The sequence below is a fragment of the Tachypleus tridentatus genome, chromosome 13 (genome assembly GCF_004210375.1).
Source record: "Tachypleus tridentatus isolate NWPU-2018 chromosome 13, ASM421037v1, whole genome shotgun sequence".
Classification (NCBI taxonomy): Eukaryota; Metazoa; Arthropoda; class Merostomata; order Xiphosura; family Limulidae; genus Tachypleus; species Tachypleus tridentatus.
This window is the reverse complement of record NC_134837.1, coordinates 240,917,622-240,989,710: the sequence shown is the minus strand read 5'-3', so window position 1 is coordinate 240,989,710 and position 72,089 is coordinate 240,917,622. Positions and strand designations below refer to the sequence as shown.

General features: G+C 32.6%; 1 protein-coding gene across 2 annotated transcripts; it reads left to right on the top strand.

The window, feature by feature from the left end:
- The first annotated feature begins 27,255 nt into the window (after positions 1–27,255).
- Positions 27,256–67,740, top strand: LOC143238948 (neural cell adhesion molecule 2-like). 2 transcript variants are annotated; one of them, XM_076479614.1, is made up of 12 exons: positions 27,256–27,366; positions 28,825–29,029; positions 30,533–30,829; positions 38,241–38,531; positions 39,485–39,772; positions 41,497–41,793; positions 52,066–52,206; positions 54,335–54,362; positions 59,682–59,770; positions 60,112–60,251; positions 65,100–65,300; positions 67,155–67,740. In XM_076479614.1, exons 2-11 carry the CDS (start codon positions 28,951–28,953, stop codon positions 65,286–65,288), a joined length of 1,839 nt encoding a protein of 612 aa, XP_076335729.1. In that variant the 5' UTR covers positions 27,256–27,366; positions 28,825–28,950; the 3' UTR covers positions 65,289–65,300; positions 67,155–67,740. The 2 variants fall into 2 exon arrangements, with proteins under 2 accessions (XP_076335729.1, XP_076335730.1); XM_076479615.1 differs by lacking the exon at positions 27,256–27,366 and having other exon boundaries at positions 28,896–29,029; positions 30,537–30,829.
- Positions 67,741–72,089: the final 4,349 nt, after the last annotated feature.

The window sequence follows — 72,089 nt, the reverse complement described above, 5'->3', positions numbered from 1 at the left end:
GTTAGGGCGCATGATTCGCAATCTGAGAGATGAAGGTTCGAATCTCCGTCCTATCAAAAATTCCCGCAGTTATAGTAGTGACCCTATAATGTAACGGCCAATACTCTATTCGTTGATAAGAGAATAATCCAAGAGTTGGCGTTGATTAGTGATGGGTAGCTGCCTTACCTCAAATCTGTCACTGCTAAATTAAGAATGGCTAGAACTGATAGTCGTTGTGTAGCTTTGTACAAAATTCAAAGCTAAATATCAATTCAAAAACTTACTAAGAATGCATTTCAGAAAGAGAAATAATCAGCAAACATATAACCCGATATTATTGTTTCATCATGTTCCTAACATATCTTCTAATGTATCTGAAAGATGTAGTCGTTCGTTAAATTCTCATATTATATAAATCCATAAATATGTATCAGATCTTCAATCGACTCGTTCCCATTCATAGTCCCAAGATCAGAAGTTTTAAAAACAAACCTCTATTTATAATAAAAGCTTGTATTATTCATTGATACTAGTCTCATGAATTTGTATGTTTCTATATTTTACAAAAGTTGTGACGTAGCATTGCTCTTAAAACAAACGTAAGTTGTTATTATAAAGCTTCAACTGTACTCTTTATGGTACGTATATAATCGTATAGTATCTCTTTGTCACTCCCAAGTACGTATGATAACATTCTTGTAGACAAGATATGGCTTAGAAGGTTTTTCCAATAAATAATAAATTCCGATAAATTTCAATAGATTTTCAGGCCTTTCCTAATTTTGTTAATCGAGTATCAATATTGACAAGGAGAGGGAAGTGAAATATCTGATAGTCACGTGTCTTAGTTTGAGTTTTATTTCAAATATGTTTATCTTTGTAGAATTTGTGACCATAGCGAATCAGTAGTAAAGATTACGGACTTCCAGTGCTAAAAAGGCACGGTAAGGCCGGGTGGTTAAGGTGCTTGTAATCTGAGGGTCGCAAGTTCATATCTCTGTCACGCTAAACCTACTCGCCCTTTCAATCTCACTATCCGTTGATAAAAAAAGAGTAGTCCAAGGTTTGGAGGTTGGTGGTGATGACTAAGTTCCTTCCCTCTAGTCTTACACCGCTAAATTAGGGACGACTGATTTAGCAGTTAGCCATCGTGCAGCGTTACACGAAATTCGAAACAAACGAACAATGCTAAAATCAGAAGTTTAGTTTCCCTTAGCGGACAGAGCGCATGAACGATGTTGTGTATTTTTTAGCTGAAACAAACAAGCAGTAAACACAGGAGTGCATAAATAAACTGAGTTTGTAACGATTAAATGTTTGAAATTTTATGAAAGACACATTAGTTTCATCGTTATTTATTTCCATTTGTAAATACAAAATACTATTCATAAACAGAAATTGGCTTGAAATGTGTGATACGGACAACGTTTCGACTCAATATTTACACTTTCTAAGCTAATGAAAGAAAATCCTCAATAAACGTCGTCACAGTCATAATCTATCAGACGGCTGCTGTCTATAAACCCATTCTTCATCCACCTTATCAAAATACTTAATCCAATTTTCCTCATAAATCTTAAATAGAAAAGAGTTAATAAGCAACATATTTACATGAATAAACTTGATTTAGTTTAATCGAGGATATAAGAGACTTGAACTCTTCATTGAGATAACATAAAGAGTATACGGTGCGATCTTATCTTGCACATAATCATTCACTATGCATAACAAAGTTTTGCAAATTTTCCATAAACCATCTGAAGTCTGTCGAAAACTTGATCCGCTCGTTGAAGAAAGAGTTTAATATTCATAGACTTCTCTCAGTAATATGGTAATATACTTATTTGGATGAATAATTTTCTGCAACTTGTGTCCATCAAACACAGTTTTATAAATCCCCCCCCCCCCCCCCCAAAAATTGCTTTATTACTTGTTGTTACCAATATTTAATATATGTATAAAATGATTGATGTTTATCAGAAAATTGGTGTCATTTTTGATAAAAAGAAATGTCTTAGAATTTTAATGTTTCCCAGTCCTTTGGTTAAAGCAAAATGGGTTAGACAGCTGTATCGTTCTTATTAACGTTACACTGGTGAAACTATTAATGATCGTACAAGATGGCGCTTTACAATATTTGCGTAATAATCCAACTTTTTTTTTTCACATAACTTTATGTCATAATCTGTACTGAAATAATTGATTTTAGTATCGTTATAGCTTCCTTTGACTCTCTTTCCATAACTTTGTGTCATTATAACTCATACTGAAATAACTGATTTCAGTGTCATTACGGCTTCCTTTAAATCTCTTTCCATAATTTTGTGTCATTATAACTTATACTGAAATAACTGAGTACTACTATGACTTCCTTTACCTCTCTTTATGTATTATAATCTCCATTTAATTGCTTGCATATTATTATAATTTAATTTTACCTAGCTCAAGCTTATTTTAAGTCAAATTGAAATACATGATTATTATTATTGGTTTCTTTTGTCACTCGGTGGCTCGACACTAAACTTGACTTATATTGCTAGAATTATGAATTCGATCCCTGTAGCAGACACTGCACAGATGGCCTATTGAGTAAACTTGCGCTTAAAACAAACAAACAAAAATACTGTTTAATCTATCTTTATGTCATGTTAACCATCATTGAAATACTTGTGTTGACTCTAATTTAATCTAACCTAACTTAATGCTATTTTGATTTTATGTGAAATATTCGCATGGTCGTAAAACCTTTTTTATGTCATTTTAACCTTTCATGGAATAGTTGATTGTATCTACATTTTGCCAATGTAAAATGATTTAGTATATTTGGGTGCTATGCTACTTCTTTTATCTCACTTTAGTATGATACTAATATCTTTTGGAAATCGTGTATGGTACACTCTTTCTATAGTTTCATGGTATAGCACATTCAATTTGAGATATTTAAATAATAGTTTATCAAGTGTGTCGTAAAAAAAACTACTTTTTCAAACACTTTGTCGTTCAACAAAGAGAAGTTTTGGAAGTGTGTTTGTGGTTGTTTTGTAACGTCCCCCCGCTAGTACAGCGGTATGTCTCCAGATTTACAACGCTAAAATCAGGGGTTCGATTCACCTCGGTGGGCTGAGTAGATAGCCCGATGTGGCTTTGCTATAAGAAAAACACATGTTTTGTAGTGAGCTTTATTGAAGTTACGTAGATAACAATGACTATTCTACAAATGTTGTATTAGATATGGCAGTCATTAACTTAGATACCTATGAAGTGCTTTAAAGAGTTCTTTAATTAGAAATCTGTTGCATTATGATTTTTATCATACCAAGTAGATTTTTTAATAGACATTTGCAAGAATAGAATATTAATATGATACGCGATTCATCAGTTTAATTCCTAGCTCTTAAGTACCTCTAATCTAGATAACACCAAAGTAACGCAAGTAAAAGAAGCCAATGTTTTAAAAGAATTGCATTCTTTATTGAATTATTTTAAGGATAGAAGAGAATAATGACAATCTTTTATTAATAATGTCCCGTTAGTTGCATTTGCTGGCTTCGAAATATATCGCAGAATAATCTAGTAAACGAACTGTTTTGAAAGAATTTTCAAATTGAATAAGAAATCATAACTTCAATTATTGGAAATTCATTAAATATGTATGTTTTATCAGTAAATATTAAACAGTCTTCAAAAAATTTACCAAATGTTATGAGAAGCACAATGGATACTCGAAATTTATTTTGTATCTCTAATAGAACTCAAAAAGAATTGATGGTCAAATTAAAAATGGTATTTGAAAATGCTATTAATGACGTTGAGTATCTTCACGCGACTGTCTGAGATGCAGAAATGACGTTATGACCATTTTAGCTTCATTGTTTTTTTCCTATAGATTTCCTGTAATCTGATACTTGATGTTACTGCCAGTGTATTATTTCGAAGACTTCAGGTCTTCATCAAAATACAGGAAGCTTATGAGAAATTCGGTATAAATATATCATTCTATCTGAAAGATTTTGCCGTCTGTTTCAGCGATCATATTTTTATGTATCAATAGATCAGGATAACTGCTATAAAATGAACGATATAAAAATAAATCGGCTTTTAAAACATGAATCATAGTAAAACATAATATGTTCTAAAGCTACAACATATGAGATTGTGTTTACTTTTCCGCTTGATGATGTCTGTATTTGAACATAATTTTATAATTTCTACACAAGTGTATCCATCATGTTTACTTATCAACTAATAAAACTAAATAAAAAAAGAACCGTAGTAAATTACACATTCCATATTCACGTGGAAATCACACAAAACTAGATGTTGTACAATATATCACGCTTGTGTATCATTTGGATGGCTTGAGAGGATTCATTACTCGCTATTTTATTCCAAATATTTGAGAATGTTTCATCCTTAACGTATTTATTCCATTATATTTATGATAAGTGATGTTTATGTAAGTCTTGGTATTTTCCGGGCATAATAAACCGGATTTCACATAATTTTCTCCTTCATGCAAAGCTAACGAAATGAGAGCGATATTAGGCCTAACACTGAAAACACTAATTAAAATTATACAAAAACAAATAATCGAATATTTTTTAAATAATTGCATAATAAAAAAATATTTTTTAACGAATTCTAAACAAAAAATCTATTAATTAGCTTTTGAACTAATTCCATGCTGAAAACTGATATCCAGACTCTTTTACTAATTCCATACCAAAAAACAAACCTAAACATTAGGAATGTTTACTAATACTATGTAATTAAATTTACTTCATGAAACGTTTACAGTAACAAAGGTACTCTAGGAATATAGTTTATATTCACATTAAAATTATTTATTTCGATCAATTTACTTAGAGCTTTTGTCATTTCGGTAATTTTAATTGGCAGAAAGGTCTCTTTCTCATGTTTTTCAAGTATGTATATATTATATATTTAGTAACTGCAAAACTACAGTTAACAAGACGTTTAAAATCTGAATACATACTTATAACAAAAGAAAGCTCATAACTTTTGGTGATTTATTACAATATTAACGTTTTTATTCTTATAATATGAAAACTCTACTCACAGTACACAAGTTCTTGGGTTTTGTCATTGCTCTATGGCCTTGTTCCCTAATTACTTTTATTCTGAGGAAAGCGTAATCACAATGACAAAAAAAAGTGTCTAAGAACTCTTTTACTTTTCGCAACTTTTTATCGCGAATAACTTTGTGCTCGTGTTAGATTAGTGCCGTTTTCCCCTGATTTTATTTGATGAATAAGTTTAAAAGTAAAGTGATGCTGCAATATGATGAACCAGCTTGAAAATAGTGATGCTGTTACTTGATTAATGAATTTAAAATAATGTGTTATTGTTGTTTTCGAATTAAGCACAAAGTTACACAATAGGCTATCTGTGCTCTGCCTACCGCGGGTATCAAAACCCGAATTTTAGCGTTGTAAGTCCGCAGACATGCCGCTGAGCTACTAAGGGGCTAAAATAATGTGATGCTGTTATTTAATGAATCAACTTAAAATACAATGATGCTGGGGGTGAAAAATGGAGGCTTAGAGTCAGTAGGGCTTGCGGATTGATGACCATGGCTATATAGTTATTATTTGACATTCATCCTGCACCACGGAAAACCTTTAAATACTTGAAAATGTGTTTTTAAAATGTATTTTTCTTATCATAGAAAATGTGTTTTAAACTGTTACAGGACACGCACATGTGATTATCCTTGGAAAAATGTTATTTATTTAGGAAATTGTTCATTTTAAGAGATAAAAACATATATGTTGTCAACTTCTGAACTTATTTTATTCAACGTTTTCATAAAGAAAAACATCGTCAAACGTATATATACATACATGCATATTTCTAAAGGAAATTAGTACTAATAGAGTTAAGTAAAGAAAATCAACAGAAAGGATTGTGTTAAAAACAGCATATCCAAACCTCTGATAATTATATTAGTTTGTTATAATTGAAAAAAACAACTCGAAACAATCATAAATTAGACAAAAACGCTACACTAATTGAAAAGATTCCAAAGTATAGACTATAACGTGGGGTTATAAGATGTACCCTAAGTTTCGAAAGAGACTGTAAAAGTAGGACCCACATTGCAATAGAGATACCTCATTTATCAGTCTTAACCTCACATATAGGAAAATAAAGTAAAGGAATACCAATAAAAATAGAAATTAGGAGAACAAGATGAATCGTCAGGTTCACAAAGGTCGAAACGTTGTTCGCTCTTCTAAAACGAGCCGTTTTTGCATATAAATTTCTCAACAAGTGGGTTTCTCGTCATCACTGAAGATGTGGTTGCTCAAACCCACAATGTCCTACATCTATATCACCTTTCACTGCTTGCAGACAGTTATGGAAAGGTGACTGCTCTTCAAAGTAAAGAAGAAGAAAACATTAATTGAAAAATAAGAGTAAAAATAATAGAAAAATAAAAATATATATAGATTCAATTATATTTATATTTCTTCAGTAAATAACTTGTTCAATCTATAAGCCTCTTAGAATAAAAATGTCGTTGTTATGGTTAGTAGCTTGTACGACCAGCTATGTCTAATTATTGAGTAGTAACGCTTTTATAAGTAGATACTTGCTTCTAATTAGTTTATGTTGCGTTGCACTTGCTAATCTGTTGTTGTCTTCAGGGAAGTTTTTAGAAGAACAATTTATGGTAATGACTGGAATTCTATCACGCGTCTTTTAAGTCAAGATCTTGTGAGTTATCATCTTGTCTCATATCTTTCCTATTAGATATCAAATCAACTCACTTTTTAAATGTTTTAAAGAAACATATTCTGGTTTGTTTTGCACCAGTTCTGAGTTCAAAGAAGACTGATTTTATCTTTTATTTTTCAGGTGTCTTTTGTACGGCGTTATTTTCGTGTTTTAATTTATGTTATCTGGTTTTCTTCTTACAGGCAGAATGACGTAACTGAGTGTTGTATGTCTTTCATGCTCATGAATTCTAACTTTATTGATATTTTTGTTCTTATTTACTGGAATACGTATATCACAGGTAACAAAGTAAATGGTATATTTCCTATTCATTGGGGACTTAGGTGTTTGTCAGTGGTAATCTTATTGTGTTGCGGCTTATGAACTACAATTTTGACTTTATGTCGTTTCCATACATATTTTTATGTTTTGAGAATAACCCTTTACGAATAAAAATGGGTTGTGTGTGCAGTGTTTTCCCTGTTCATTCTCGTTGTTCATGTTTTATGTTTTCTTCATCAAGTGTTGCGAGTACCTAAAAATAATTAGTATTGTAATTATGTATTTTCATTCTGTCTTTCTAGATTGTTCGATATTAAAAATCTTGCGTGTTTGTTTTTCTGGAAATTAAGCATTTTACCTTTATTCTGTTGGTATCGCTTGTTTTGTAGTCGACATTTTAACCTGTATTGTGAAGTTCTTGTAAACTTCTGTGATATGTGTCTTGGTAATCACCACGTCAAAGAATGGGAGTTTGTTATATTTTTCAATTTTTGTTGTGGAATGTCGTTTCTTCGGTGGTTCATAAGATTTGAATTTTGTTTGTAATTTATATTACGATTATATATTCAACACATTTGAGCCAAAGCTATTTTAAGGTTGTAAACATCGAAATTTCCATTTAGTGACTTTTACTGAGTTATGGTCATAGAGGTGAGCCCATAGTTAGTCCTTTTTTTAATAGAGATGAGCCCGTAGTTCGGCCTTCCTAATAGAGAGACCCCCCAGTTAGTTCTTTTATAATAAAGGTGATCCTATAGTTAGGCCTTCTTAATTTTTGTTGATAGTTTTTATATTCAAGCTTGGTTTTGTTGACACAGAAGGCTGTGAATTCTACTGGTATTAAAATTGACAATTTTCACATTCTTGGCAACGTAATTGTAATGTGTCAAGGTTGGTACATCAATGAAAAGATTGACTGTATCAAAGCTGATCACCGTGTCTTGCAAGATTATTGTGGTTGATTTTGCAGTCTCTACAAGTAAGTAGAGTTCGTAGCATAAGATGATGTTTTACCTGTCAATAATGATGTTTCATATACCAGATATCTGGTGAATGTGTGAAGTGGTGAATCTCTGAAGTCGATCATGAGCCAAAGACTTTACACCATAAATGTTTGGAATGATGCTGTAAGTCACTTGTTTCTGTTCTGAAAGTTTCTGATGTTTCTTAAGAATTAGCTAATTTCCTTTCTATGCTATTCGTTGGACATAATTAGGTATATTTTGAAATTTGATTGATTATTTGTTTTGTCCGTGATAACGGTGGCATTTATTCTGTGTGCTGAAATAATTGTTATGATTGCTCTTTTCTCTTCAAGTTTCAGTTTTTCAAGTGCAGTTTTTCTCATATGGTAGAATAATAATGGAGTTTTCATTATTTTTTTGGACTGATTAACTTATTTTAACTCTCAATTATTCATTCTCTTATTCTGATAGGATGTTAAATATGTCTAATGTGGTTAGAGCTGTATCTAAGATAAATATTTTATTAATGGTTGTTAATATAAGCTTATTGCATTGTGTTTAAGCTCGTTTGAAGTGTGAGGATGCTTCTTGTTTTGCGAATCGATGAATTAAAATAGTTTCTTTGTGTGAATTTCTTCAGTACACATGTATGTTGGTATGAGTTTTTAATAGCTGTGCGTGTCATGATAGACTGTGTTGTATTACCTGTCCTTTGTTAAAATATTTAATGCTCTTCTGTTTATTTTTATAGCGATATTGATCCTAATCTGAAGTATGCCTTTTAATATGTGAATTAATCTTTAACATCGTTAAAGGGTTGATAGTTAATTTATCCCATTTCTTTAGAAATTACTTTATCTTGTTTCTATTTGGGAAAGAAAGTGAGGTGTATATTTATTTTAGTCGACTTACAATTAAGTTTTTCTAACTTTCTAAATATTTAGATGAAATGGTTTAAATATAACTGTGAACACAGAATAAAAGTTTTCAAGGAGGTGAAGGACCGGATATGTGAGCCACTTGCAACAATATTTTTTAAATCCTTGTATAGAGGTCAAGTACCAATTGATTAGAAGTTAGATAATGTCACTATTATCTTCATGAGAGGTAATAGAAGTTATCCCGGTAATTATAAGCTTATTAGACTTATGTTAGTTGTGGACAAAAAATTAAAAAAAAATACTTTGCGAAGTCATTTTACAAAGTTTAGAATTTTATCGTATAGTCAGCATGGTTTCACTATGGAAAAATCTTGCCTTACAAATCTTTTGACAGGTTTTGAAAATTTTACTGCATTTTATGTAGATGAGGGTCAGGGTGTAGATTTGGCTTATCTTGGTTTTCATAAACCATTTGACAAAAAGCCAAGAGCCACATAAAAGGATTGTAAAGAATCTTATTCCTATAGACGTGGGAGATAAGTTAAGTAATTATATAGAAGAGTTGCTTGACAGAAGAAAGCAGAGGGTTATTATAAATGGAACTCAGTCAAACTGGGCTAATGTTGCAAGTGGTGTATCTCAGGGCTCAGTCCTAGAGCCATTGCTCTTTTTGATTTACATTTCTGACATGGATGAAAGAACGGTCAATAAATTACCTACATTTGCTGATGATATCGAAGTCTTGGGTGTCGCTGGCTGTGAAGAGAATGCTGCTTCTTTACAAAAGGATTTAGATCATTCAGTGAGTTGGGAAAATAAATGGCAGAAGGATTTTAATTATGATAAATGCAACATGTGGGTTATTATAATTTGAATTATAAGGATAATTTTGATGGAATAACCTTAACAACGACAAAATAAATCGATTTTAGTGTAATTGTTGATCAGTCTTTTAAGCCATCCAAGCAGTGTATTGTTGGTAGTGATAGAGCAAATAACATTTTGGGTTATAACTACAGTAATATTGAGTACAAATCTAAAGATGTTATAATTTCATTGTATCGGCCATTGGTTAGGATGCATTTAAAGGATCGTATTCAGTATTGAGCTCCTTACTTTAGTAAAGACATTAAATTCTTGGAAATGGTTCAGAGAGTTATTAAAATGGTACCTGGGATGGAGAGGTTGTTATATGAGGAGATATTAAAATCCTTAAAATTGTTTTCCTTTGAAAAAGTACCAATTATAGGGGCTCAGATTGAAGTGTTTGAGATTGTAAAAGGAATTGATAATCCTGATGCATGGATATTTTTTAATACTTAAAAGCGAGAATTATAGAACTAGGGGATACAAATATAGATTTCAGAATGTAGAAGCCGACTTCAGCTAAGACAATTTTATTTTTCAAATAGGATGATTGGTCGAATGTTGTGGGAGCAGTAAATTTGAGTGTGACTAAAAGAAAGCTTGATTGATATATGAATGATAAGGGCTGGCTTTAATTTTTGTTTATTTATTTGTTTAATTGGTTTAGTTTGGCTTAGAGGATTGGGTAGTCAAGGTAGACCAACAAGTCCATTGTTGTCCTTAAACATTATGTTATGTTATTGAGTAGCTATTTTAGTAAAGCCCAAATACACGTATGTTCGTACGTTCATTTATTGGGTTGTGTAGATCCGCCGATTACAGTGGCCCTACATAGTCAGGTGGTTAGAGCACTCGACTCGTAATCCGAGGGTCACGGGTTCGAATCTTCTCACACCAAATATGCTATCTCTTTTAGCCGTGAGGACGTTATAATGGTATGGCCAATCCCACTATTCATTGATAAAAGAGTAGCCCAAGAGTTGGCGGTGGACGGTGATGACTAGCTGTCTTCCATGTTGTCTTACGCTGCTACATTAGGAACGGCTAGCACAGATAGCCCTCTTGTAGCTTTGCGCGAAATTCAAAACATTGATTACGTGCTTTATCGGTTATTCACTTAAACTTTATAAATGCATAAATCTAATCTTATAGTGGTTAGTGTACAAGAACAATGAGGGAACATGATAATAATGTTATCAAAAACAGTTTCGTTGATCATATCTTCAAGTACATTTGCCATCAATTTGCTAAGAGTATAGATTGAAATGAAATACGTTTACCACTGGGAAACGCTGACAACCAATCATCGTTAGCTGACCGAAATAAAAGTTGTGATAGGAGTAAGTTCTTTGATTTCTTTAGAAAAATAAACATTATCCAGAATTTGTGTGAACTTTTTACCGATCGTTTCGGTCTGTAACATTTCCACACTGTTAAATAAATGGATAAAAACTCTTTAACGACAACGACAAAACAGTATACTACGATCGTATTGCCCAATTTTGGGTGCAAATAACATAACAATTAATTTAGTCATCTAAGCCAACTTCCTCAACTATAACATTAAAAATCTTTGAAATGATTTTGAAAATGAATTTGCTACCAGATTTCTCTATAACATCTTTGAACAGATTGTAGACCATTTTAATTGATAGACGAGCTGCAATAGAAGAAAGTTCTTTCGTATCATGTGGAAACTATACAACACTATTTTATAACTATTCGATCAATAAAATATTATCCAATCCTTTATTATAGATAGGATTTCTTCTTGAAACGGCCGATTGTCAATAAAGATTGGAAATGATACGTAAGACTCAGATTAATGCCCAAACACCAAATGATTCAAATCTTACTTATTTAACAATGGGAACTTCACTTAGAAATTCTTATGTAACACGAGAACAAAGAGCTGCTAATCTCACAGATGAAATTTACTTGCATGAAGATTTTATTTCATTCATATTTTAGGTAGTGTAAACATTGCAGGGCTAAAATATGTAACGGACTACTGGACCCTCGTTTCTTTAGTAGGGAAATGAATGTTTTATTTTATTTGTTGAGGTATTATTCTTCATAAAGGAAAACCTTAACGTGATGTTGAAATAAAACATCGTCTCACACAAGAGAAAAGGTAGGAATAGTCCATTAAAAATTTCATCCTTAAATACCTAAAGTCTTAATTATAATAATGCTCTATTTGGTATGTGATATGTCTGTTGTTGCATATAATTATTTAAAAAAACATATGTATATAAATAAACGAAGGAAGATAATACGCATTCTCTGTACCTTTTTTGTAATTATGCTGAAAACTCAATGTCAGTTATCACACATGCACAAATAAGAAATAGCTTATATATGGTAGTATTGTACATGTAGTAATATTGGAAAGCTACTCAGAACGACTTTATATGTATATATCAATGTGTTTTGTTTTTCTTTAATTTCGCGCAAAGCTACACGAGACCTATCTGCGCTAGCTGTCCCTAATTTAGCAGTTTAAGACTAGAGGGAAGGCATCCAGTCATCACTGCCCACCGCCAACTCATGGACTACTCTTTTTACAAACAAATAACGGGATTGACCGCATATTATAACGCCCCTATAGCTGAAAGAGCGAGAATGTTTGGTGCGATGGGGATTCAAACCAGTGACCCTCAGATTACGAGTCGAACGCCATAATTCACCTGGCCATGCCGGGCCATATATTAAGGTAAGATGAAACGTTTGATTAATCAATGATCAATTTTTTGCCGTAAAATTTACGATTATTCCACGAACATCAATAAGCTACACCTTTAGAAACAATTAAATATTTACATATACACGCTATAATGTTAGGAAGCTTCCAAAGTCCTATTTTGCTTTTATGTTTTGTACATTTGTAAAATATATTTAGTTTTTCCGTTATATCGTTTAATAATAAGACAATATTTTCAAATGGTGTGGCCTTTCTTCTTTTTATTTTTTATCGAGTCTTTCTATCTGTCTGAAATGATAACTTCCTTTTAATAGGCTGTGAGATAAAGTAAAATGAAGATACCGTTTTATTCTAACGTTGTCAAATATATAGTTTTTTCGTACAAAAACCAGAGAAATCTCAGTATTTCTCCTTTGTGTGAAAACGGCTGTAGATTGAGAAAACATGTGAAATAGAGGTGATTAAGGTGCAAACACAGGAGCGATCATTTCTTAATATTATAAAGTGAGATTCACTATGCAAGATGTGTTCGTTGTGCACTCAAGCACAAATGACTTCTTTTCGTGCAACCTTCTTTCCAAATTGATCCTTGTGATTGACGGAGTTTCACCGAAAACCTTTATGATCTCTAAAGATAAATAACTTTCTTATTCAAGCTGCCTGATACTGAAAGATCCCTTACCATTACAGGAGTTATTTTTCAGTCGTGTTTTTTTTTCTTCTCTCACTTTATTTTTTGTATGCATTTGTTCTCATTCAACGATTTTTGTCAAATCCTATACAGTTAAAAAAACGTGTGATAAAATACACAATAAAAAAGTAATTCTGTGAATTAAGCGTCACTTACAGGTTGTTTGATTTATAGACTTGTGTAGAAGTGAATGTTTATAAACCTGTTTTTTTTTCGATTTGTAAGAAGTATTCTTATTCATTCCTTTCACACTCGATTGAGTGTTTTCAAGTTAACTGATGCAGTATATATGGATGACACAAGATGATTCGTGGGATTATTAAATGGTTAAGTTTTTAAAATAACTGGGAAAAAGTCGTGGCAACTTTCAAAAATCGAAATGTAGTAGTTTTGGATTACATAACTCAAACAAGCAGATAAAATCTTTTAAATCCTTTAGGGTTAATTTGAAAAGCTCTTCTGTCATAAATATGCTCGTACGTTTTGATCTGATTATTTGTTTGTTGTTTTTGAATTTCGCGCAAAGCTACACAAAGGCTATATGGGCTAGCCGTCCCTAATTTAGCAGTGTAAGACTAGAGGGAAGGCAGCTAGTCATCACTACCCACCGCCAACTCTTGGGCTACTCTTTTACCAACGAATAATAAGATTGATCGTCACCTTATAACGCCCTCACGACTGAAACGGCGAGCATGTTTGGTGCGACGGGGATTCGAACCCGCAACCCTCAGATTATGAGTCGAACGCCTTAACCACCTGGCCATGCCGGGCGTATCTTTGTGGTAAAAAACTCTTTCGAACACACAGCTATAATCCCCTATTAATTAAAACCACAACGGTGTGAAACTTAAAACTTACAATTAATCGCACTTATTAAAAATAATTAAAATTAGAACAAGTGATTGGTTCCGCTATAGGTATTGTCAGGAACCAATATCCAATAATTTTCTAACTATATATATATATATATATATATATATACATGTATTTGTCATAAAAAGTAAAAAACAAAAAAACCTTACACAATAACTTACCAAATAAATTCATACACGCATATACACCATTTGTTTGAACATATAAGCGAACAAACAGATATGATTTCACGTAATATTTAAGGTAAAACCACAAAATCGAATGTTTATTTTCAAAAATGTATCCTCATATTATTAACGTTGAGACTTGAATAAGCCTAGAATATGTGTGTGTGTTTTTTTCTTATAGCAAAGCCATACCAGCTTATCTGCTGAGCCCACCGAGGGGAATCGAACCCTTGGTTTTAGCGTTATAAATCCGTAGACATGCCGCTGTACTAGCGTGGGGTCCTACACTATGTATATATAGCCGCTTCGAAGAATATAAAACACACAACTTATGTGTTACAAATTTTGGGTTATTTTATTCTCTAGAACACTAAACGATATACTAAAATTATATTCGATGTTTAATATTCAAACGCTACACGATGTATTAGTAGGTTTCTCCATTTTTAATAAAGTTATCTGTAAAATCATAGCGAGAGGATTAATGTTGAACAATATTGAGGTTTGGATTGTTTTTAACTCCTTTTCCGTTTGCTTCCGTAGATACTAGAAAATTACGGGATAAAATACCTGAAAGTAACTTAGCAATAGAAATGTTAAACTTGAACATGGACGTACAACACTAAACGGTCAGTTGCAAACTCTCTATATATAACAGCGAAATAACCTAAACAGTAGCCTAAATGCTAAGTGAGGGATCTGGGTATAAAGTACTGTCTTTCGCAGCTGCGAAAACATTACCTTAAAGGGTCTGCAGTGCGTCCGTTTACGTAAGATAAACGGTATATCTCTTATTACAGGCTGAAAACCAATGACAAAGTCACAAGCTTAATACCTCGATAGATCACGCTCACAGCACATTTTTAGTCCTTATAGGCACACCTGATTTTCGATTCAAAGGTATTGGAAATCCAACCAAAACTACTGTTTGTCGGGTTCCAAATACAAACCTTCGTTAATTTCTTTAAATGCAAATACATTTGTCCAAAGAACACGGAGGCACAGAAACATTGAGGTTTTGTATTAATTACTTTATATTACACATTACGAACAAGCATACTAAATTTATAAAACTTGGCATTTATACATGTATATATATTTCCACAAAACATTACAATTTAAACAGAGAAAATCTACATCAAATATCACCAGAAAAGTTTTTACCCAGAATAGCAGTAATAATTCAGCTATAATAACTCGACAATTTTAATTTTTGACAATATTAAAATAAAATGAAGTTAATGTATCTTCAGAATTTAAGATACTCAAGAAATTTCAGAGTTTAATTAATTTTTCACTCGTTCTAGTTTATATAAAACGACGGAGAATATCAACTGATACATTAGGGTGAAATTCATCGCACAACATAAAGAAATAAATTAAATGAATGATTATAAATCTAATTATGATAATTTTTATTCCACGTGTCATATTTTAGTTGTGAAGTGTTTCAAAATTACGTAAATTAGTTTAAGAGGCAAAAATATATGCTGGAAATGTTGGATTTAAGTCATATATTCCAAACAGATCAGAATAATAACATTCAGTATTTTCGGAAATGTCGTTTGATCTCAGAAGGGAATCGAGAAAAGAGAATCATATTTGCGTGTTTTTTTATCACGATAATTACTGTTTCAGTAAAAGAACAATTATACACAGAATGTAATGCGCATTAACATATGCATTTTGCAATAAGCTTATATATGTGAATGTCTTAGTAATTCACCAGAAGCCATCTTGTTAACGCCAGATGAAAGTGGCGTTTGATGCCAAATTTGCTGAGAATGTGTGCGTTTTCTTATAGTAAAGCTCTATCGGGCTATCTGCTGAATCCACCAGAGGAGAGTCGAACCCTGTATTTTAGTGTTATAAATCTGTAGACTTACCGCTGTACAAGTGGGGTAACCTGTTCAAAACTTTCACAACTAAAAATCAGAATTAACAATTACTAGGAAATATAGACGTTAAAACCCTAACGTTCCAGATTTAAAATTTTCTTTGACCACCTGCAAGGAAAATAAACGTAAAAGTATGTTAATAAAACAATGTAACATAATATTAAGGTGTATGATTGAGGAGACAAGTGAAACCGGTCTCCTGAAATTGGCATGGGTCGTGACTACGTACCTGCCTCAACATTATAATTAAACATATGAAATATTTAGAGTAGTAATAATTACTATTAAAAGGAAAATAAGAAATTTTCCTGTAAAGTCTAGTAGCGTAATACATAATTAATTCTGCTGCCTGACAAATGTTGTTAAAAATGTAGCTGCGTTCTATAAATGGTTTCAAATACCAACACACACTATTTAACACACACATACTTGTCCCTCAATGCATTCTTGACATATGTGAACAACTAACTGAATGGTAGAAAGTAAGAATTCCTAACTAGCTTTTATAATACTTTATGTTAACTTTATTGATACATTGAAAATTTCTATATTTAAATTTTATAATAGCGTCTAACAAAACGTATTATTTTAACCGCACTTAACAAGATCGACTCTACAAGCCTACGGAACCACGTCTTTCATTGTCTTTCTGATGCCCTTTTTAAACCAATTTCGCTGAAGATTACAAATTCAATTGTGACAAACTTCTTCAACATATGGTGAGGTCAATCTTAGACCAGGCAAGTTCACAAATTTTAAACATGCCCTCTAATGCAAGACCACTTTTGAGCAAACCAAAAGCACAAAAGCCCGTTTGACCTACATTGAGAGACTTGGCAGGTGTTTGGTCGATTTGACTGCTATAGTTTCAGTCTTTCTTGGCTCATCTTTCTTTGAAAAACAGCAAATGATTTCGAGGTGCGGCTGGAAGGTCGTGATTGTTTAGCTTGTAAGCCTTTATCAACTCTAAATTTCCCTTTATTATCTTAGTAGCAATATTATCAGATATAATCGGCTTCATGACAATGCCTTGTAGAGTTGAAAGGTTTATTTTCGTAACCAAATCCTTCACTTTGCAGATGAAGGCTTTGCTGTAGATTAATTTAAGTGTATGGTTCTACAGCATGTTTATGTTTAAAACATACTGTGGTGTGAGATTTTACGCTTCCACACAGAACATTGAATGCTTTATTCTTCTTAACGCTTTGACGCTTTTCTTAAAACCAATAAACAACCTATCTGTAGAAATGGTCTCTGTTAGAAAGGATTTTGACGTAAGTTTACTCATTACAACATTACATATACAAATACTAACCAAATTAGTTTAATTCAATAGGTATAATTGATTGATTGTGATTAAGCAAAGCTACACGATAGACTATCTGTGCTCTGCCCACCACGAGTATCGAGAAAAATAAAAGTATTTGTTTTTAGATTTTGTTCTCGTATTATAAGTGCAACTTATTTAATAATTGAAATTACCATCTTTTGTCTCCCTTAGTTTTTTTGTGCCGGGTGGTTAAGGTGCTCAACTCGTAATCTGAGGGTTGCGGGTACGAATTAGAGTGGTTAGTGCAGGTAGTCCTCGTGTAGTTTCGAGCGAAATAAAAGAACACACAATCTTTTAGTTTTAAGTGTCTCTCTTTGGCGGTTGATGTTTTTCCTATTTTTTTTTAATCTTGCGTGTTTTCGGATTTCTACAGTAAAAGAAGTGTCATTGTTAACTTACTGTTGTTCATAATTTTCTAAAAAGAACATTCTTTTAGGACACGTTTTAAACCGTTAATATGTTCCTAGATATGTGTAGGTAAGGGCCTTTGTGTTACTTTAATTTATATATATTCCCCTCACACATACAAAATATAATTTAAGATTGTAAACATATTTTACTTTGCATCTCTAATCCCCATTATGCATTCTTGCATGTGAAGTATTTTTATCATATTATTTAGGTTGGAAAAACGTACGCTAAAAATTATTTGGATATTTTACCAGTTTATTCTGTTATACTGATTTGTATAGTGGGTAGAACGTATCAAACATAAATCAACTTATGCAACTACAAAACAAAAGAAAAGTATTTATTTTATAATTAAAACTGATACAAAAAACAATAACCTAAATGTAAATCAGTTGGTGAAGAAAGAGGTTTTGTAATTCTTCACGCATAAACTACAGGAATTTAATAGAAGAGCGTTTGCAAAATATATTCACCTTTAAAATTATCCGAGAAATTCCAACAAGAAGAACAGAAAGTTTGTTTGGCTTTTTAATTTCGCGCAAAGCTACACGAAGACTATCTGCGCTAGCCGTCCCTAATTTAGCAATGTAAGACTAAAGGGAAGGCAGTTAGTTATCATCAACCCCTCTAACCCTTGGGCTACTCTTTTACCAACGAATAGTGGGATTTACCATCACATTATAACGCTACCACAGTTGAAAGGGCGAACATGTTTGGTGCGATGGGGATTCGAACCCGCGACCCTCGGATTACGAGTTGAACGTCTTAATCCACCTGGTCATGCTGGGGTTAAGAGAACAGACAGAAAAAGTGAAACCTTACTAAAACAGATAAAATAAAAAAACTCTTTACTAGAGAGATTACTGACAGAATTGAAGTCAGCTCACAGTCGTACATCATAAATGTAGGTTTTATCTAAAACCCTTAAACCAGAGTTATTCTAACATCTAAATTTTGCCTATAACTTTGCAACGGAATCATTTTTTGAGTTTGATTATCAGTTAGCTAAGATTGTGCTTATAGCACGCGCCATCTTCTTTAAGGAATATCTCTCATGTCGTAATTGGACAGAAATCCCGATTTTATGTGCTTTAGATGCCATTTTGCCTTTTATCCATCAGTTATTGTAGACAATATACATATATATATAAGTAATGTATAATAGTTTTACTGCTTTCTTAGGAGACAATACGAATTTTGGCAACATCAATTTGGACATCAAAATTGTAGTATTAAGCATTATTCTGCCCAATGGTTGATTTTTATAAATAAAAATAATAGTGTAGCAAAAGCAAAGAAAAAATAAATAATGACAAAATATGTGTGATTATCGAAGAATTTGTACTTATACTACGGGTCTGGCATGGCCAAGCGCGTAAGGCGTGAGACTCATAATCTAAGGGTCGCGGGTTTGCGCCCGCGTTGCGCTAAACATTCTCGCCCTCCCAGCCGTGGGGGTGTATAATGTGACGGTCAATCCCACTATTCGTTGGTAAAAGAGTAGCCCAAGAGTTGGCGGTGGGTGGTGATGACTAGCTGCCTTCCTCTAGTTTTACACTCCTAAATTAGGGACGGATAGCCCTCGAGTAGCTTTGTGAGAAATTCCAAAACAACTTATATTACGGAATAGTTTAGACAGTACTTTTACACCTGCAAACATTTGACTTTTTTAACATAGTATATAATACGCTAACCTCATTAATATAGTACTTTTAATTAAGCAAATCTAAAGTATTATCACATTTTAATTTTCGTACTACTTTCTATGTCATTCTATGCCCATATCTCAACTATTTCTAAGCAATAGTTTTTATTGGTTTGTCAATAAATGATTAAAATGTGAAAAACTGAAAAGTCTTTGAAACAAGACTTTATATTCGTATCAGGGGTATAATTGTTTTATTCTCTTGGTAACGTTGACACAAAACAAAATACATTATAAAGATATCGTACTTATATCTTTTAAATATTTGGAAAACCTTTAATCAAGAGTGACTTCTTAAAAACCATATCTTTACGTGTAATTGTAGAGAAAATTAAATAATTTTGTATTTTCTAACATATGGTATAGTTCAAGTTTAAATGTTTTAATAAGAAATATTCATCAATACTTGGTGCATTCTACAAAAGCATTCGTATATATCAAATGACTTACACTTAACATTGTTGTCTACAACTTTTCATTATTACACCGATTTATCAGACTTTTCAGGCTGAATTGTTTAATTCTTCGTTTCAAAAGCACTTTGTTTCTCATGTGTAACTTCTAAAGTCTTTGAGATACAAGAAGCTTCTAGAATTATCGTTCTTAACATCTATGCTAATTTTATTTAATTACAACAAAATTTCGTTACTAAGAGCTCATAGCAAGAAACGAAACCAAACTTGAATTACTTTTATCGGTTTTCAATCAGACTTTGTACTGTAGTAGAATTAAATTTGTACTTAAAATGCTGAAAACGTACAATACTAAGGCAACACTAAATTCATTTAGTATGTCATCACATTTCAGAATATTAAAAAGAATGGTTAGAAAAAATCTAGTTTTTTTTTAAAGCTGTATCTACATAGACAATAGTCCTTTACTAACATAGTTATCAGATACAATAATGGGATCTAAACTTACATTTTTGTTCACTAGTAATAAATCTATATAATTATAATAGTACTGCCTGTCGTATGTCCAGGTAACTGCTTCGCAGTATGTGGATGAATCTTCAAGAAAATTAGTAAGGACATACACTAGGCCCAGGGAGATATACCTGAAACGTTTCAACTTTGAAATTTTCGTTTTGCTGTTTATGGGCGTTTTTTGCATTCTTTTACCACTACTTCGCCCCCTATTGATGGAACTTCATCAAATGTAGTACAAAGGTTCCTTGAATCCATTCAAAGAAAAAAGGCATAGTTGTGGTTTGAAGTTTTTATGGGGTTCTTTGCTTTTTTTTACCATTATGTAAGGAAGCATCTTATCATGTTCTAAGATAACCTTTCATTAATTATAAATTTACATAACTTCCGCCCAGGGGACGAGTCTCCAGGTGTTTATAAAATATGTATGACAAAGAAATGAATAGAGTAAAAGAGATATGTCATGCTATATATGGACTTCTCGATACACATACACAGAACATCTTGAAAGTAACTCAATCACTTGTATTTATGTTATTGTATTTTCATCCGAAACTGTTAATTACCATTAATTTTTATTGTTTTTATTTTTCTTTCATGACGGAAATGAGAATTTATAAAAAAGGATAAAATTCAGAGTTCTCACCAGTAAAATATTTATTTCAATTAGAATTTTACAGTTAGAAGTTATAATATTTTAATTAGAAGTTTATATAATAATTTATTGGTAGTTCATTGTTTTCTAATTGCTGGAATAATTTGCTTTCTATGTATTGTGTTTAATATTTTAAGATATTAACTTTTACGAGGCTTCAACCATTCATCCATATAATGATAGATACAATACAAAACCTTCTTTCAAAACATCCAACACATTATTAGTTTAAAGTTTTGCTAGTTAAAAGTTAACATTATAAGTTAAAGTTAATTTAATATCGTAACAAAATTTCAAACTTCAATGATTTTACCCGGCACTTGTACCGAGATACGAAAATTATGAAAAGAAGACACGTAAATAATTTGTCATTCGGTCCAGAAAATGTGAACAAAAGTTGTTTATTACATTAATAACTATAATAATAAGACAAGTAAAGATATCAATGTGTAGTCTTTCACTGACAACTACCAAGAAATATTGAATTAATTTTGATATACCATTCATTGGATGGACATTGATGTCAAAACAGGCTAAGAAAAAAAAGACTCTAGACTGTAATTACATGTTAATATATAATCATATTTAGGTGTTTTCACGTAATGCTTCTCAAAATATCACTTCAACTGTAACTATTTCTTTTATAGAAATTACTATAAAGTTCTTGAGTTTATAGAGAAAACCACTATGATTTATAAATTAAAAATTAATTAATGTTCAGTTGAATACAAAGGTTGACGAGACAGTCCCAGATTAATGGGTTTTATATTGTAACCCTAGAATTACCATTTCTATACTTTATATTTATAGCATAATGAATAAGTGATTACGTCATCTGAATAAAAGAACAACATTACATTCGTGAAAACGGCTGGTTTGGGTTGAGAACATTTTTTTTATGTAAAGGAGCGAACAACGTTTCGATCTTCTTCGGTAATGGTCAGCTATAGGTGAGTTACCTCGTTCTTTCTTTGTGAACCTGACGATGACCGAAGAAGGTCGAAACGTTGTTCGCTCCTCTACATAAAAAAAAATTCTCAACCAAAACCAGCCTTTTTACATATATATTTTTCTCTACAAGTGGGTTTTCTCGTCATAACTGATTAAAAGAACAACATAATGCATTCCAGTTAAAGTGGAGCAAATTCCGTATTTCTTTCACAAATTTTACAGGGCAGTCTAGGTTATCTGGGCGTACAAAATACTAACCAGTTGATAAATATCTTTTCTATGTCATTGTTTTGCCGTTCTATACAATTTTGTTACTAGAACTTCTAGTTGAGCTGGAAGCTGGAAGTACAGAAATATCCAGCAATAATTCAACGATTTATTAGCTCTTGTGTCGTATTGAAGCTGTCTTTTCTCAAGGTGTACTGTTTCTTCTCAACTTACAGAACCTTTGAACTAAAAAGGCTTCTCGAAACATACGTTACATTCATTCATTTACAATGAAGTTTTCTTACTGAAAGCTCTGAGAAAAGAAACGGAAACCAGCTTATAATACATTGAAATAAACAGTATTTTAATTCAATAGTGCTTCCTATGGAACCTTATCGATTTTTTTTATTTCTCTCAGGTTTACTATAGTAAAGTCTCCTGTTTCTCAAAGGAGTAAAACGTAGGAGTTTGTGATGAGTGTTGTTAGAATTTTTTTCTTTCTGTTTAAAGGTATACAACTTTACAATAGCAAGGCAACATTAAAATTCAATTAGTATCCCATTACGCTTCAGAATGTTAAAAAAAATGGCTGAGAAAAACCTTGTGATTTCATTGACAGTCTTTATGACATATTTCTTTCTATTTAGGCAACAGACGTTTACTAAAAGGGTTATCAGATACAAGGATAGGATCTATATTGTTGTTCGCTAGAAATAAATGATAAAAGATTTAGTTTAAAGAAAGAAATAGCAAAAGTGAGTTGTGTAATAACATTGTTAAAATTCTCGATACGAACATACACTATTTCGAAAGTAATTCGGTTTGCCTGCATTTTTATTAAAATGTTTCCATCCAACTGTCCATTTCCATTAATTTCTCTATTATTGTTGTTATTTTTAGCTTCACAATAAAAATAATCAGATCCAACGATTCATAAATGGATGAATAAAATACATATTTGTGATTACTTTGAAGCTTCATTTGAATTCGAAACATACATCAACATAGCTGAAATATTTTTTCGCAGTAATTTGTTGTTTTTCATTTTGCTAGAGTAGTTTATTTTATGTTTATATATATTGTGATTAAAATACATATTTGAATAATATTATAAACTATTAGCTTATCTGACGGATCGATCGTTTAGTTATATTATGATGAGATGCAATCTGAAGTCCTCTTAATTGTAAATTAGGATTCCTAAAATCGTTTCAAAATGCCAGAATCACATGGATTTACTCAACACTTGTCATGGTTGAGGTACAAAAAAATTGAAAAGAAAATACACTGGAACAAGTTACAGTTCGGTTTACAAGATACAACTAAACGATGTTTATTTAGTAGAGATCGGAGAAGTAAATGTATCAATATGTAATATTTCAATGCAAACTTGAGTTAATTCTTGTATACTCTAAATGGGTGGATATAAATGTGAAAATAAGGTTATGAAGGAGAATCGCTAAACATTAGATTATAATTGAAAGTGTGTGTTTTCTTATAGCAAAGTCACATTGGGCTATCTGCTGAGTCCACCGAGAGGGATCGAACCCTTCATTTTAGGGTTATAAATCTGTAGACTTACCGCTGTACTAACGGGGGGCCTAATTTAAAGTAAATATAGGATTAAAGTTAAATATCACTTTCTTGAATTTATATTCGTTTGTTTTTAGAAATAAAACAGCCAACTGTTTCTTTTGAAATGTTCATGTACAAGTAAACTATTTTCGGAATGTTTACAAAGAAACAAGTTAGATTGCGTGCAAAACTGTGTTAATATTGTAGTCTGCCTTAAGAGGTAAGAAGTATCTAACTTCAATAAGAATATCAAAACACTGTTTTTCTTCTCATTCCACTAAGCACTCATGAAGACGATTTATATATGTGTGTGTGTTTTTATTCTATATCTGGCATGTAATCTTAAAGTGTGATAACGTAATATTTCTTACTTTGTCGCTTCAAATACAACTAGTTCTTCTTGTATAAAAAATAATAAAAACTTATTGAGTCGTAGAGAAAACGAACAGGATTTTTAAAACAAAAATTAATTAATGTTCATTTATGTCAAATAGGTCGACAAGAGACTTCCAGATTAAAGGGTTTTATAATGTAACATTGGGATTATGATTTCTTTAATTGTATTTATAGCATGGTGAATAAGTAATTATATCCCTTGAACAAAATAACAGCATATGCGAAGTACATTTTCTTTAAAATGACGTGTTTTATTTCCTTTACAATTTTTACTGGACATTCTTAGTAACTTGGACGTATTAAAAATCGTACGAAATACTAATCAGTTTATAAATAAATATCGTCTACTTCACTGTTTTGTTGTTATGTACAACTTTGTTTCTAGTATTTCTAGTTGAATTGGAAGGTGGAGAAACAGAGATACCCTGCAATATTACAGCTATTCCAGAGGATGACATTCCTACCATTGTCTTATGGTATAAAAATAACGTTACTACACCCATTTACACTCTTGATGCCAGGAGAGGATCTCTAGCTCAGGCGCGACACTCATCTATCTACAAGGTGACTCGAGTATACTTCGTTATAGACAGGGAGCCAGCTGTACTGAGGTTTAAATCATTGAAGACTAGTGATCAAGGGTCATATCGATGTCGGGTGGACTTTAGCCGAGTTAGGACTCGCTACACCGACAGTGTTCTGAAGGTTATTGGTCAGTGGTCAGTGGTTGCAGTCTTTTCTTAATTAGGTCAATAATATTTTTTCTACGAAGTTTTCATTTTTGTTTGGTATTTCTAAAGCTGTACAGTAGCATCGTTCACCTAAATATAATCATTTTATAAAAAGTTTACTTCAATGTTTCGTTATTTTAAGTTAGAACAAATAAGACATTTTTTATCCTTAAAAACAGTCAATGTTTTGTAAATATTTGCTGACTGCCAAATTGTAACCGTATTCAGGCTTAATTGACATAAAGCAAATGAAAGCTGGTAACAAAAAAATAAAATTTAGCGCACAAAAGGTTTTGTAATTAATTTCAATATTATAAAATATTACTGTAGTCATATTTTAATTTAAATGAAAATCAGCTAAACTCTTATGTATAAGGGGAAAAACCATAAGTAAAATAAAAGTAAAAGTAAAATACGGATATCATTTGAAGAATATTCACCATAATTGCTACCAATATACTATAAAAAGTTAATAATAGACAAAAAATTAATTTAAATAATAGCAGAATAAATCAAACTGATTTCTCTATTTTCAATCTGGCGGATTTTATTACATTCTCAAACAACAGCTTTAATTTTAAAATTGTATGGATTATGAAATTACTAACAATATTAACACGTATTGAAAAAAACTTGATTTCGAATTGAAGTTATGATATAAGTTGAGTCTCACGGCTCATTATAGAGAAATATAATTATAATTTTCCAAGTGATTTGTTTAATTAGTTGCAATACAGACATTACACAGAATAGCTAATTATCTATTTGTTTTATTTAAGAAACAAAATTACGCAAATGTGCAATTTACGAACATTAGTTGTTTACAAAACAGTTCAAAAGACAATCTGGATAATTAACACAAAATATCTTAATTTAAGAATAATTGAGAAAGTTACGTTTACACACACTAAACAAGATTTACATTTTAAAATGTTCAACAGGGTAAATTTACAGAATTACTCGCTAAAATTCAACGTTCGATTCCCCCAGATGTACAGATTGCAGATAACTTATTACTTAGTTTTACGCTTACAACAAATAAATATTAACAAATTACTTAACAAACTTTATGAATGTTAGGAACAGAAACGTTTTGGCATCCAGAATGGATTTTCTGCCAATATCTAAATGAACTGAAAAGTGCTGTTATTTATGCTACCTGAGTTAATCTTATTTAAAACTTCTGAATAGTAACAGTTCTATTTCCTCACATAAGTCAGGGCTGGCTATGAATTAATATGCTCAGACTGTGAATCCGAAGTTTGTAGTTTGCGCCTCATTATTCTTAAAATGCTCTCCCCACCTTGAGGTCATGAATGATGGCCAAACCTCACCATTTTGTCAGACCAAAGTAGCCCAAGAGTTGGTGATTGGCGCTGTGTTTTGATTAACTGCCTTCCTTTTAATGTCTCTGTTTAAATTTACAGACCCTTATGTACAGAAAGATATTGTGTGGCCTCTTTCAAAATTACGAAATAAACAATATTTTACGTGTGATTAATCTACGATATACAAGGTGAAGCATTATTTACGAAAATCAAATAATCAAAAATAAAATAGAAACAGGTTCTACTGGCAACAGAAATAGCACATTGGCAATGTGGAAACCTTGAAACTAAAACCTGAACTCGAAATAAGTTAAATATTGAACATTTCTGCGACATTGCAAATATGAAAAGTGTAACATATAATATAGAAGTGCCACACAAACAGTTAACCCGAAGAGTCGCAATATGCTAAATATACAGGCGAAGAACATTTCCTGTGTTAATTTTAATTAAACAATTTTGATCAATACAAAATGTAAATATGTTTTAGTAAGGTTTTGTGTTGATTAATGTCAAAATACTAACTTAAGTAAATTTATTTCATACTTAGAATGACTGTTACCATTAGTGAAATACTGTCTTTATTGAATAATATAACATCATACAAATATTCCAATCCTACCCACACAACATTCCCTGAACAGTGACCCTTGTTTTTTAATTCTCATTGCTTCATAGAAATAAAAATTAGAAACTTACACTTCTTAAAACAAGTCGTCTTCGCTATCTCAATTATACAGTTCAAGGCATTCTAACGTTATCCTTTCATGTTTAATAAGGTAGAAACGTGAGTTATTCTGTTGATTAAAGAAGGTGTATAGAATTATACAATGATCTTATTGTCGTACAACAGAATTCAGATAATTAGTAAAAATAACTCAAGCAGACATAATTATTTAACGTATGAGATACAAAAAAGAAAAACAAAATAAGAAAGACCAAAAAAATTAAAAGTAATTTATGTAGAGGTTTATGTTTGGTCTCTCTAGTGCCACCCCAAAAACCTCTGATCAGGGACAAATTTGGCAAGGTGTTGCGAAGCCTCATTGGACCATATAATGAAGGGGATTCCTTAGTAATATTTTGTGAAGTTGTCGGAGGTAACACTTTTTTTATTTTAACGTATCCACATATAATTAAGTTTGCTGTTGATATCTGACTTGTTTTTATTGTTTATAAACTCCTTAACAGTGAGAATAATTGTTGTATGCATTAGAAAACCTGTAATAACATGTATCTTATGTAACTATCAAATAAATCTTCAATTTCCATCTGTTATTGTGCGTTGCAGCTAAGTTAATGTGAAATCCAAACTGAATTACTACTTAGTTGATTGATTTCAGTTGGTGTGACGTTTGAGTAATGTTTTTCGTGTAATTTACTAATTTAGAGTATTTTGCGTTCTGGCCAGGCAAAAAGGGAAATAAAGTCATTTGATTGGTGAAAACAATCATGCAGATTCTATGACATAGAATGGAGATAAAATCCTAATAAATATAACTGTAGTTTACCTGTAGTATCGCTAGGGAAAAATTATAAAAGCTTTATTCTTAATCTATGTTACTCAAGGTAGAAATAATAAGTTCGATAAGTTAAGAATTGTCGAACTTTGCATGAAACGTTTTACGAAAATACATAAACTTCAGGTTTCCACAATGTTTTAGAATTTTACTAACTTACGAAAATAATAAAATAGCTAATCATTTTTCTGAGTTTTTTTTAAAAAATAATTAGTCGGTGTATCTTTGAGAAAAACTCTCAGTGTAATATTTCTTTAACTTTAAATAAAAATGTTAATGCTCTTATCAATGGATAACTCAGGCTAACTGAAAATAAATTCGGCAAATTTTGTGTAGTTGTAGTATTGTAATTCACGCGTATACATGACTAGCTTTATTAATTATGGTGGTTTTATTAAACTACAATACAAATGTTGATAAATTTCAGCACTCCTATCCTGGGACTGCTGCAGGAAGCTGTGTCTAGCATTAATTACCTCATAGTTTTACATTCACAAATATATGTGTTTGTAACATTATTTTAATTTTTTTTACTATGTTTGTCACAGCTAAAGAGACATCATCCAACAGGCAACCTAATGCATATATAGCATACATATATAGTTTAGAAAAAACTGGTTATACCTTACTTGTAATATTAAGGTTAAAGAGTAGCCCATTCTATTTTCTTACATTTTATTTACCCTCCTTATCCAGTCGTATAAAATGAGTTGACTTTGTTGGTTATAGGAACCCTAATAGATATGAACCACACAAAAATATAACAAAAATATTGTTAACAAAATAGTTATTTAATCCAAGAATTTCTTATGTATTTTACACAGAAAACGAATGATTGCACTGATTTCTTTACGCTGAAAATTGTAACGAACAAAAACCAAAGTAGTCAATACCAAGCAATCTGTTGGTCCCGTTGGTTTTAAACGGTATAAAAACAAGTTAACACGTTACGGATTAAACAAATGTTATTTGGCATTCCGTGTTGTGTTTACTGTTGCTCTTTTGTTTGTTTGTTTAAACTGGTAATACTTTCAAAAGGGATTCCTGCTCCAGACGTGACCTGGTGGAGAGAATCTGTGCTTCCTCGACGACACATTCAACAAAACTGAGGCAGGAACCGTTATTAACGAACTGAAGATTCCAGCATTAAAAAGACACGACCTAATGGCAGCTTTCAGTTGTCAAACGCATAGTTACAATATAACTGGTTCTTTGACATCAACGGTTACAGTAGACATGAACTGTGAGTAAATTTGAATAAAGAAAGTGTAAATTTTAGCTAAATGATTGTACACTTCTTGTACTGACATCAATTTTAGTCATAGACATAAATTAAAGGTTTTTTATGTAACTTATAATAATGTTGTAAAATATTCACAACCTTAATGAGGGTACGATTTTTTGTTTTATAAGCTAACAATTCTATTGATACCCACACTGTATATATCCAAATTTGTTTCGTGTTATTTCTTCCATTGGAAAGATAAACTCAATATTATCTCCAGCCAGAAAATAAATTTAAATATATCAAAAAGAAGCATTTATTAATAAATTAACCTGTTAATACATGACGACACCATATGATGCGTATTTTTAAATATATTACTGACTATAATAATCAAAGGTTCATGTAAAAACATAAATTTGTTCGTTTTATTTAATCTTGTATGAAATGGTGAAAGTGAAACTTAAATATACCCCTTAAATGTACCCTAAAGTTTTAAAAATCTGGAACAAAAGCATTCTTCTTCAATTTTCCTACTTAGCAGAAATCGTTTGTATATGTTATTGACGTGTGAATTCACATTTATAGGTTTTGATTCGAAATATGGCTTACATGTTAGTATAAAATCATTAAAATAAGGAACCATTAGGAGCAAAATAATTAAATTAACGCAAATGATATGTAACACGTTATCGTGATTAACACTTAGTGAGGCATTTATTAGGATACTTTGTAAACGAGTAGTGGTTTTAAAGTTGCGCAGTTGGGAATTTACTTAATCTATCATTTATTTTAGTAATGCGAAGTCTAGTTTTCTGTAGACTAGATAATTTGTTAATTAAAAGTTAAACATTAAATAAAAAGTTGTGAAAAAAACTGAAGAGATTTGACCCACGATGACTCAGTCTAGACAAAGAGTGGACAAAGTACAGATAGCCAATTGTAGTTTTGTGGTTAACAACAAGAAGTAAATTTGAGAGAATTTGTAATAACATTATTTGATTAGAACACTGCGTCTGGACCTCTCTAGTGGCAGACTGGCATGTCTGGAGACTTACAACTCTAGAAACCAGGTTTCGATACCGTGGTGAGCAGAGCACAAAAAGCACATTATGTAACTTTGTGCTTAACTTTAAAAAATCAAATAGTATTTACACCCAATCTCTTACATAAATTCAAAACATACACGTATACATAATGCTTTAAAATAATATATTTGAAAAGCAAACAAGAACTGGTTCACACGCAAAGAACTAGGACATAGGTTTATTATTAACTAATAAATTAGTTCAAGATAGACAAAAACGTTTTGCTACCACCTAAACTACAAGAGAAATATAATATTTTGTTTTAGATAAAGAGAAAGAAACAAGAAAAAAACTAATGTCTAATTACTACATTTTTGAAACCAGTAATAAAAATCGATTGTCTTTCACATCTGGCTGTTATTTTCTGTACTGTACATTTTATAAGAATACATGCCAATTTATTTTTTAAACCAAACTGAACACCATTTCTTAGTTAGACCGCTGGCTGTCAGAATCGAGAAGGAACCGTCAATTTACTTCGCTGGTAAGGCATCGAAGCTGGAATGTCGCACCGTTGGCTCTCGTCCAGCCGCTGTCATTAGTTGGTGGCTGAACGACTTGGAATTGAAGTCAGTGAAGACGACTGTTTCGGTTGATGGAAATTCTACCTTGAGTGTGTTGACTTTCAAACCGTCTATTGTAGATAACGGAAAAATCATGACTTGTGTAGCTCAAAATCCGCTTATACCAGATTATGTTTTGAAAGAATGGAGACGTCTAAATGTATACTGTAAGTACAGTTGTTGAAGTTAACAATGAAATAATATACGTATACAATAAAACATGTTTTATACTCGGGAAGACTAATAAAATAACTCTTTTTGTCACCTAGTGTGAAATAACTCATCGTTTTTTATATATGTACATATATATATATACTATTTTTATGTCTATGCCACAGCAACTACTTGCCGCAGTTTTTTTTGTTTTTTTTTAGTGTCCAGAGGAAAATCAGACATTTAACAGCATCCTACCATTTATGCTAACGGATTAACTCATGCAGCTTACTCAGTTGTTACAGTGTTACAGTGCTGGAAAGGTTTTGTGGTATTAGAAAGATTCGAATACCGCTTGCGAGCTCCGAAATTCAGGGATCTACCATACGGACAACATTTGACTTATATAGATTTTCTTACATGTTCTTATATAGCTTATTCTTTAATTTGATCATTTAATTAGATATTTGCTTTTGATTTCATATGTATAGAAGCAATTTACCTAAGTAACTTTCTGTTTACACTCACCAGTAATAAATATTATTTTTTTTATTTTTGGTATTTCACAAATAGATACTTGAGTCTGGTCTACAAGTGATTATTATTTAGCAGTCAAATATTATGCAAACTAATGACTCCTCCTAGAAAAAAGAAAAAAAATTCTGATTATTAAACTTTATTTCACCCCGATGTATTATTTTCTTGGGAGTTATCGATTTCAAAGTTGAAAACAATATTGTAATTTCATTAAGAACAGATGATACGTTATAAGAAAAAATCAGCGTATTCTGATTTACTTCAACACGCATGTTATGATAAAAAAATGGTATTTCAGTAGTATCTTCTGATGTAGCTCAAATTTAAAATAATAATAAGACGCCAACTTGAATAGGCGAAATTGTAATTGTTTTCTAAGTGCAAAAGAACACAATTAGTTATCAACATGTTGTCTACTACGAGAAATCGATCCTCGACAGTTAGCCTTGGATTTTATGTTGTAAGTCTATAAATTACCCGCTGACCTAACGGGGAACAAATTTTGCAACACACGTGTTTGGTTATTTAATTGGATATTTAACCAAAGTCAAATTGATTTTATTTGTTTTAGCTTTCTTCATATGTCCTGTCCTAAAACACTATTGGTCTTTATCGGTTTTCAAAGTCTGTGGTTGAAAACTAATGGAATAATAATGACCTTTTGTTGTCTATGTCCAAAAGCAGGGTTTTCACGATGCTGCAATTTACACCACAAAGATGTAAGTAACTTTCTTCAGTTCTGGTGGGTGATGAAGTCGCTTAAATATAATAATGACATAGACTGTCGGTTTACTATAACGAAACCTGTAGACTAACTTCCTATATAACATTAAAATCTGTTAATTTTTGTTTGCTTATTGACCTTGATTTACGACTATTAAGACTTTTAATATCTTGTCCTCTGATGGGCTACTGATAAGTTTCAGACTTACAACATTAAAATCCAAGGCTCGATTCCTGCTATGGACACAGAGTAGTGAAAAAATTTGACTTTGTGCTAAAACAGATAAACCAAGCAAACCAAATCGATAGCAACAGCTTGTTTATCTTCTATTTAATCTAAAAACTTATTCCAAAACATGTGGATTGCAAGTAACGCTTAATCCTTTTATTTTTTTCCCTTCTCATTTATTTGTAGTCTTTATAATATATTTTTATCTATCCTTGAACTTGTAATACTTTACGTAACAATACATGTATATTACAAATTTTATTACTCTATCATCAACTTGAATAGTTGTTTTTATATCTGTTTCGCTATTATTCACACACTGATTTATTTCCAGAGCTGTTTTTATCTTGTTGTAATCTTATATATAGTTGCTCTAAATACTGTTGAATTATTAGTTTTCCAATATATATTGACACTAGTAAAAATTCTGAGACTTGAAACGTCGAGAAAGGTCATTAATATCCTGACGAGAGATGTACCTGTTGGTTGAGAGTAGTTAATATGCATGACTAAATAACAAAAATATTGAACCCATTTACATACCTATGCTAAAAATATTTACTGAATCTTACACAGTTCCATATAGCTTATGCAGTTTGGCTGGCAACTGTATTCGTTTAAGTGATTTCTTTAAAATATAATTAACTCGTAAGACGTTCTTATTTTTATTATTTTTTTTCAAATCTTCAGACTTCTTTTAATTCACAAAATATCATGTTGTAAACAAAAAAGTTCATCGTTGGTTAATTAACATTCTTGTTAATTAAAACTTAGCATATTAATTATCAGTATGTCTCCCTTTTATAACTAACAATTTCAAGCCACCTCCCCAGTGGCACAACGATATGTCTGTGGACTTATAATGTTAGAAACCGGGTTTCGTTACCAGTGGTGGAGAGAGCATAGATAACTAGCTCCTTGTGTAACAAAACCAACTGAAAAAAATTTCAGTTTTAAAACCCTGATGAGCAACTGAGATAAATATTGAGTGGCATGTACACAGGAATAATAAAACGAGAATAACAAGAAGGGAAATAGTTCTGTTTACATGTTACCTATAGAAGCAAAACAAATGAACACTAAAAAAACAACAAAGTAAAATAATGTGTCAGATTCTGGAGAGCTTAATTTGCCCCAGTAGGTAGTGTGCCGGAGTATCATTTGAGATACAATGATTAGTGCCTCTTTATTGTGATAAAATTCATGCTCTGAAATTCAGTAGTTAAATGCGTTAAAAAAGTGGCAGTCAAATATCATCATTTGGTCTGACAATAATAGCCCAGCAGTTGCCAATGAATGTATGAATGGTGTTGATTAGCTGGCTTTTCTCTTGCAATCTATCACTTCAAAATCAGTGATGGCTATCACGGATAATCCTCAAGTAGCTCTGCACTAAAGTTAACAAAGAAACATATATTTATATCAGGTCATCCCACAAGTAATGTCCGCAAATTTAATACAGAAAGTGTATCATCATTTCTGTCTTTGTAGAAGGCTTTAATGACCAAAATATGTAGTAGGACGTATATAAAAATGTTCAGACAAATAAAAAAAACTAACCCAACTCCACTTTTTCGGAACATTAATCAAATAAACCCTTATGAAGAAGAATGTGTCTGAAGAGCACATTAGGCAATTAAAGCTTTATGAGTTTAAAAAAGGCCATAGTGCAACAGAAACTAAACGAATCATTCAAGATGTTTTTGGTGCGGAGTCTCTCAGTGAAAGAAAACTTCGAAGATGGTTTCCGAAGTTCAGATCAGATAACTACAGCTTAAGTGATGCGCCACGTTCAGGCCTTCCTGTTGAGTTTAATGATTTGTTACTGGCTGTACTTGATGAAGATTGTATTGTAACAGTTGAAGAACTAGCACAGAAGCTTAATTCAATCCATTCAACAGTTCACCGTCATCGGCAACAGTTTGGAAAGGTGTCAAAACTTGGAAAATGTGTCCCCCATGATTTGACAGAAGCCAGCCTCAGAGAAAGAGTAGACATTTGCACCTCTCTGCGCTCTTATGAACGTAACTCACTTTTTTCTTGGACACGTTAGTGACTGGAGATAAAAAATGGATATGTTAAGCGCCACAGAAAATGGCTCAGTGCAGGTAAACTGGCTAGAGCATAGCCCAAAATGAATCCCCACCCTAGGAAAGTCTTGTTAAGCGTTTGTTGGGCTATTGTAGGTGTGATCCACTTTAACTTGCTGCAATTGAATGTTCCGATTACATCAGATTTCTATTGTCAACAGTTAGAGCGCTTTAATATAGCACTGAAATAAAGGAGGCCTACTTTGATCTGTCGTAAAGGTGTTATGTTACGCTAGAATATTGCACAGCCTCATACATAAAGGATCACATCTGCAAAGATTGAAGACCTAGGCTGGAAAAAACTCCAACATCCCCCTTATTCTCCAGATCTTGCCTCATCTGATTATTATCTATTCCGAAGTTTGCAGAACTATCTTGATGGGAAAGAGCTTGGAACACATAAATGTGTCCAAACTAACCTCTCTACAATCTTTTTCTCCACACCCCAAGAATTTTATAGAAGTGTCATTCAGAAACCTGTGAATCGTTAGCAAGAAGTAATTAATAATATTGGGACATACATAATTTGTTAAATAACATTAAAAGCGTTTGAAATCCTTTCTTTTTTCTGAACCTAAAATGGAACATTACTTGAGGGATGATCTGATATATGTATATACACTGCTGACTAAAATCAAAATATGCATTTTGAGTTGTTAGACTCAACCACTTATTTGAGTAGAGCTTTGAAAGATGAAAATAAGAAAAGGGAAAATAATAATAAAAACTTGTTTAGCATTTAACATGGAAAATGTGAACACTATGAAATTAGCCTAAATACTAGCTGGCCAAAAGTTTAAGACCATAACAAAAAGAAGTTCTAAACAGGGAAGAAAATGCCCAACAAGAGGTCTCAGTAGTGAGTTGCATGGCCGTCATTGTGAATAAATTCAAACATTTGCTTTGGCATGGTCAATATAAGCGTTTGCAGAAGGCTGGCTGAAGTGTTATTCCAAGTGTTGAAAATGCCTTCACAAAGATCACGCACTGTTTGGAATTGACGTTCATTTCTATAGACTTCCTTTGCCATCCACCCCCAAATATTTTTAATGGGGTTCAGTTCGTGCGAACACGATGGATGGTCCAAAAGAATCACGTTATTCGCCATGAAAAAGTCCTTTATCCTGCGGGCATTGTGGATTGCAGCGTTGCCCTGCTGAAAGATCCAGTCAATTCCACACAAGAGAGAGCCTTCAGTCAATAAGGATGCTCTCTCCAACATGCCAATGTAACCAGCTGCTGTTTGACGCCCCTGTATAACCTGAAGCTCTATTGTTCCATGGAAGGAGAAAGCACCCCAGATTATGATGGAACCTCCTCCACTGCGTCGTGTAGAAAATGTCTCCGGTGGAATATCGTTATCGTGCCAGTAACGTTGGAAGCCATCTGGACCATTCAGGTTAATTTTTTTTCTCATCAGAGAACTTCTTCCACTTTTCTACGTCCCATGTTTGGTGCTTCTCAGCAAAGTTTAACCAATCTGTTTTATGGTATGGAAGGAGGCGTGGCATTTAAAGATGTTTACGGGTTTTAAAGCCTTTCTCTCGTAGTGCAGTCTTATTGTTGTTGAGCTGAATTCTGCGTCCGTAAGGCCTTAATCTGTTTCGACGATCGGCTGGTGTCTTGCCGGACAACCTGTCGAATTCTTCTGCTCAACGCTGGCGAAATTTTCTTGGGCCGACCACTTAAAATTCTCGTTCCGTATCCCTAAGGGTCTTTTAAGAAATTGGCAACAGCAGTTTTATTACGACCAATCTCACCAGCGATGGCACGTTGAGAGAGATTTGCTTTTGCAGCTAGACAATTTTGCTACGTTCCAACTCTGTCAACATTTTTAGCCTTTGCCATGATTTTACCCAAAGTAACACAGGAGATGTCAGTGGGAGATGTTGACAACGGTAATGCTTGAACAAAAATGAAATTTCGTCACGTGTTTACCGATTAACGCTTCGTTTCAGTATGGTCTTAAACTTTTGACCAGCTAGTATTTAGGCTAATTTCACAGTGTTCACATTTTCCCTATTAAATGCTAAAAAAGTTTTTTATTTTTATTTTCGCCCCCCAGTGGAGCAGTGGTATGTCTGAGGATTTACACACTAAAACCGGGTTTTGATACTTGTGGTGGGCAGAGCACAGATAGCCCATTGTGTAGCTTTGTGCTTTATTCTAAACAAGCAAACAATTTTTATGTTCATTGGCCTTAAAAATTTGGCCATCAGTGTATATATAAAACAATAATGGTATAACCTCAATTACAACAGATGGCATCATGTGGAACTCTAATTTTTACAACAGTTTCAAGAACTTACAAAAAATAATTAAGATGGATGAAAATGGAATAGAAAGCTACTATAAAATAAATATGTTTGAATAAGTCGAAATATTAGAATTATTTTAGATAAAGCAAATAATCCAGATGAAATTCATTTACCAAAACGCATTTAGTAAGGTACAGATTCTTCACTTGTAACTAGGTTACAAAAACGAAGTTCTATTCTATTGAACACACATAAAAATACTTTTGGCTTTGTACACTTTATTGTTTAGAACATTTTAAATATCCAATGTGGTATTTTTGTGTGTTTTCTTATAGCAAAACGACATCGGGTTATTTGCTGAGCCTACTGAGGGGAATTGAACTACTGATTCTAGGTTTGTAAGTCCGTAGACATACGGCTGTACCAGTGGGGGCTGAAATTTTTGTAGTATTTTAATCGAAAATATAATTATCTAGTTTTGATACCACATTCTAGATTGCTACTAAACTTTTCAAAATTCATTAATTTATGTAACTCTAATTTAATTTTTTAAACAAAGAATTGGACAATTTCACTTTACAATTATCTTCTTTATTCCATTGTAATTTTTTATCCATTTTATTTACTTGTTAATTGTAATATTATGTTTTAGTTTGTTTTCCTGAGTTTCGATTATGTATCAAAACAAAGAATATTATTACCTGTACACAACTGTTTTTCTGTCTTCTTGGTCTTCGACATATTTCACACTCCAGCTCTTGTACCAACCAAATACACTGATAACTTTCAGAAATGCCACACCCAGAAATCAAATACAAATCCGTATAAGAGAAACGTGAACCCAAATCACTTCAAGTTATGTTCCTGACTGATGTTTTAATTATAACATTTTCTGAAGGAGTTTTTAGAGTATCTATTTTTAAAGCTGGTAATAGATAAAACCAGTTCTTTACGTCTTTTGAAAAACATTTTTAATGTGCAAAGAAATATGACCGCAACAATGAGTGTGTATATGTTTAGCTTAAAAAAACATGTTTATTTAATGTTTCAAATCATTGTTCGTTTTCAAGTACAGCTTATATACAGATATCTGAAATAGGAAATGTTGCTTAAAATAATTAATAATCGACCTCTATGTCTAACTTTATTACACAATGATTTATCTTATGAGTTCGAAATCTGCGTGTCTCTACTACGAAAAACACTTATAAACCAAAATGAGGAATATGAAATTATACATTCTAAAGATAGGGGTAACATATTTTTCTTATTTATGAACTGCAAACAAAACTTTTTTATTGTTTTACTGTTGCTCAGCGGTAAGCTTATGTTGCTAACATTCGAGCCTTCATCTTGGCGGTGTTCACAAAGCAGATAACTCCAAGTCTAGTTTTATGTTTAACGCTATGTTTAGCATTACGAAATGTCGTGAAATCTGACTCATAAGTGTCAATTTCAGTTCAGTTTACTTTTTTGTTGTTTTTACAGTCATACGAATGAATATTTTCTAAAGACATTAATAAACGATAGTGTTATTAGCTTTGTATTTTCGTTCCGTTAGCATTAATTTCAATTTCGATTATTTTAGTTGCTCCAATCATCAGTATCAACAGTTCTGGAGATCTAATCAACCCCATAGTGAGAAATGGACATGACGTGTTCTTCGACTGTGAAATTCGCGCTAATCCGTGGGTAACTGATTTCCATTGGCTATTCAATGATGACGAATTGACTACTAACAAATCAGATGGAGTTATTATAAGCAATTACACGCTGGTTCTTCAAAAAGTCGACCGATCAAAGAGAGGCCGTTACGTTTGTAAGGCCACTAACAGCGAAGGAAGTGGAGAAAGTGACCCTGTTTATCTTCGAGTTGAATGTAAATATAAAGTTTGTTTTCCACATTACGTGCATACAGTGTATCTTTTAAGTTTCAGATATAGAGATAGACATACAAGTAAACTTTTACATGTTTTAAAACTCATAAATGAAATATTAAAAAGAGGAAGAAAAGAGAGTTCAGATATCAAAAGTTTTCATTTTTAAACAAATAAACTAGTAAACAAAAAACCCTCTAGTTGTATAGGAAGTTATCAAGAACCGCGAAATAAATTAAAACCTTTTTTAAACGGTTATATTTTATTAAAAGTAGAACACCATGTAGTCACTAGGAAACACATTACCAGCTGTTGCCAACAGTTAATACTTGAAATATTATTTTGAAAGAAAATGTTATGTTTCTTTTTAACCTGCATACATATTCTGTTAATATGAAATGACTATCATCTGCGAGGAGCTATTATTCTGGAAAGAGCGACATCTACATTAAATAGCACAACTGTACGAAATAGTTTATTGAATAATAGCAATCTTTGATTATTACGTCTTTCCAGGATTGAGTAATAATCATATGAGCACCCTTAATAGACGCGTCCCTCCTCTAATTACAACTATTTCATTCACTAAACTACTGTTTTTGAAATTAATGAATCTGACCATATAGTACGTAGTTAGATTACTGTTTTACAATTGTAACTCGAAAGACAAGTGTGTTCGACGGAAGTTTCCTAAACTTATTCTCTTATATATTTGTTGGAATTACTTTTTATACGATTGTGTGAGTGTTTTCAACGTTTATAGTGGCATAAACGTTTCTCTCTTACTTTCTATTGTAATTTATTTCACCATAACTACATAAGAGCACGTGTTTCTACCTTGATGTCAGTCTAAAACGGTTGTGTATTTAGTGCAATGTTTATTAAGAGAGATAAATTATAACCATGACATTACACAGAAAATGTGAGTTTTATATTTCTACTTGCTGTTTTCTAGTTGCTCCAATATGTCGACCAACTCAGCGTCATGTGTATGGCACGGCAGTACACGAAACGGTGAAGGTCTTATGTGAGGTTGAAGCAGATCCAGAGGAGGTTACGTTTCGTTGGATGTTCAATAATTCTCTTGGAAACAGAGAGGTGTTAACATTCAAAGATGATATGGCTCGTAGCGTGGCGACTTTTATCCCACAGAACCAGGAAGACTATGGTACACTAGTCTGTTGGGGAAGTAACAAAGTAGGAATGATGAAGGAGCCTTGTTTTTATAATATCACACCTGCAGGTAATGAAAAACACACAAAGTAGAACTTATCAAAGTTGTGTTTTAAATAAAAAAGTAGGAATGATGAAGAAGCCTTGTTTTTATAATATCACACCTGCAGGTAATGGAAAACACACAAAGTAGAACTTATCAAAGTTGTGTTTTAAATAACAAAGTAGGAATGATGAAGAAGCCTTGTTTTTATAATATCACACCTACAGGTAATGAAAAACACACAAAGTAGAACTTATCAAAGTTGTGTTTTAAATAACAAAGTAGGAATGATGAAGAAGCCTTGTTTTTATAATATCACACCTGCAGGTAATGGAAAACACACAAAGTAGAACTTATCAAAGTTGTGTTTTAAATAACAAAGTAGGAATGCAGAAAAAGCCTTGTTTTTATAATATCACACCTGCAGGCAATGGAAAACACACAAAATAGAACTTATCAAAGTTGTGTTTTAAATAACAAAGTAGGAATGATGAAGAAGACTTGTTTTTATAATATCACACCTGCAGGTAATGAAAAACACACAAAGTAGAACTTATCAAAGTTGTGTTTTAAAAGTTTTTACAAAGCTAGAAATATGCCATCTCCTGGTTAAAACTTCATTCAGAAGAAACAATATTTTAAATGTTTTCTAATATTTGAAATATCATAATTATTTTCCCTTAGCTAAAGGCCTGGCATGGCCAAACGCGTAAGGCGTGCGACTCGTAATCCGAGGGTAGCGGGTTCGCGCCCGCGTCGCGCTAAACATGCTCGCTCTCCCAGCCGTGGGGGCGTATAATGTGACGGTCAATCCCACTATTGAGTAGCCCAAGAGTTAGCGGTGGGTGGTGATGACTAGCTGCCTTCACTGCTAAATTAGGGACGGCTAGCACAGATACCCCTCGAGTACCTTTGTGCGAAATTCCAAAACAAACAAACAAACAAACCCTTAGCTAAAATTGAGTGGTTAAGCTATACGTGACAGTGGTAATTACGATTCGTGCTTAAGGGAAGTTATTATTTGTGAGTTGTTTAAATGAACAACCTACTTGATGAAGTGATTATTATACGACTTTTTTATCTATTTCAATACGTTTTAATTAGGCTTTTCATTTTTTTGTTATAGAAGTGAGCTACATGATAAGTTTGCTCATCAAGGGCGATTATAATGATTGTAAATAAGAAGTTATTTACAGTGCATTCATTATTATTGCTGCAGTTGTGTTAAGACACTGTATTGCAAGAGGCAAATATAGTATTTCATTTTACATCTTAGTTCCTTGTAGCAATCGTAACATTTCTACACCTATACAATATGACTGTCACACTGTAGATAGTTGAGCTGTTGAAATCCAAGACATGTTTAAAAATAAAATGAAACATAACACAAATGTTTCTCTCAACCAAAACCCTCCTAATCAGTTTATAGATTTAAGTCAATGTTTCGTGTAAAATATTTATTTTGTTCTGTATCACAGATTATTGTCCAAATGATAAGCTCTAATACTTCACAAAATTATACTCTCAATGACTTGTGACTGACAAACTTAGTTTCAATCAATAAAAGCGTGACTATGTAAGTAAGTAATTGAATATTATCACCAACTAAACGAGTTTACATTGCTTAATTTAATTAACATTATTATTTTTAAATATGACTGATAAACTATGAGTAAGCTATCTTTATTTTATGGAATATGTATGATTTAATTCTAATATTTTAATAAATAAACTTTCTGGGCCTTTAACAGGACCTCCGACAAAACCAGTGAACTGCTCAGTAAAAAATTTAACACTTGACAGTGTTGAGGTTGGTTGTCTGAAAGGTTATAATGGAGGGTTGAGTCAACACTTTGTGTTGGAATTATATGCTGATAACCTACAGAAAGTTCACAAAAAGCTAACATCTAAGAAACCAGAATTTTCACTTGAAAGACTTTCAAAAGATACGAAATTTCGGATTTCAATTTATGCAGTAAACGCTAAAGGAAGAAGTGAAACATGGACAACGGATTTCAACACCCTTATCTCTTTCGGTGAAACTGAAGGTAGGTAGCATGTATTATCGATTAACTAAAGAACAAACTATAGAAAGTTGAGAACGTTATATTAAAACTATTTTGACGACACAAAATATTCATAGGTTCAGATGTATTCAGATTGAAGCCTTAGAATTTCCTTATTTTCTATGGAAATTACTATGGATGAATTGCAACTTCTTTGATGTCTATTCCTAGTTGCCCAGTACTAATTCAACCGAGGAATCTTATAGCAGGTAAAAATCCACAACATAGTCAAGAGAGCTATTTTACTGATAAATCGAAACAATTTGCTTCCATAATAGATACGTTCAACCATCGCATTCTTCAAGCAGATAGAGAATAAAATGAGTATTCATGCTATTCCATTAGAAGGTATTCTGGTCAAATAACTAGAAGCAGCGCCTATGGATGGATTTTTGTGCAATTGGACTGTTGAAAAGAACATTCTGAAACCGAAGTCCTTGTATATTAGATGGATTGTGAGAAGCATGGAAAGAGTAAAGTGTGCTTTGAGCATGACACGAAGCTTTGGGCAATTAGGTCTACGTGCGAGTGCATGTCCAGATAGGATTGTAATAATAGTGTGAAACTCCAAAATCGTTGTAATATAACGTAGTCAACATCTGTATACTATTATCCAAAGAACTATATTTTAGACTCTCAATACTGAAATACCTTTCACAACATCATTTTTTTAAAGAACAAGCTATGTAAACTGTTGCATATTTCTAAAATAAATAGTTTATTTTAAAATGTGATAATATTGTAACCTTTTAAACTTAACCAATAAAATGTTACATTATTACGTATTGAATTCTGTGCATCAAAAACCAGAGTTGAACTTTATCTATGCCCCACGCTAGTACAGCGGTATGTCTCCGGATTTACAACGCTAAAATCAGGGGTTCGATTCCCCTCGGTGGGCTGAGCAGATAGCCCGATGTGGGTTTGCTATAAGAAAAACACAAACACAAACTTTATCTAATAAAAAGTTTCATGATTAACTTTTACACTCATATTTTTAAACATCCAATTTAAAGACAAGTATATAAATTTCTTTTGTTTAGAGGCTCTCAGTGGCACAGAGCTATGTCTATGGACTTACAACGCTAGAAACCTGGTGCCAATACCCGTTTGGGCAAAACACAGATAGTCCATTGTGTAGCTTTGTGCTTAATTACAAACTAACCAAATATTATCATCGAATAATTAAGATTGCAACATGAACCATTTCCGCAGCACCGTAAAAATTATATGGAATTATGTATAAATGATCAGTGATAACAGACAAATTAAGGTTACTGCTTAATCAGTCATGAAGTACGTGAGCATTAGTATATTTATTAAGACTGCTAAAGATGAGTGTTGTTTGAAAACAGAAGAAATAGCAACAAAGTAGACTAATTGGTTTAAGATACATTAAATTCACCGGGAATTGACATGGGATCAAAACTGAGTACTGATCCCCTACGTCACTACTCGAAGTCCCAACGGGTATATGAGAGATTGACAAAAACTGTTCCATCGGTTACACAATTATAAGCGGACATACACACAGAAAGACTTTCGTAAATATAATGCTTTAGATAACGTCAATACTTTATATGAATTGTTGTCTTAGCTAAATCTTCTGTGTATGAAAATGAAACGTTTCACTGAATGTTATTTTGATTTATAACTTTTGTTCTAACTTCCTATAATTAGTTCAGTGACCTGGTAGTTCGAGTGCTCGGTTGCAACATGAGAGTAGCGATTTCGAATCCGTTATTAAACATGCTCGCCCTTTTAGCCGTGTGAGGCGTCATAATGTCAATGTTAATTCTAAATTTAATTAGTAAAAGAATGGTTGTCTTGCATCTAGTCTATCACTGGTATATTAGGGACGGCTAGCGCAGATAGACTTCGTGAACTTTGAGCAAAATTCCAAACAAACAACTAAACGTTTGGTCTAATATAGATAAGAATTTTCTGTCTGTATTAGCAACTCCAAAAGTCGGAAACGATATATTTTACAGTGTGACTTCTCTAGTGACACTTTTACAGTAATGTTATTTAAATTCTTCCTTTTCTCTTCGTTCCATGCAAAAGTTTTCAAAATAAGTGGAACCACATCTTGATACTAATTCATTGCTGCTGTAAAAGGGCTCGGCATAGCTAGGTGGGTTAAGACGTTCGACTCGTCACACCAAACATTTTCGTCCTTTCAGTCGTGGGGGCGTTATTATGTGACGATCAATCCCACCATTCGTTGGGAAAAGAGTATCTCAAGAGTTGGCGGTGGGTGGTAATGACTAGCTGCCTTCCCTCTAGTCTTACGCTGCTAAATTAGGGACGGCTAGCACAGATAGCCCTTGAGTAGCTTTGCGCGAAATTCAAAATAACAAATAACTGTTGTAAAAAAATTATTTAATGAAAGTTTATAAAACAGTCTAAAATATTTGTAATTTCCCTCTGCATAAAATTTATTTTTGTTTCTCAACCATGTCTGTTTCTACAAATGTTTTTTATTTGTTTTTTAATTTTGCGCAAAGCTAAACGAAGGCTATCTGAGCTAGCCGTTCTTAATTTTACAGTGTAAGGTTGGAGGAAAAGCAGCTAGTTATCACCACCCACCGACAACTCTTGGGCTACTCTTTTGCCAATAAATAGTGGGATTGACCGTAACATTATAACGTCCCCATGGCTGAAAGAGCAAAATATTTGGTTTGACGTGGATTCGAATCCGCGACCCTCAGATTACGAGTCGAGTGCCTTAACTACCTGGCCACGCCGGGCCTTCTACACATGATAAAATGATATGCAGAACAATCTAAATATCTGTGTGCAATAATATTGATCATTCCTATAAAGCACTTTTTATTTGATGTAGTATTTAGTTTTCAAGAGAAATGTGCTTTTCATGAACAGCTTTTAGAAACACCTTGGAACTCCAAGTAATGTCTGTTATCTATCATGTTTAGCACTGTCGCCATGGCTTAGGACCGTATACTGTTACCAGTAATTTGGTTGATTGATTGCGCACATAATGACGACTTATATTTTACAACATTGTGGTCTATTAAACAATTTAACGTTACATTAGTCATAATGTTGCTCAACTTTTCAAGTACTCACACCACAAAAAAACACAAAAGTCTGTTTCACAAGAAGAGTTTGTGACGGAAATTGAAGAGCTCGCATTAAACTAAGCGTTGAAACAAACCACGTTATTAGACTTCCATACGTTGTGCATTATTTTTCTAGAGATAGGTTATGCATATCAGTTTGAGTTATGTAGAAATTACACGAAGAAAAAAATCATGAAACCTTGATTACCGATCCTACTGGCCAAACCGGTTTCCGTGATGAAGTTTAGCTCAGTTCTTTCTCTTCTGGAAATTCCTTTTGGGCGAATAATCTTAGCTGATAACTAGCAACTAAAAACCACAAAGAAAAAGTTTAATTACTGGCTCAATTAAGTATTTCTCTTTACATTTATTTGAAAGTTTTTCTGATTTGAATTATGACATAATTATTCTTAAACAAACTACAATATGTTTGTGGAAAAGTTTCTTACACTCGCGAAATGACATCTTCTGTCTTTAGTAAGTGTTCCACTAAGGTAAGAAGATTTTCTAACTCCACTATTTCTTTGATTTTTTCTTTTTACGTTTTGTCTACTGAATGTCTGATTTTATATATGATACATATAATAACCCGAGAAGTTTCACATGTAATATTAATCTTTTCAATAAGAGAAAAATGGCAATGAACATATATACTCAATGCACTGTGCCCAGCATGGTAAGATGGATAAGGTACTCGACTCGTAATCTGAGGGTGGCAGGTTCGAATCCCTGTCACACCAAACATGCTCGCCATTTCAGTCATGGGAGCGTTATTATGTACGATCATTCCTACTATTCGTTGGTAAAAGAGTAGCCCCAGAGTTGGCGGTGGGTGGTTATGACTAGTTGCCTTCCCTCTAGTCTTACACTGCTAAATTAGGGACGGGTAGCGCAGATAGCCCTCGTGTAGCTTTGCGCGAAATTAAAAAAACAAACAAACAAACTCAGTGTACTTCAAGGATATGTTAGTTCCTGTTAATCCTATGACAAACTCTATTAATCAACCTAAGAATCTCACGAGGTTATAGAAGCCTAAATGCCTGCGAGTTTAATCAACCTAGAGGACATTTTGTGATTCTAATAGTCTATTGATGTACAAAAAAGGTATATTATAGTTTATATTAATATAACAGTTCAATAGTGCGCTAGGTTACCAGTTAAGAATTCATATTATTGAAAGAGCTACTGGAAACAACTAAATTCATAATGTAACATCGGCGTTCTTAAGTGTGAAATCGGAATTAATCGAATACATTTTGTTACTACTTGTAACCTGTGTTTTGAGAGATTTTGGTTATCTTCTAATAAACATTCTGAGAGCTAGTGTCACTTAAATCCATCTTTAACACGTTTAAATATTGGAGCTAAATAATACAAATAGAAAAAAATAAGAAGTTTTAATGGATTACCTCTATCACAGAATTGCAGTTTTAACACCAAAAAAAAGTATTATAGGCCTAAAATATGTAATAAAAATCAAGCACATTGCACGTTTTTCACATTTCTCTTAAATGGATTAAACGAAAGGCTTAGTAGAGAGCCAATTATGGAAGCTCACAAGTGGCACAGCGTTATGTGTGCAGACTCACCCTCTTAGAAACCGGGTTTCGATACCCACGGTCGGAAAAGCACAGATAGCCCATGCTGTATTGTTGTGCTAAATTACATTTAATTAAATAATCAAATCAGTTATGGAGAGCAAAACGTAGATCTCTAACAATTTTGAATCCATAAGAAATCCATAAAGCAGAATTTATCGCAAATATTATATTTATTAAAAAATCTGTTTCATACCTTCTTGTCAATATTCCTCTTTGTAAACAGAAACCGGAAAAATAGCTAAATGTTAAATTATTTTAACAACGAATTAGTTATATGTAATTGTATGAAATTATGAAGCTCTATAGATAACAAACTCAACGCTCTAAAGTCTTCAAGTAAGCAGATCTCGTATATACAATTTGGTTATACTGTACTAAGATGTGTCAGATTAATGACATGATATTCTGGGAAGTAATACAAGTGTACATTTTGATGGAGTTTAGTCACTTATCCTTAAATATACTGTATTCCATATAAATTTATCAGATTCCCGAAAAAAATATGTGGTTGATTATGCATTATAAAAGATATTTTTAGAAGACCTAAACATTATGTTTCTGTAGACCAGATACTTAAAAGGAAGTTTCTTAATTAAAGATGTCCAGATAGGATTGATTGTTTCATGTCTTTGTACATCTGATTGCTCTGCCCTGTCTTTTGTGCTTTTATTTGGAATATTTTTTTATGTTTTCTTATACATGTTTCTATTTTAAAGAACTGATAACATTTTTTTTATGGATCACTTTCATTCTATTTTTTTATTTGAAGATACATGAAAAAAAGATGTAATTTGGTAAGGTGTTTGTCAGGACAAAAAATCATTCCTGTCGTTGCGAGTCACTTAAGACCGTGAAGTGTTTAACTAAGCCCCCAATCAATCAAAACCAAATAAAAAAATATTTTGACATAGATTCAAAATAGATTTATCAATGCATTAATTTTCTTGCTTTGTGGCATAAGCTACGTAGGTTTTAATGAAACTCAAAAATCTATGACAGATCAATAACCAGATATATAGATAAAGTTTAAGTATTTTTCTTTGCTTCTAATATTGTTTTCTAACACCTTCTCGTAAACATACCAGTGTATCAACATATTTCGTTTTTGGTTTGTTGCATTCTTTTAAAGATTAGAAGTCTGAAATATTGAATTTCTGTTCAAATAAAATATGGAACTACTAAAGAAAATTGAGATTCAAGTGACATGTCAAATTGTCCACTTTTAAGTGTGTGAGAATCTGGAATTTGTTATTATTATTTACAGAGTAATATACTTACTAATTGGCACAACTTCTATTGGCTTATTTAAAGAGCCTCTACTATTAACGATCCCGCTTCTTAGGTTACATGATTATGCAGATATTTTGTAATTTTAGTGAAATAGTTAACACGGGGGGATCGTATTTATATCTTGGGTTTTTGTTATCGTTATAACTGGTTACTTAATGAATTAAATAGAAATCAGTGTGTTAGCTCTATACTCTCTCCACTTATTAAAACTTTATTAAAATATATTGATTTATATGCAAATACAAAGTTTTTTTTTCTTTCACATATTTGTCTTTTTTATAGAATTTTGTATTCTCTATACCCCGAGATATATCCGTTAAGCAATTCCAGTAATAAGTTGTTGAATTAGTCAAAAATATTCATATTAGTATATTTTAAACTTTTTCATGCTATATTCATATAAATAAGATGTATATATCTAATGGAATATAAAGATGTATAAACTTACATTACACAATAAAATGTCATTGCAGGGCAACGCAAAATCTTCAATTCGGGAATATCTCGGAGCTATCAGAGTTGAGTTGATTATATTTCCATCCAATGAAGCTTTATGTTTGTGACAGATGTTTTTTTGTTCATTTATTATAAACAAAGTCAAATTTAATTTAACTGAAAAGGCAAGCATTTATTAGGCTATTTCGAAGCGTATGAGACATAAATATAATGCAAGAAGCTCATTCGTTTTTCTTTCTTCTTAAGACTGATAAAGCTTATAAAAAGATATCACTATAATTTCGTGTTTCTATGATATTCAACAAAATATATTTCCATAACTGTTAATTATTTTCATCTGTTAATGAGTATCTTAATGAAATACTTGTTTTAACAGCTTGCTCAAACCTTGACAGGCACTACTCTTCGTAATAAAAAATACAGCAAAAACTTGAAAGTGCTCTGTAACTGATTATTAACTATTACTGATTGAATCAAGACGGCAATAATTGAGTTATTACTGATCCAATATAATAGTTACTGAGTTATTAGTGACGAAGTATAACAGATTTAAAATGTGATAATAAAAACCTTTGCTTGTATAAGACCATGATCGGGTGTTAAACGGGAAAAAAATCAACAAAAAATGATAGCTTTGATCATTTTAGTTTCCCACTGTGAGTCTATTTCTTTTATCTACCGCGCTTTTTACGATTTTTTTTCAGTTACCAACTTCACAGACAAAAAAAAAAAGATTCCGTGAAAATTAGCGGCGTCATTTTAGTGCCTCTTAATGCAACTTAAGTATACTTTATAGATAAAAGGTAATAATTCTTTATGTACTTAAAAAGATTTGGAAAAAGATATCCCTTATTTAATAGCAAATGATATTACGTGAACTAAATTTTTTCAGAAACGTGGATTTTTGTTCTGTTTCAAGTATGAAATAAATGTGATATTTATTGCTAGAATTGATAAATACATTCTAATTTAACTTGTTTTTATATATTAGTACGAAAATTAATAAAAACGCAACACATAAACTCTGAAACTACAAAGAAATAGAAACTTTTAGCATTCAATTCATTCCTTTTAGGCCCGGCATGGCTAGTGGATAAGGCACTCGACTCATAATCCGGGCCTGGAATGGCCTAGCGCGTTAGGGCGTGCGCTTCGTAATTTGAGCGTCGCGGGTTCGCGCCCGAGTCGCGCCAAACATGCTCGCCCTCCCAGCCGTGGGGGCGTTATAATGTGACGGTCAATCCCACTATTCGTTGGTAAAAGAGTAGCCCAAGGGTTGGCGGTGGGTGGTGATGACTAGCTGCCTTCCCTCTAGTCTTACACTGCTAAATTAGGGACGGCTAGCACAGATAGCCCTCGAGTAGCTTTGTGCGAAATTTCAAACAACAACAACAACTCATAATCCGAGGGTAGTGGGTTCGAATCCCCGTCACTTCAAACATGCTTGCCCTTTCAGTCGTGGGGCCTTATAAAGTGACGGTCAATCCCTCAATTCGTTGATAAAAGAGTAGCCCAACAGTTAGCGTTGGTTGGTGATGACTAGTTGCCTTCTCTCTAGTCTTTCACTGCAAAATTATGGACGGCTAGCACAGATAGCCCTCGTGTAGCTTTGCGTGAAATTTCAAATAAACCATTTTTTTAGCCGCGTCATAGCGGCTTACAGGACGATTATGAGTTTGTTTGTTGTTGTTTTATTAAGTACAAACTTGTAACTCATAGCTACCGTCAACCTTTGACTGATTTGAGATCTAATTACAGTTTTGGATTCAAGTTATCAAGGCCTTTGGGTTGATGTATTTGTTCTAGGTCTCATAGATTAATTTACACTAATCTTACTTTAAAAAATTCATTTTGAGGGTAGGTTAATAGGTATTCTGATGGGTAGTAAAATCGAATCGAGTATAAACGCTTGGTACTGGTAGAGCACCAAAGTATTGCTATTAAAAGAAAAAGAAAATTTTATTATAGGTTATCTTATCTTAATCCTGCCTAAAAGAATATGAAATGCCGCGGCTATTGAAGATTCCTTCTTTTTTTGTAACCTTTAGCATGTTAAATTCTGTTTAGTTTGTCAAGCATAGTGAGAAAGTTATGTTTAAAAAATTCCAGTGTATTTTCTTTCTTTCTGTCTTTTTATATAAAAATAGCTAAGTATCAACCTAAATGATAACACTGGCCATGAGCTTTATATAACATTGCAGTTACTTCAGCTATGATACGTATAGCATAACAAAAAATACAAAATTGGTGTTTAAGTACTATTCAAATGAAGTCTTCATTGTCGCGTAGAGACAGCTGCCGAAACAGCAAAAAATTAACAATACAGAGATTGTTCGGAAAAATAAAGGCCTTAAGGCACATTACACATATTCGTAATAATTAGTGCTAGATTATGAGATTTCTATAAATCATGAATTTTAGTTTAATTTTCACATAGTTCTGTCTGATAGTTAAATTTGTGAATTTTTTGTACATAAAATAATATACATTAGAAAAAACGGTGGAGTTGTTCAAAGACAATGCCACATCATGGGTTATCTCCACTTTGTCTACTGCGAGGAAATTGAACCCTGATTTTAGCGTTGTAGCTCCGAAAACTCATCAATAATTCACTGGGGAATCCAAAAAAATGGATTGTTTGTTTTGGAATTTCGCACAAAGCTGCACGAGGGCTATCTATGCTAGCCGTCCCTAATTTAGCAGTGTACGACTAGAGGGAAGGCAGCTAGTCATCACCACCCACCGCCAACTCTTGGGCTACTCTTTTACCAACGAATAGTGGGATTGACCTTCATATTATACACCCCCACGGCTTAGAGGGCGAGCGTGTTTAGCGCGACGCGGGCGCGAACCCGCGACCCTCTGCTTACGAGTCGCACGGCTTAGAGGGCGAGCGTGTTTAGCGCGACGCGGGCGCGAACCCGCGACCCTCTGCTTACGAGTCGCACGCCTTACGCGCTTCGCCATGCCAGCCCCCCCAAAAAATGGAAACTTTAACTAGAATTTCTATTTAGTTGGTATTTCATGTTTCTTAAGTGTTTTAGAAGAAACCTGTATAACTTAAATTTCTTGAAGTAAGAGAGCACATAATGAAACGAAATACTATGCTCTCCAACTGATTAGTATATATATATTCTTATGTTTCATGTTATGTTTCAAAATTGGAGTGTAATGATATTGCTATTTCACATTTTTATTTCTCAAGAAAATTGTTTACAACACTAGATGAAGGACTCAGGCGTAATAATGTCGCCCCCCGCTAGTACATCGGCATGTCTACGGATTTACAACCTAAAATCAGCGGTTTGATTCCTCTCGGCAGGCTCAGTAGATAGCACGATGTGGCTTTACTGTAAGAAAACACACACATAATAACGTCTGAGTGTTTTGGACAGATAGGTGTTAACATTTGTTTAGAAAGGTTCAAGAGAAATGATTTTTACTATTTCGACACGATGACGTTCTGAGCGTCTTATTGAACGTCGGTTCACAAGCATACACGTTTCTATAAAAAATTAAGCATTTCTTAAAACAGAAATGAAAAAGTAGTTTGATATGTCTTCATGTTTTTGTTCGTTTAGTAAAACTGAAATATTGATGCAAATAATTTTATATGAAAACGTTATTGCGTGCCAATTTCATAGCACATGAAACGCTTATGTATAATTAACGCTGAATGAAAAACATTATTAGAAAAGTTCTATTAATATATCTCCTCTCACTAGTTCTCTTTTTTCTTCTAAATACATGAGATTTTTGTACTACTCGGTAAGAATATTGGAACAGATAAACGTTGAAATGACCATGTTACAAAATCTTTCCAGGTCCTAATGACGAGTGGTTTGTTGAGTTCAGTCCAGTTCTGGTGACCACAGTTGCTGGAGTAGCAGGATTAGTATGTGTGATCCTAGTAATTATCGTTGTTGTTAAAATCCGTTCGAGAAGAAACAGAAAAAGAGTTGCAGGTTAGTTGGTTTTATTAGGCCTTCCGCTGCTCTTAACGTCACACAGAATGATTTATTTCTCTTAAAAGCATTAAGCTAATGTAGTATCTAATGAACTGAATAATATAAAAAAGCATAATTCATAGAAACTAAAAAAAACAGATAAATATCGCTTTGAAACATTTTTATCACTCACAGGTTCTAGAATTATCTTTTAAGATGTTGAAATATTTAAATATTTATTAAAACCGTTTTGGTGAAATACACATACACACAGTTTTAATAATTTTTATTTTATTTATATTTATAAGGTGTTTACGAATTCAAATATTAAAGTTTAAACATGAAAACGCATCCCTGCTTTAAGTCTAACACTTGTAGAGTAACGAGTATAATTTAAACGGTTACAAATTTGAAATGACTAACAGTTAAATCTTTTATTTGCACGGATGGATCCCTCAGCAGATGTATCTTATCATGCCTTCAAATATGAGGCTTATGGCTTTATGTTGTCTCAAAGAAAACTAATAACATTTAAAATCATGAACTAAAGTAGCGAAACAGCAAAAGTTAATTAGCATATTGCCTTTAAGTGTGATTTCTTCACACAACTTTGTGGTATATTCGAGAACATATTTATGCTCTTCCTTTTGAATATTTAACAAATTCATATACAATGTATGAAGATTCACGAGCTGAATTACATTTAAACTCAATACTAATATATTTTTACACCCATTTTCGTTCCAGATGTTTAATACTTTGTTGTTATCTCCCTATTTTGACAGTTTATTTTCATTCTATTGTAAAGAACAATTTTATATATTACGGATAAAAGAGCAAACAGATTAATTATTGTAAATAAACTTGTAGATCTCCATTTGAAACAAACTTTGTGACTCACTTTTCTATTAGATTTTATATTGTTAACGTCTGGTGCTAAAAGAAAAACGTGTTCATTGAGGAGTTTGTTTAAGCTGGAGCAAAAGTTTCGTGAAACTTACAAATTAACGGAAAAAAAGCTTTAAATTAAACCAAATTCATGTGTGAAGATCATACTTTTAGTTATTACGGTTTTAATGTAATAAACAAATATAATTTTTTCCCAGCTTCTCTACCCATCATTTAACACAATTCCAGTAGATATTCTTCTGTAATCAATCACCAAACTAGAGTTAGTTTTCGTTCTTTCTTCATTGCAACTGCAGAAACTAATGTTGTGGAAAACCCAAATTATGGTTAGAAAATCCTCTTCAATTGTTTTGTTTGTTTGTTAAGCCTTGTTGGTCAACCAGCTATAATGATTCCTAATCCACTTCATAAAACGTATATATATATATATATAAGGTCACCATACAGGCTAGGTTACGAAACAGCTTTTTGGATAAGTAAAACAAGCCTAATATCTTAAATATAAGAAAACGATGGCATGGAAGAGAGCACAAAATGTAACGGACAATAAACGGACTTCATAATTAAATTAATAAAATTATAAACAAAAATAAATTAGTTTCTTTCATTTCAAAGAAGTTTGCAGTGATAAACAATTAAAATGTTTCTGTGTTCTTATATTCTCTCCCAACACAACACTACACAGTTTTTTTTGTTGTTCAAAACCTATCATGAAAGGCATACATCTTAAACGAATATTTCAAATCAAATGACTAGAACACGTTATCAACATTGAACTGAAATAGCCCTGGAATGTCTTATATGCATGTGTCATATATTTCACAACTAAATTTTCCAAATTGTTGATAACTCCGTAGCATTAGTAACGTTGCAATATTAGATGTATTTATTGTTATTATTTAATTGTTAGTTGAAGGCTAAAGCATCTGTCTTAAATATTGTTTGAACATTACACACACTACTTAGCTCAGACTAGCATGTTCTCAACGTTACATAAGAGAAATCTCCAATCTAAAGAGAAAAATGAAGAAGGAAAAAACTTAAGCTTCGTCATTAACTTGATCTTTCATTAAAGCGTATCTCAGAAACGTAAGGATTGACAGAAAACATGTATTACACACACACACACATAAATACTTATATTTTTTACTTAGATTATTTTTGTCTTACTTTAAAGTATATGAAGTGTGTAGTGCATACAAATTTAGAAGAAAATTATGGATTTTTTTTCCAACAGGAAAAACTTTCTTCGGAGTCGAAAACCGGTACGTTTTAATACTTTCTTTTATTTGCAGTTTTAAAAGGTTTAGGAACTAGAAAATTAAAGTCTGAACATATTAAAACACACTCGTGTTTAAATTTTAACACATGTAGGAAAAAACATGTTAATCACGTTTCGTTTTAGTCGTTTAATCCATAAAATTTTGTCTTGAAGTCTCTTTACTAATATGAGTTTAAAAATATCCACACACATATATTAATAGGTGTATAATATAAAGAAAATATAATATAAAGCTGTATAATAGAAAGTTTTCCCGCTTAAGTCTATTTAGAAGTTTAATGCAACAAAAAGGTAAGTATTCTTTTATTTTGATTACTGTTTATTCAACTCTCATATTTTTAGATATAAGGGCTTATAATTTGGACTGTCCATAGTGAAAGGTAACTAATTCACTATACATCAGGCCTTGCATGGCCAGGTGGTTAAGGCACTCATCTCGTAATCTGAAGATTGTGGGTTGGAATTCCCGTCACACCAAACATGCTCGCCCTGTCAGCGGTGAGGTATTATAATGTGACGCTCAATTCCACTATTCGTTGGTAAAAGAGTAGCCCAAGAGTTGGCGGTGGGTAGTGATACTTATCCGATCTCCCTTTAATCTTACACTGCTAAATTAGGGACGGCTAGCGCAGATAGCCCTCGTGTAGCTTTGCGCGAAATACAAAAAAAAAGACACTTTACATTGGAAATTAGAGGTTTGCCTGAATATTGAATGTTAAAAACAGTCTACCCCAGTTTTCAGACTAACTTCAGCACTAATTGTCTGATTATCACAGAGTCGCTACACTCTAAATGTAGGGGTGATAATGCACTCATTAGGCATAATACAAATACACAAGCTGCAAAAATCGACAGTAACAGAGAACTTCACTTTAAAAGATGGTTCCGACCCACTTTTATTTGGTTTTCTAATCAACAATCCCTCGTTTGGCAAGACATCATTGCCAAGATACCATACCAGAAGGTGACCAATCCACCAAATAATTCATCTTTTTTTCTTATTGTTTCAGTTGAGATAACTAAACTTCTTTATCACTAACATCAGTTTAAACATAAATTCTCTTTACGTGTTTCTGGGCTGTATACGATGTCATTGCTTACTTGTAATAGCTATTAGTAATTAACACAAAAATCGTAATTCTAGTGTGAACAATGTTATCATTATTCCTTGAAGTGAACTTTCTCACAGACCTATGGTATCGCTATAAAAGGCTTAAGTACAGGATGAAACTATAATTACTAGACAAGTATAGATGGAAATTAGATGACTGTAATACACAGAATACTCAATGCTTTGTATACTATACAATTGATGTCTATTGGGAGCCAACCCCTATATTATGTATAAAGTGAATAAATAAAAAATAAATCAATACACATAATACTAAATTTTATTACACATTCATAAGATACATTTTCTTCCTTTCATATGCAAAAACACGTCACAAAACAAGTAATAAAAATATTTGTAAATGCAAAACGATGTAAAAAATATAGATGTTATAAAGAAATCAAACAAGAATATAGTGATGACAAATATACATAGAACACGAATAAATGACTTTCAATATGAAATTTTTATGTTACACCATAAAACGCGTGCTTGCCATTAATATTTCTGCAGTTAGAAGTTACACATTTTTGACTGTCGGTAGTCAGTTTGTTTATCAAATCATCATGATCATGTCAGGATAGGCATCAGTCTTGTGTAACGTAGAGCCAAGGACCTAAATACAAAAAAAAACTGTGTCAAAAGATATTTTGATTATTACAGACTATTACAGATTCTCGCTACGAAGTCGATCGAATTGACTGGCCTCGTATCCATTTTGTATAATATTAAAATTTATTATTGAAAGTCGCATAGGGATGATTTATCTATAGCTGTGTCATCACTATACATTTGTTTGCATTATTTTTGTCACTACTGCCTTCCCGATATTATTTTACATTTAAATGTCTTTATTGCTTGTATACTTTTGTTTCCTGAAGAATAGATGCCTAATTTACACTAACTTTCATTACATATCGTGTCAACATTAATCCTGATCCTAGATGCTGGATTCATTCTAAACCAAATTCTATATGTTCTATTTGTACTAACCTGGATGGCAAATGTCTTGATGTTAAATGTTCGATTCTTACTAACCTGGTTACAGTATTTCTAGACAATCTTAGTTTAAATACAACGTCTTCGATTCTTGTTGGTATGGGATATGTGATTGATACAAGTATTTATCTTAATACTAGACACCTCATGCCCCCTAGTGGCTCAGCGGTATGTTTGCGGACTTACAACGCTAAAAACCGGGTTTCAATACTCGTGTGGACAGAGCACAGATAGCCCATTGTGTAGCTTTATGCTTAATTCAAAATCACAACAACAACAACATACACCACATTCGCTGTAATCCAGATAATAGTCTCGTTATGAGCCAAACAGTGAACTAATTAGCTTAATTTTAATTAAAATGTGTGTATGTTGTTCGTAAAGCTTTTAGTTGAAAAAGGTATTAGGAGAGAAATGAAAGCTTGTTGGAGTGATGTTTAGCTATTATCGTTGACTTTATGATGACAGCTGCTAGATTTTTGGTTTGTGCTAACAGAAGTTTAAGGAAACTTTTTGGATTTTTTTCACAAGAAAATCTTTCTCTAGAGATGGAAAACAGTATACACCAGCTTACGTAGTAGTTCGTATACTAAAAATGATTTTTCAAATAATTTAAATACCATGTGTCTGCGTCATTCTGACTCGAGTAAGATGTAACTCACTCAGTAGCTGGAAGTGCGACTGATCCTTACTCATCTGGATACATGGTTTCCTACTCAAAATAGTTTAGATACTAAGTATTTGTTACACAGTAAAACTAGATAGTGTAGTGTTTAGTTCATTCCAGTCTGACTTCTGACGTTGGATTTCCATTATACTAAATACTATTGCCCGATTCATAGTACTCCTGTAAGGAAACACATTATGCTTAACAGTTAGTTAATTCATTATTGATTTGTCATAGTCTGAGACTGAGTTTTTGATACGTAGCTTTTGGAGTGCTATTATCCGATTAATCATAACATTGATTATACGTTTCTGAACCGTAACAACTTGGATATTGGGTGTTGAACGGCTGTTTAAATATCTCATGATTATAATTTATTTGTTAAAACGAATAATAATCTTTCAGTTGTGGATATTAATTATTTCAGTATTTGCTTACATTGTCGATGGACTCTAGGTACCCGAATCACAAATATTTAGAGAGTGCCTGTTATTGTAAGAAGTATATACTTCGTGCAAAAAGGGGAGGGCTTGCTATCAGTAATTAATCAAAATAACTTACGTTTGGCATATGTACAATTTTCGTCTCCTTGTACAATTTATATAAATCAATCCAAGCGTATAGATAATGTGTAGTGTATTGTTGTTAAACGTAATACAAGCGATATTTACATTATCTCGTATACGAACCGTATACTACTAGGCTTTTAATAAACCGAAATAAAATAAAACAGCGATTAGAAATAACTTTTCCATGTGTTTAAGTACTACCCCTGTGATAGAGGAAGCTAATTGAACTACAGTCTACGGGGAAAATGTTTCGGTTTCTGAAACAAATTAGTGACGCGCAAGTGATGCTTACCATTGACAAATGTAATGTTATGTTGTAATGGTCTAAAGGAATTCGTTGTTACAACCAGATTTAGAAAAAAAAGAAATACAAAATTATTTTCCTTTGACAAGCATGAAAATATTAAATGCGACTTTCAACCTACTGAAATACAGAGTTGATAACTTATCAAAACACAGTAAAGAAATATGTGCCGGGTCTGGACATGAAATTAACGTTAATAAACAATACAAAGTGTAAAGTCAGGTTAATAAATAGTTCAATAAATCAAGAGGAAAAAGCAGACAAATAAAAAACACACCATGTAATTCCACGATAATAATATCCCTCATTTAAACTTGCAATAATATTAGTTATTATATCTGGTGAACTAACTTTTTAAAGCTCAATGTAGGGTTTTTATTCCCTTGTTAGGGCACAAGATTACAAATTATTTCATCTAACTTTACAAAATCTTGTGCCAAATATCTGTACATAATTTACGTACTTTTGTGGTACGATAATGATATCTGTACGTCACCGTTAGGGGAACTGATATCAGTCTCATAACACATATATATGTACACAAAATATATGTAACCATCATAACGTGAGTCAGAGTAACTAAAATTCATAGATAAATTGAACTATAGAAGGAATAATAAATGAAAGATAAACAAAACCATAACTGAATAAAAACTGAATTAGTTATCTCACAATATGACTATAAATCGTTTTATTTTTATTTATCAACTGTTTACATTTAAAGCTCTTGAGAACTTCATATTTTTTCTAATATTTATTAAGCATAACTTACAGAGGACACACTTATTTCAATGTCTAATGATTCTCTTTACAGCTTCTTCAGTGGCGTGGACTATGCACGATTTCAACAGCAACTGATATCTAATGTTTATAGCTCTGTAACCTTAGAATATAAAATATTTTGATATTGTGTGAGGCTTTGAACGCACAGCGTAACCTCTACTAAATACGTAGTTGACATTTGTACCGTTGTGGATAAACAAACGAAGACGTATGATATGAAAATACAAACATAAAATCCCCCATACAAGGAGTATATAATAGCATACACAAATCTATATATATAACAAGATTAGCGATAAAAATAAAAGCATATAAAAAGTCAACTTCAAAAGTATTAATAGCAAAAATATATATTAATTAATTTTGAAGTTATTAATGGCCTTATTAGCATATACTTCAAAATAAGGTTTTCTAACAAGAAAATAACCTTAAATAATCAGCTTCGTGCAGGTAACCTGTATGGAAAGTTGTTAATAAAATTAATTTTGCATATTTTATGTCTGAGGTTATTTACAGTCCTTACCTTTGAAGAAAGTGTAAAACGAAGAGATGAGTACTGAAAGAAAAGTTCATGGGTTTATGAAGACATGTTTTAATTCATTAGTTTCTGTCTTCTTTATTCCAGCCAACATTATCAATTGAAAATCAGTAGAAACCTAGCTAATTTTTCATTATTACCTACCAGACCGTATGTATGTCTTCTCTTTTCAACCTTTATTTATCTATTTTAAAGTTTAAAAAATTAACTGATATATTATTCAAAAAAAACTCCTCGATTAATTATAAATTTCAAATCATAGTTTATATCCCTTTCCGAAAAACAAATATACTGAAGTATACTAAAATACATAATTGTACATTTACTAAAGAGATGAAAGTGTAACAATGAAGACTAGCGCTGAGCACTACAGTCCATTATCAACAGTTGAAGACGAAAGAGGACCAGACATTATTCCAGGTAATTTTTTTCGTATCTTTAACAGCACCTGAAGGATTTGTACAAGTAAAATATATATTCTGACCAGTATGCAATTTTTATTTTAGTTATTGTTTAAAATGCATAAAAAAATTATGAGTAAACTGAACTGGTTGGCAACTTCCTGTTGTAAAAACATACAGTAATTGGAACACAACAGAATAATTAAAACAACCTTAACGGAATTATTAAACAGAAACGCATGATTGACGTTAAAACGTTTGAGAAAAATTAAAATCAGTTTTGAAAATTATTGCAACAGGAGTTACCGCGAACTTGAATATATTTTCGTTGATGGCGATTTCTTTATTTTTATCTCACAGCCAACGGGAATCTTGTAGAACTTCGGAATGTAGACGAAAATGAAACGTTTGTTGGTGACACAGTCAGATGGACAAGCCCTTTAGTTGGCGTTCATTCACAATTTCATTCACTTTGTGAAGTTAGTCTCGGTCCAGATATGGTAAGCTATTCATAAAACAAATTATTCTTGATCGATGCTAAGATGATTTACAAAACAAGAATATTTACATAATATTCAAATTTAAAATCTCCATAAAAAGTTGTTTTCAAAGATCTATAAGCCACGGATTTTCTTCTTTTTGTTTTAGAAGTTGAAGAGTATTCTTTGAATAAGAAACTGTTAGCTTTTTTCAGTTAAACTTCAAAAAATCTATTAAAACATGGTACAATCATAGATGCAACCCACTAAGTGTATGTTTTCTATCTGTATTTGTATTTCGTATATATGGTAAAACAGCTAAAACTATTACACGCCAAAATTTTGACTTATTGACTAGAGCAGTGGTTCCCAAACTGGGGGTAAATTACCCCATGGGGTAATTTAACAATTTATCGGGGGTAATGGAGGGATGACAGAAAAAAAGTTAAAATTCTGAAAATCAAGAAAACATTGAGGTAGCTGGTATTAGGATTGATGTTAACTTAGTCTTAGTATATAAAGTTGTAATTTAAACCTATTTTAAGTATGTAATAAAGTTAAACCAAATAACAATAAACATCAAAAACTAATATACAGTAGTAAAAAAGAAAAAAATATGTATCTAAGTGTGTGGTAACCTAAAAGTATTTTGACAAGTATGCTTCAGAACACAAGTCACTCAGTAACCCTGATGACTCATCGACGTGTCCAGTACGCGTCACTCACTGCCTGAGGTTGCCTCTATTTCACACTGTCAGTTTCTATGTGAGCATCAGCCGAGGTAGACAAAACCTGGTATGTATGTGTACTGCCCTGTGCAGTATAGTTAGTATTTACCTACTATTACATCATTCCTATGCTGAATAAGCTCTTTTAATGCTATCTAGAATGCCATGAAAAATAAATAATAAGTTCACATTGTTCACACTTTTTTATGCAGTTTTTCTTTTTCTGCAGATTAAACAATAAAATGTCTAAAAAGCGCACCTACTCTGACGCCTTTCTTCGCTATGGCTTTGTGAATGTACCTTTTGGTGGAGAGGATCGGCCACAATGTGTAGTATGTCACAAAGTGTTGACAAATTAAAGCCTCAAGCCATCAAAACTCTCAGCTCACCTCCAGAAGTGCCATCCAAATCTTCAAAATGAGGATCAGGCTTATTTTCAGCGCCGGACTGTAGCACTGAAGAATATCCAGTTCGGTTCATCTGAAATTCAAGCCCAAAAGCTTCAAGCTGCGGTCGAAGCATCTTACTTTGTTGCATATAAAGTTGCCGAACAACAAAAATGCCACACCATTGCAGAGAATCTGATTATGCCTTGTGCATACGAGATGGTAAGCAAGGTATGTGGGGAGAATCAAGCGAAGAAACTGAGTGTCATATCTCTATCAAACAACACAATCCGTCGACGAGTCGATGACATGGCATCAGATATTCTGTCCCAAGTTACAACAGAGATCAAGGAAAGCTCATATAGCAAATTCTCCTTGCAATTTGATGAATCGTGTGACGTAGCCAGTTGTGCTGTTCTCCTTGGGTTCGTTCGTTACGTCCCCCAGGCCAAGATCAAAGAAGAGTTCCTATTATGCGAAGATCTGCTGACAACCACGAAGGGAGAAGATATCTTCACTATAATCAACAGTTTCTTTACCACGAATGGATTGGATTGGAACAACGTTCAACAGGTAGGGAGAGATGTTTATATAAAATCTAGATTAGTATAAATACAATGAATTACATAGCATATAGTCATATAGTTTTATTTATTGTACAAGTAGCTGTAGTGTAGCTAATATTTTATACATAATTCACAAAAAAGTATCGTGCCTGTCGTACTGAAATACTAAAGTACCAAAATAAATTAAATTAAATTAAAACCATATAATTATAACGCAAAAGATAAGTAAGAATGACTAACTGACGCAATCTATAATAGTTTTTCTTTTTTAATCTAGGTCTTCGTCGATGGAGCACCGTCGATGATGGGTCGTAATCGTGGATTACGGGGCCTCATACAAGCTGTGAATCCAGAAATTTCTGTAGATCATTGCATCATTCATCGGTACTTTCTTGGATCAAAAAAGCCTGCCTGGTAATCTGAAATTAGTGTTTGAAGATGTGTTGAAAATCGTCAATTTCATCAAGTCCAGGGATGTGAATTCGCGCATATTCAGGGAGCTGTGCAAGGAAATGGGAGAGCAGTATCAAGTTCTGCTCTACCACACCGATGTTCGCTGGTTGTCACGAGGCAAGGTTGTACGTCGAGTCATTGAGCTCCGAACGGCTCTTCAGGAATTTCTGAAACAAGAAGAATCTCCTTTTTGCTACCAAGCTCACTGATAAGGAGTGGCTTGCTCGACTTTGTTACTTGGCTGACATATTTGCGGAGCTGAACAGTGATAATCTGCAACTCCAGGGCCAAAACACGACTGTCATTGATGCCCATCACACTGTGACTGCATTTCTGGGAAAACTAAGACTCTGGATTCGACGCTTGGAGAAAGGAGTGATCGCTCAGTTTCCCACCCTAGACCAGTTTGTTGAGGAGAATAGTTATGATACTGGATCACTTTTACAGACCATCAACAAAGAGATGAGCGACCATTTGAAGGGGCTTGAAACAAGCATGCAGCACTACTTTCCAGAGAATGACCTAAAAACAGCCAGTCTTCAGTGGATCATTCATCACTTTTCTGTACCTGATGAGGCCATTCATGATGATGATTTCCCTGCAAAGGAGGAGTGGATCACAATGCGAGCAAATGAAGCCTTGAAAGTCAAATTCCAAAACCAAAATGCAGATTTCTTTTGGATTTCACAACTAGCTGACTCGCCAACTATGTCCAAGAGAGCCTTGAAGTTGTTGGTATCATTCTCAACAACGTATCTGTGCGAGAAGGGGTTCTCAACCGTGCTGGGGATGAAAACAAAAAAGAGGACTCGCTTTAATGTTGCAAACGATGCCAGGCTGGCACTTTCAACCACAAAGCCAATAATTCCTAAACTAGCTTCAAGTATGCAACTCCATCCATCCCACTGATGTTCTTGACATCTTTGGCAATATTCATTAGAAATGCACAATGATCAAATACAATAATTAAAAGTGTAATTCAGTGTAAATAAATTATATAAATAAATTGTAAATAAATAAAGTGCAATATATCTCTAGTTTAATTTAGCCATATATATCAATGTTGAAATTATTTTGTGAAAGGGGTAACATGCTTAATGTGGCATGTTAAATTGGGTAACAAGCTGAAAAAGTTTGGGAACCACTGGACTAGAGGGAAGACAAACATACAGTCAGTAGCATTCTCTCTCTCTCTGTCTGTGCTAAGGGATTGATTGTCATTAATATAACGCATCCATGGTTTAAAGTGCGAATAATATTTTGTGGTATCACTCGCATTCGAACCCTGTTCGTCATATTCGAAATCCAGAGCTCTACCCCAAAAATAATCTTAGTTGTTGTTTTTTTTAGATTTACGTAATGAAAAATGTGTAAGTAGCTATTTATTAAACAGAGTTGAAATATTTCGACTTTTCCAGGTTTGTAAAATGACTTGATAAGGAAAGGTAATTTGGGGAGTCGAATCGCAAGCTGTTAGTTGTGGGTGAGAATTTAGATCGCCAAACGTGCTTTCCCTGTCAGTTGTAGGGGCGTTATAAAGTAACGATCACTTTAAATATTTGTTGGTAAAAGAGTAAAACAAGAATTAGCGCTAAGGGGTGTTCACTGGCTGCTTTCTTTCTTTCTTTCCACTTCTAAATTAGGGATAGCTGGAAGGAAAGAAGATAAGTACCAAATGAAAATCTCATAAAAGTAGCTGTTATACAAAGTTTATGTTGAAAAAACCTATAATTTTACGTAAAGTGTCATGCAATAACGAACGTATAGTTTGTTTTAAATATTTACCAATTTATCCATTATTGGAGAGATTAATACTAATATAATTTCAAAGATAATACAGAGTTGCTTGAAAGTTAAAGAATAAATATTTTAATAAAACATTTTATAATGAAACCACCACGAACCCACAGTACACCCCTAACCCCACATTTCAGAGCGAACTAAAATAAATAAATTTTGCAAAATCAAGTTTGATGAACAAACAGGCAGAAAAGTGCAGTCTAGGCAGTCAGATCTTGGTTATGTTGGTTTGTGAGTCAATCTAAATTTAGATCATTCATAAAATTAAGTTGTGTCGTATTCATACAATAATTTTAATATACAGAAAATTAGGTGCGTTTTAATAATAATCATAGTTTTTGTGTCATCTTGTGCTTCCCAGTAGCACAGCGGTATGTCTGCGGACTTATACTGGTAGAAACTAGGCAACTTTGTATTTAATAAAAAAACAAACAACTATAATGTTGATTATCAACAAAATTATAATATGTTATTAATCTGTGTGCTAAAAGTATAAAATGTATAGATAACAAAACTGGAAAAATATTTTTTAATTTAAATTTTTGTTGATTAAAGAGATTTACATTTTAATTAAAAACAATGGTGATGTACACAACAATATTCACTACATTTATAATGTTTCACCCCACACACACACACACCTTACAGCGATCTTGCATCCTCGTAACTAAAACCGTATTGGTTAAACAGTAATCGAACTATTCTGTAAATAGATAGAGGTATTTTGGTTTTATGACTCCTCCTATTTCGAGAAATCGAGTGTGACATAACGTAACACAAATTGTCTTTTAGATAAGTTACATACATATATATTTAGTTCATTCTTCTTAAATAACGGTTTGTCTAGAGTTGTTGCTCATTTAACATCATCTGATCTGAAAGCATCTGTTATTACGTGATTACTTGATCTCACCAGTCGACATTTGTTTATCGCAGGAGTTACCACTTTGCTCTCAACAGCAGAATACCTTTAGCCCACAAGTTCACCTTTCCTCATCACAAGAAACCACTCAAGATAGTGGATTAAACGTAAAGGTTTTGCTTTCATCACCAGCTATTCGAAGGATTAACCCTGGTATTCCTGAGGAGAAGCACATCTTAGAAGGAAAAAACACTGAAGTATGATTTATGAATAAGGTAAATAGACATGGGTGTAAAAACATTATAGCAGGTGTTTGATCGCTGAGACGCCATCAAACATCTAGGGATTTAGAGTTATAAAGCGAAAGATATAATATGTGAAGTTTCATGACACACAAACGCGCATCTTCTGTACAGTGTTCTGGATGTACATGAAAACATTATGCTTTCAACGGATAATATTTCATTTTAAAGAAAGGCATTTTAAGCAACTGTCGAAATATTTGAAATAAATAACTCGTCTGAAAATTCTTCTTTGAAAGTTGAATTTAAAAATATATAATTTTTACTAAATTAAATGGTTAGCAATTAACTCTTTAATTAAAAAGCAGATAACTAAATATGACATGCCATAATATCGTCCAGTTTGTAGGTGTAGGAGAGCTCCCAGTGGCACCGCGATATGTCTGCAAACTTACATTGCTAAAAATCGGGTTTCAATTCCCGTACTGGGCAGATCACATATAGCCTAGAGTGTGACTTGGTGCTTAGTTACAAATAAAACAAAAGGTAAAGGAGAAGGTTCCGAATCACATGAAAACTGTTAGTAGCAAAAATAAGGAAAACGTACATATTAAAATATCTCACTTATGCTAAAAATTTATATGTTAAGTGAATCAATTTAAATAAATCAACATACAACATATACACGTACATATAAGTTGTTACCAATATATTTTAAGTGTAAGAAAAGTTATTATTTAGCAGTATGTATTTAGATTTGCATTTGGTTAATATCGCCATTAACATAGTTTTCCTATTGTTTGTTTGTTTGTTTTTTGGAATTTCGCACAAAGCTGCTCAAGGGCTATCTGTGCTAGCCGTCCCTAATTTTGCAGTGTAAGACTAGAGGGAAGGCAGCTAGTCATCACCACCCACCGCCAACTCTTGGGCTACTCTTTTACCAACGAATAGTGGGATTGACCGTGACATTATAACGCCCCCACGGCTGGGAGGGCGAGCATGTTTGGCGCGACTCGGGCGCGAACCCGCGACCCTCAGATTACGAATCGCACGCCTTAACGCGCTAGGCCATGCCAGGCCACTAGTTTTTTTAATACGTATAGCTTTGCATGACCAAGCGGTTAGGATGCTTGACTCGTAATCTGAGGGCCGAGAGTTCAAATTTCCGTCACACTAAACATGCTCGTCCTTTCAACCGTGAGGACATTATATTGTGTGTCGGTCAATCCCATAATTCGTTGGTAAAAGAGTAGCCCAAGAGTTGGCGGTGGGTGTTGATGACAAGCTGCCTTCCCTCTAACCTTACACTGCTAAATTAGGGGCGACTAATGTAGACAGTGTAACATTGTGCAAATTTCAACAAATAAATAAAATTTTTTAATATGTACCAAAATAGAATAATTAATGTCGCTTTGCTTTCGTTATTTTCTGATAATAAACTAATAAATTGTTTTTACTTCACACAGCATAATTTTTGAAACAACTTTTTTGTATGGCTAACATTTTGGAATTATTTACCCAATGATACTTCAGTTACAACCTTCTCTCTAAATGAATTCAAGTTATATAAGGATTTTATCTTTTTTCATCTTGCATGTTCTAATGTATTGGTTGGTGTACGGTTTTATTGATTAACATTGTTAACTACTCTCAGATATTCTTCGAATGTACTGGAAGAGATTTGTTTGTCACGTTTATATACAATCACCTCATAGATGCGCACAACAATATTTATGTACATTTAAAAAGATTGCAAGTGTTAAGCAAATTTTAAGCTTAATAATAGTGAAGACATGATATTTGTCTTATATATGATCAAGTTTTGGTTTTGATTTTCAGTGAAATTTTGCAGGTAAATGCTAAACGAAAACGGTCCTTTCTTTACAGAGAAGGAACTAACTCTTCACCACTTAGCTACGGCTGTAACTTCCAATTACAAAAATCAAACCGAACTGAACAGGTGACGCCATTCTGCTTTTTGAACAGTAGTCCTGCTCTAATTTGTATGAAGATGGTACTTTCTGAGAGTCAAGAACCTCCGTAGAACAATAAAAACACCTTTGGGACCAGCCATGTGAAACGTTGACATCTTTAAAATGTAGATGATATAATTGTATCATACGGCACATTTTACACAACATAATCTTTTAGTACTCCAGAGATAAATAATAATAAAAAAGTATTAAGCCCTCCGCATAGAGGTGGCTTTATGAAGCATCTTTTTTTTCTTTTGTGGCACATTTACAAACTACGAAAGCAAAACAATAAACAAGTAATTTGTTGTGCTTCAGTTCATTTACGTTTCCAGCTTTGACTCAAGTGTTAGGTCACAACATTATGATAAAGAGGTATGGTGTACGTTAATTGAATTCATTATTTCCTGTGGACTTACTTGCCTTGCGTTTTGTTTTCATTCAAGATGTTCACTCAATCTGTGTACCTGTGATTACAATAAATTTTGCTTATAGATTTGCATAGTTTTTCTGTCTTCTGGATAGGAAATAAAATCTGGGATTACCTTCAATACTTGTTCAATAACTTGAATGGTTTATATTAAAATCGTTAACCCTAGAGTCCTAGACTAATAAAGTGGTTCGTGAAGAACATAATAGCTGAGTTTCAGTTAATTTAAAGTCTTTTGGATGAGCTAATTCATAATTACTTTGATGATTATCGTTCTCGCTTATGAACATATTTTGTTAACATAAAAAAATATATTGTTCTATATTACTTTTACGAAAATATTCATATGTTCTCAAAGATTAAAATCTACCACTCTTCTTCTAGTGACACAGCAGCATATCAGACTAACAACTTTCAAAACGGGGTTTTGATACTCTTGACGAATAGGACAAAGATATCCCATTGTATAGCTTTGTGTTTATTTACAATCAAAAAGTAGACAAGACATACTCGTTGCATGAATTACATAAATATTATTTTTTCTTATTTGTGATACTTAAGAATTACATCCAAAAGATATTCTTTAGCGTCAACTTTTTTAAAAATGCACTAAATGTGTTTATAATCAATACCAGTCTCAATAAAACTTTGTACAAAAGTGAATCTTGGTCCTTAGTTTTAAACTATGGGAAACGTGCTTTACTTTTATACATGAATAATTATATTTATAGAACTATGTTTATTTTAGTGTTTGGTGCCAGTTCAGTACGCTTTAATTTTTTAAAATCCTTAGAAATTGAATTGATAAAGGAAACGTATAATCACAAAAGAATACTGATCGTGCATTATTTCACAAATGTAAACAAAATTATCAAAATAATTAGCATAATTACTATGAGTAATGATTCGTATGTTTTCAGATATTAATTTAATTTAATTTTAATGAAACCTATATAAAATTCATGCTAATTAATTTGATAAACAGAAAGATAAACGATAATAAAAGTCTAGAGGACACCAATTACGTTTATTTATTTATAAATCAAGTACGTTTGGTGAAAAAGTTTGTTTTTTAAAAGCTTAAAATTTACTGACGTTACTTCAAATTAGCTGTAAATTTCTGCTACTGTTTTTAAATAGCACCAAGGCCCGGCAGAGCCAAATGTTTGAGGTACTCGACTCGTAATCTGATGGCCGTAGGTTCGAATCCTCTTCACACCAAACCTGCTAGCCCTTTCAGCCGTGGGACGTTATAATGTTACGACCAATCACACTATTCGTTGGTAAAAGAGTAGCCCAAGAATTGGCGATGGGTGGTGATGGCTAGCTGCCTTTCCTCTGGTCTTACACTGCTAAATTAGGAACGGCTAGATAGCTTTCGCGTAGCTTTTCGCGAAATTAAAAAACAAACAAACATAAATAGCACCAGTAACACAATTTTATTTTTAAAAACTTCCGAAAATCGATATATTAGGAATATCTACACCTTCAATTGAAAGAATACTGGTGTAATAATTTAAACACAAAACTTACATGTTGATTAGTCTGATTCATATTCTTTATCCATGATGTTCTAAAAACACGTAAGTCCAAGAATTCTTGATAAAATGAAATAGAAACCCTATAAACTGAGCACTTTCGAAAGGTTGAACCTTTCGAAAGCGCTCGGGTTATAGGGTTTCTGTTTCATATTCTTTATCGTTGGTTATATGCTGTAGACATTCGATTTGTTTGTATTTTTATGTCATGCTTTTTATATTCCATTGAGCCCTGTTTGTTGACTATTAAATAATAATTCGTAATCATACTATTCATGGTTAATGGATTGGTAACTTTATAAGTCAGATGTAATCTGATACAGATAAATCAGTCTCAGTGAAACCCGTCGTGAATATTACTGGTATATATAAAATAATATTTAATCTATGTGTGTATGTGTGGTAATCCATTACAATGATTAAACGCTCAAGATCTTGATACCGTTTTCCATGATAAAACTAAAAGTGAGAACGATGTTTCTACCTTTATAAGGAAGATTAGATGTTAGCGTTGTGAATGAAAACATTAACATGTCAAGATATTGGTTGTTTATCATTCCAGTTTATTGATTGCTAATAAATGTTTTGTGGTATTAAAAATAAACTTGGAAGATTAGATCCTAAATTAACAATATTAATATCATTGATCCATGTATATTATGTATCGATTCATTTTTAATACAAATAAAATAATAAAGTTGATGAAATAGTGTTTTTGAGCTTTTAACGTATTTAACCACCAGTAAAATTGCAATATGATATAACAAAGTTATTATTCTGTAAAATTGAGTAACATTTCATTTAAAATCTTAAAGAAAAAAGAAATTTTGAATTTAAAATTCTCATTGTACTTTCTTGTATTAAACTTTATTATGGGTTTTGAAACTGGCTGTGTTAAGTACATTTAAAATCAAATATATTCAACCATACTTTTCTTAAAATTCGGAAGACATTAAAATTTTATGTTAGGAATAACATAAAAAAATGGTCTAAGCCTAATTATGTGATCACTTCAAGCAAATGTTACAGAAACTAGCTAAACTTAAATAAAAAGTACATGGCGTCAGTATAAAAAATAATCTACATATTACTATTTACACAGTCGAGTATTTTGTTATACTATCGGGTGATTTCCCAACAGACCTTGATTAATCCTTGGATTTTTCGAACAGTTTAGAAATGAACGTACATTTGAAAGTTTGAATATTTTTTCCTTACAGATTGTTTTCCCATAGGCCTGAAGTTGTAAAAAAATCAAGCGTTTTATTCAGTTACTTGATCCACAAAATGTTAATTCAGCAATCAGACGACATACTTTTGTGTATTTATAGTTTACTTGCTAAGAGGACTAGAAAACTAAACTTACTTCTCTTCACTACTACTGTTTAATTGCTAACGGCTGAAATATTTTAATGGTTCTAGCTTCTAGTTTATATCGCCATTTACTATCTTTTTTTTAAAATATCATCCAAGTAAAAATATTATGAATAACGTTTATTTACAATCATAAAGACGCTTTAGCCTGGAAGTCTTTTCTATATACCATTTCAAAATATCGTTTTAACTATAGATTTAATGTCATGCCATTTAATATATTAATACATCATTTTGAAAATGCACAACTGATATACATAAAGAAGTCCCAGACAATGAGTAATTTAAAATGGGCAAGTTATCGTTAACATATAATATATCACTACAAAAAATTAAAAACCGAATAGTACAATGAATTAGTATTTACTTTGGATAGAGCAGTGCATCTAGTTTTGAATCTGTCATACGTTTACCAATTTATGACTTTGAAATGTTGTTCCAAATGTTCTTTATTGCTTCTCACAATTTGTTCAAGTTGTTTGAGTGCCGTTTGAACATTTTAGTTACCATATAAATTCTTACAGGCTTTATAACTGTTATACATTGGACAGTTAAACCATGGCTGTGAGCGTTATGGTTTTCATCCTGTTTCAATATGCATATATGTTTGATATGGTTTTGCTGCTGCTGCAGCCTATTTGGAATCGTTGTCCCGCTAGAAAATTAATACTTTGCTTGATAAGTATTGTTCCTGAGAAGATGACATGATGCGAACCAACTTGTGCATGCTAATAATATTTAAATCTCCAATTGTTTTTGTGGTCCGCATTCAGCATGTATCACTACAGATGTTACACTTAAATATGCTATCAATCTTTTATTTGCTAGTAAACAAACTATTGTTGATTGGTACCAAACAATTAGAATTTAGATTCACTTGTGAATATCAGTCTTCTCCAGCTTTGTTGAATTTATTGTTTGAATATTGGTATCTATTTTAGCCTTTTAGTTGGACAGCTTCTCCTGAGTAATGGTTTTGGAGCGGGTATACACGTCTTGAAACTAGTTTGTGTATTGTACTGCTTTGTAGCCAACATTCCTATCTATATTTATAAAAAGATAAATGGGAGGATATATGTCAGATTGAAGTTTATCACGTACAGATCATATAATTAGTAGCTTAATATCATTTTTAAAAATTTTGGACTTTTCTCTTTGACCGCTTTCATTAGGAACGGCATCATGTTAGTATATCTTTTCTGAGTTTCCACATAATTTCTACTGAATCTTAATGTTTTGCCTCAATGTATTCGCTAAAACTTTGACTTCTAAATGTTTATAAAGTGTATTTTCTGTCCTTGTGACTATGAGAACTACTGGGAAGAGTATAGTTACTTGTGTCTTGATCTGATACTTACACTCTTTAGAATTTTCAAACAACTCCTCGTAAAATTTTGCCTAAAACTGTCAAAGGAAACAAGATTCGCCAGCCTAATGTTTGATTTCTGTTATTTTATTATGGAACGTTCCTTTCCTTGAAGTTACGAGTTTATTCACTATCTACTGG

Coding starts and splice junctions, on each gene's coding strand:
- LOC143238948 (XM_076479614.1), top strand. CDS start 28,951: ATGGCAGCTTTCAGTTGTCAAACGCATAGTTACAATATAACTGGTTCT. Junction 30,830..38,240: donor GAGACGTCTAAATGTATACT/GTAAGTACAGTT, acceptor CGATTATTTTAG/TTGCTCCAATCATCAGTATC. Junction 38,532..39,484: donor TGTTTATCTTCGAGTTGAAT/GTAAATATAAAG, acceptor GCTGTTTTCTAG/TTGCTCCAATATGTCGACCA.